We start from the raw sequence: 66,199 nt of genomic DNA on the forward strand, positions 1-66,199 counted from the left end.
GAGATTATTCTGTTAAATTTTCTGACCTATTAAGGCTTAACTGAATAGGCTCCTTTCATTTAAAAAAAGGCACCTCTTTAGTCTGCAGAAGAGAAGAGTGAGGGGGGATTTGATAGCAGCCTTCAATTACCTGAAAGGGGGTTCCAAAGAGGATGGATCTAGACTGTTCTCAGAGGTACCAGATGACAGAACAAGGAGTAATGGTCTCAAGTTGCAGTGGGGGAGGTCTAGGTTGGATATTAGGAAAAACTTTTCACTAGGAGGGTGGTGAAGCACTGGAATGGGTTCCCTAGGGAGGTGGTGGAATCTCCATCCTTAGAGGTTTTTAAGGTCAGGCTTGACAAAGCCCTGGCTGGGATGATTTAGTTGGGGATTGGTCCTGCTTTGAGCAGGGGGTTGGACTAGATGACCTCCTGAGGTCCTTTCCAATCCTGCTATTCTATGATTCTATGATAACAGAACAGGGAATCATCAAGTGATCCATCCCCTGTCCCCCTTTCCCAGCTTCTGGCAAACAGAGGCTATGGACACCATCCCTTGCCCATCCTGGCTAATAGCCATTGGTGGACCATCCTCCAAGAACTTGGTTGGGGTTGGTCCTGCTTGGAGGAGGGGGTTGGACTAGATGACCTCCTGAGGTCTCGTCCAACTCTAATATTCTATGATTCTATGATTCTATGGGGTAACTGGGCTAGATGTCCTGATAGGGGATGTCCACCAAGGCTACGGAATTTGGGAAAGGGCCCTTGCTGCTGGCACCACTCCTCATCTTTAGCGCGTGTGGGGTGGAGGCTGAGGTGAAATAATAGCTGCTCTTTTGTGCATTGCTGTCCCAGAAGCGACTGCTCCATAAGAAGAGAGTTGCAGAAATTAAAGATGGAAAAAACCCTAATAAGTCATTTAGCCCCAGATTGCTCCACATGGAACGTTTTCTAAGGCTTTGCCCAGTTCCATTTAAAGTGTCCCTAGCAAAGAAATGTCCTACTCGTCGCGCGCGTGCGCGCGTGTGTGTGTATGTGCGCGCGCGCGCAATTCTACACTGTCAGGATGTTTTCAAATATATACACTCAGTTTTCCATTTAACACCTTCATACCATCACTCCTAGTCTCACCCCTTTGCGTAATCCTGGTTAACTCCTCACCACCGAGGATGTTTAAAAAGTTTGTAGGCAATTATCATGCCCCCCCGCTCTTTTAATCTCTCCTCTTAAATAAATCCCTCTAACTTCTTAACCATGTTTGTGCTTCTCCGAACTCTCTCCAAGTCGCAGTGCAGGGACCGAAGACTGACTGGTGCCAAGTTGTCACTGCTGCCCAGTCCCTCTTATGGAGACAGGAAGCTACAGCCCACCAGGGTGAGGCAGCTCACCCAGCAAAGGGAGCAGTTGTAGGGACCTGACAGTAATCTCTGCATATCCCCCATGCCTAGCACCTTCCTTATAGCAGTGAATCATGTTTGGTGCTCCCAAAGTTCACTCTGCCCTAAGGGATAATGCTGCTAATTACCACAGGGATATAAATGTGAGGTTTTTTGGAGTAAAACCCATTGAAGCAAGAAATTCAGAATGAAAGTTCAAACTGTGGTAATGACTCTCAGTTACTGACTGCACCATCTCTTGGTCTCGCATCAGAATCCCCCTTTCCCTTCCTCACGGCCATGGAACCATGCTCAAGGACCCTTGCTTTGTTCTCCTGTCTTTCTGCGTGGCATTATCATTTGCATTGCTTGACTGTGCAGGTCCCTCCCATCTCTCATGAATGCTGAATTCCAGCCCTGTCAGGTGGAGCGATGAATTACACAAAACAAATGAAACTGGATTGATTGTCAAACTAAAGCAGTCTGCAAATTCACTATAAGTGCAGCCATGCCTCTGTGCCAGGTCCACCCACAGAAAACACCCTTCTGGTAGGAGAAATTGTCCCACCACATAAATCCAGAGTCCCTGCTACAGCATTTCCCCTTGTGGAGAAACCCAAAAGAAGGTGACACGCTGTCAGAGCCAACAGAAGCGAGTAGCCATGAGGCGCTCTGCATTAGATTGTCATGTGGCAAAGAGAAATGTTGACAGAAACTTTCAAAACTGACTAGGGATTTAGAGATTAAATTAATGGTGTTTCTAAATCCCCTAGTCACCCTGCAGTTTCCCAGCTCGCGGCTTCTAAAAACTATTCAGTTTTTAGAAAAAAAAATGGCTACCAGGAAATAATAATACAAAAAATATGGAGATATACCTATCTCATTAGAACTGGAAGGGACCCTGAAAGATCATTGAGTCCAGCCCCCTGCCTTTACTAGCAGGACCAAGTACTGATTTTGTGCCAGATCCCTAAGTGGCCCCCTCAAGGATTAAACTCACAACCCTGGGTTTAGCAGGCCAATGCGCAAACCCCTGAGCTATCCTTCCCCGTTCTCTTTAAAATGGAACAGAAAAACTGTGAGATTTATGTAGTGAGGGAACCTTAAGATACTTCAGGCATCTGCTCAGTTCGGAGTGTTGTGAGGATCGAGAGAGCTTCTGTTAGATAAATGCTTAACAGTATTGTTAATGAGCTCCAGCCAGGAACCTGTGGCCAGCACCATATCCAGCAACAGTCAGATACCATTTCCGATCCAAAACTGGATTCTTTGGCAGGGAACTGTTGAACATTTGCTGGGAGTTTCAGATGAACGTCGGTATCCACTGGAGGAGTGACCTGCTCACCCGCCTCAATCCTCAGGCTTTCTGCATCCAGCCATTCCAAGGGTGGAGTGTGGGAGATGTGTTTCCACTGAACAGCAGCTCAGAACCTCCTGTTTCCACCCAGGGTTATTTTTCAAAGCCTTGTAAATTCTTGTTCTGTTTTTCTCTGAAGGTGACATGCCCCTGAGGAGGCTGGAAGCAAAGAGGCCAAGGCTCTTTGGAGCCTTTAGGAGTTATTTTCAAATGTGGGAAGGATCTCAGAATTGGGGACGAGACAACTCCCCAGGCCTGGGAGTTAATGCATCTAGGGAAGAGCAGGCCCTGCTCAATTTTGCAGGACTAAGCTGCTGTGAAAAATCTGATTCTGCAGATTTTTCTGAGGCAATAGATTGGAAAGTCTTCTTGTTTTTATATAAAACAAGGAGCATGAATATCATACAGGCCTTTTAGTGTCTCCTCACCTCATGAAGAATTGTCCTTTCCATGTAATTTTCAGATTGTTTCCTTAGTGTTTTGATTTTTTTTTTAAATTGTACTCCGTTTATTTGAACAGAATGGAGCTGCATCTCAGGACCTTTATCCAGAAGCCTGAAATGTGGAGCAGTCCCTGAAACTGGTAGCTATTCCCTGAGCTGTTTCATTGAGCAGGCCCAAGGCTGGTTGTCTGAAGGGAGCACTGTGAGGCTTTTGAAATGCCATCCATTTCAGCAGGATAATGACTGAGTTCCTGTTTCTATACTATTCATTCAGCTTTGGAAAGCAGATTTTCAAGTCTCTGGGAGAGACAATGTGCACGAGGGAATATCTTTTATTGGACCAACTTCTGTTGGTGAAAGAGAGAAGCATTCGAGCTACACAGAGCTCTTCCCCATGTCTTTGAGAGCATTTCCTACAGCAGCTAGTGCATGGCATTTTGGAGCAAGCGAAGCCTTGGGAAAATGAAAGCGGACACTCAGCTGATACTTTGGGAGTTTGCACCTGAGAAGAATGGCTTTTCTGCAATGTGGAAAAAGGGAGAAAATCTGACCCAAAGTCAACACATTTTTCACAGCTCCATCAAATGGGGCTTTCTAGTGGTTCTGCACAGCACTGCTGATAGGGTTAATTTAATGTGGCAGAATATCGAGTACTCACCTGGTTCAAACACAATTAGGACTTTACAGCAAGGCACAAAAAGAGTTAAATGGTGATTGAAAATATTTAAATTGAATCTGGGGCATTTTTTAATCCACATCTGGTGTCAAGACAGCTGGGCCTCCAGGCTCCATTGTCCGGTGCCATTCAAGTCAATAGAAATTCTGTAAAAAGTGAATTTCCATGTTTGCAGCAAATCTTTTTCAGCAAGAAGAAATGACTTTAGCATACGGTGCAAAAAGGGCTAACCGTGAAGTAAACTCCAGCAGGGACATCCTGTGGTAGGAAACGGAACTGCGAGGAATGGTTTCCAATAGGTGCGGCCGCCAGGAACAATGCCTGTGTTGTCCCAGCAGAGGAGTGGAAGCCAGTGGTGAGTCGGAGTTGCATTACAATTTGCTCACTGCTGCAACCCCTTTCCCTATCAAAGGCAGGGTTTTGTAATGATCACTGTTGCCCTTTAGACCTCACAGCTTCTCAGAGACACTTTGCTCATTCTAGAAGCCCCTCATACCTTCCCCCACCAGTGGTCCTCTCTCTCCAAGTCAACTCACCTTCCCTAACCCTAAGCACAGCTTATTTCTTGGCCCAGAGGCTGTTGCATAGATAATGGAAAAGTCCAGAGTGATACAGCTATTTGAGAGTTTACAGTTTAACCCACTGAAAAGCGTATAAATTAGGGGATGTTCTAGAGGTTTGATGTTAATCTCGAAGCAGACGAGGATTCCCTCAGGCAATAGGAAATTCTCTAGCTAAAACTTTACTCTAGTGACAGACACAGAAAAGTCCTAGGCAGGGTTTCCATAATCCCTTTCTCCAAATAAAACCCCTCGCCCCAGTTCACCTCTATTCTGCAGTGGAGCATTGAGGATTCTAACAAGGAATAATACTAGTTCGCTCTTCTGTGGAATTTTTTGTATCTGAGGCACTCACAGCGCTGTACAAACACTGAATGAATTAAAACTCCAAACACGGTAAATCAGTATTTACAGGTAGGGAAACTGAGACACAGAGAGACTAAGTAGCTCATTCAAGGTCATGCAGTGAGTCACAGATGGGGGGGAAAAAACAGGAATCCTGATGCCTGGTAGCATGCGCTAATCACCAATCACACATCTTTCTCCAGTAGACCAAAAAGCATTTATTTCAGTGTTAAGGAACAAAACCACCCTAAGCAGTTATAAAAATTTAAGAATAATTTATAAGTGGATAATTCAGGGTCTTCACGGAGTGTCTGCAGTTTACCATGATATCCCCAGAGGGAGGGTGGATTGTCACAGCCTTGCATTGCCCTTGCATGGTATGTGATCAGTCAAGCCTCTCGGATGGCTGACATGCTGCATAACCTGGCATTTTTTAAAATTTGTCAAGTTTATTATGGTAGTGCGTAGTGGTCAACCAACAACGGGGACCCATTGCATAGGCCCTGCACAAACAGAGAATGAAAGACAGTTCTCTGCCCTGAAGGGTTTACAGTCAAAATAGATAAGCCAGACAAAAGACCAGGGAAAGAGACCGAACACACAGGCAGAGTGAGCAGTGCTCGAGAAGATGGGGGAAGTAAGTCACAGATTCAGCAAATCTCTTAAGCCTGGAGTTAAATTCCATTGAAGTGAATGAGACTAGGGAAACCAAGTGGGGCCATTGTAGGGAAGGTCCCCTGCAGAACAGTAGATAAAAGGAACTGTCTGAGGGAGAGAAACAGAGAGCACAGCCTGCACGGAAGAGGGGGCCAGGCCATAGAGAAGAGATGGCGTGGGGTGAGGGAGCTTTAAAGAGGAAATACCAAGGCCAAAGATGGGCTCTTTGGATCTATCTATCATTTTAATAGTTATCTCAGCATCCTTGAGGAATATAAGGAGAGAGAAAAGTGGAAAGCTGGGACTAATAGAGGCAATGTACATGGAAGGGGAAAATGATCTCTTAGCAATGAAAGTTAAATAGCTGTGTGGTTAAAGAGCAATGTAAAAAGACATTAGATATTGGGCAAAATGTCAGGAAACATTAACTCGCCTTTCGCTGTAATCCCATGTGGCAAATTAGTCCAATTTCAAAGCCTGATATTTGCAGCAAATTAATGGGGAATATTAGGTTTTGAAGGGAAGAGAATGTGAGTGTAGGTCGTAAGATAAATGTACAAAGACAATGACAGCTATTTTGTAATATTGGTATCATATCATCAAGATGCATCTCATCACCACCTCATGCCTCCCCAAACGCCCAAGAACAGAATTTTCTAATCAGTTCATAGATATGTTTCCAGCAGAGATGAATGAGGGATGTGTAACTTCAGTGACATTAAGCTGCTGAGAAGATCCCAGGGTACAGGACTTTAAAAGTCTGATGTGGCGCAATGACTGTCTATGGTTTAAAGGGTCATTTAATGCTTTTAGTCTCAGAGAGTTTTGTCAAACGAACACATTACAGCTTAAAGCAAATCTTTCTATTCCCCATTATCTGTTGTTGACTGTATTTTCCATATATAAAATTCAGCAGGATTTATTTATTCTTGTGTTTAGAATCATTTAGTTTGTTCCAGTTTGGGATTAAAAGGATATTTGTTACTGGGAGCAGATGAGGATTTGTCCTTGTTCAAGAGATACCCTATGAAATAATTCTTATGCTCCAGCCACAGAGCTCAGAAATAGATTAAGCCACACTTCTGCCTTATCACTAACTATTCAGGCTAGAGATTTGCCCCGGCTTTGTCGCACACTGCAGCACTCTTGATCCCTTTCTCATCCCATGGTGAGCAGCAGGGATCCCTGGAGCTGGGAATATCCACATTGCTAGTGCTTCCTGAGCACATTGCACCATCAGAAGCAAGAAGAAACTGAAGGGGCAGAACATAGATAATTGATCAAAGGAAATATTTTTGTAAGCAGTAAATAAAATAATTAATCTGTGGAATTCACTGCCTCATAGGTAAATATTGTGGCTGCATTTTTAAAAAAGATCTGGATTCATAGATTCTAGGACTGGAAGGGACCTCGAGAGGTCATCGAGTCCAGTCCCCTGCCCGCATGGCAGGACCAAATACCATCTAGACCATCCCTGATAGACATTTATCTAACCTAATTTAATGAAAATTAACACTGGAATACCATCCAGCTGCACTCAGATGTACACCTCTCATTCCTATCTGGTCAGTTCCTTCTGTTAATATTGTATTCTGCAATGCTGTATACTGAGTGTTTTAAGGAAAATATCTGCTTCGTAACAGACTAGTTGAAAGAACTGGTTTGATAGTCTGTGGGAATTTTGTGCTGCCCCACTCATAATTTTTGTTACACTGTCTTATTTCATACAAATGATTTGTTTGTAAAAAAAAAAAAAAAAAAGACAGACTGTTAATGCAGCACCTGGCATTACTGGAAGTGGCATTGTTCAGCAAATTCTCATGGCTATGGACTTACTGGGAACTGGACACTGTAACAATAACCATTGGTGCTGGTGGGTTCAGACACCTGTCACCTTACAGGTTTTGGAACCCTGATCTAGTTCAGATGATTGAAGCTGGGCAGTAAATTTCCTCTCCTCCCAATGCCACAGAGTGTTACATCATTCTTATATACACTGAGAGGGTTTGCCTTATTGGTCAGCTGGCCTAAATTGCTTTTTTTAATTGTTATGGAATAAGAATCTTAAATCCCCTTTCCTCTTTGTCCTCCTCTAGAGTTGGGCATGGTGTTTATTAATGAATGATATTTGTTACACATGAGCCCCTTTCTGGGTAGTGAATCATTTACAAACCAAGCCTGCCTTTCTCCTGATGTATTTGTAATTCATTTGCAGTTTCTGTACAGTTTGAACAAATAGTTTTCAGATTAGGGGTTGTTTGCTTTGCTGTTTTACTATTTGTGTGAAGTTATTGCTCACCTAAGTCACAGGGTATAGTCTGCTGCCTGATTTGATGGTGAAATATTTAAATTGCAGAATAACAAATAATGAATTATGCTCCTCCCTAGACACATTTTTAAAAAAGAAATATGCTCCATTTTGTGAAACTTTGAGGCTTCAGACATTCCCCCCATTTTCCCTGGATGTCTGAATCTGTAAATAATAAATAGGTCTCCTGAAATCACAGTCAGCAAAACTCAGCACTTTTATTTGTGAAAACAAGCACAAATCGGTTCATTTGCTATTTGACCAGTTTTACACGGGCCTTTGTTAAACAGAGTGAGGAGTCTTGTTTTAGGAGTGAAATAGAAAAGGGTGCTTTTTTAAAGTGAATAGGTAGCAGATCCCTTTGAATTCCTCAGTTTCTGCAATTAAAACATTAGTTCTTGAAAACACTTTCTTTCCCTTGGTTAACCAGAAGATGCAGCACTATTAGCACAGAGAGAGCTGGAGCCCCTTTGAAATGTCACAGCACAGATTCTGGGGCAGCATTGAGGGAAACACAAAATGTCATATTCTGAGACACTTGTAATAGAATCTCACTTTTCCCAATCTTCATTTCATTTTCTAAACTACAACTGAACAGTGTAGCTGGGAGATCAGACTCATTCTTGACAATAACTTAGAAGAATAAATTGGATGGATGGCAGAGAAGTTGGGGATGAAGGGAGAATGTGAGAGAAGCAGCGAGCAAGAGAAGCTATTTAAATATTCTACTTTGTATTGTTATACTGAGAACACGAGCAGAGAATAAGGGGGGATCATTACCTCTTCCCCCTCTTCAATCTTCTACTTTTATCCCTCTTCTCCTGCTTGGATTTCCACTCTTTAAATTTCTTCAGTTCCCCACTAAATTTTCAAAGCATTGTGTGTGGTTTTAGCCACACAACTCCCATTAAAGTCAGTGGGAGTCATTAAAGTCCACAGGCTCTGTATTAAAGTCAGTGGGAGCTGTGCATTTAAATCCCTCTGCAGAGCCATGGAGCTTTTTCCTTCGCCATGGTCTTTATTCAGTAGCAACAAGGAGTCTGGTGGCACCTTAAAGACTAACAGATTTATTTGGGCATAAGCTTTCGTGGGTAAAAACCTCACTTCTTCAGATGCATAGAGTGAAAGTTACAGATGCAGGCATTATATACTGACACATGGAGAGCAGGGAGTATTCAGTAGGTTCATTTGAGACTTTACTGAGGTTTAGTGTCTGACTCGCTCTGCAGCTGGGAGCTGACATCACTATCTTAAGAACTCTAATTTAATGATAATATTTCTCTTAGAACTAAGTCAATATTTCCGGTATTAATTAGGTTTGATGGCTTTATAGTAGTGGGAAAACAGTTTCAGGTACAGGAAACACCAAAATGTGTTCAGAGCCACTGATATCATCATTTATCTTAAGGACAGATAGGATCAGCAGCGGAAAAGAGGGGGACTGTAAATATAGTTTGTTTTAACTTGGGGGAAATATTAAAAGGAAAATAATTCTGTAGGGGGGACAAAAGAAACATTAGTTGGAAGCTTCACAATCACATTACACAGTGAAAGTGCTGCAAGATTTTAACTCTCTGAGAGAGACACGGGCATCATATTGCTGTTTTTATTACTATTAGATTTTCAGCATAAAGAATTGGGAGTTTTGGGTAATGGTGGGATAGACACTACTGGTAAAATTAATCCTTGCTATAATTTTACTGGACTCAATGGAATCACACCAGACATGAGTTAGGTCCCATCTGTAAGAATGAGTGCTTCATTATTACACTAATTAAATTTTATTAATTGTTATATGGACTAAATTACCAAATATTTGCAAAGTCACCTCCATTTGGTCATTCTCTGGTACTTCTGGAGAAGAACCAGAGAATGTCATTAAAAAGAGGAACAAAGAGGCAGTATAGACCAGACAGCCTAACTTCAATCCATGGAAAGATACTCAAACAAATTATTAAATAATCAATTTGTAAGCACCTGGAGAATGAATAGCCAACATGGGTTTGTCGAGAACAAATCAGGTCAAACAACTTAATTTCCTTCTTTGACAGGGTTACTGGCCTGGTGGATGGGGGGAAGCAGCAGATGTGATATATGTTGATTTTAGTAAGGCTTTTGAAACAGTCCCACATGACATTCTCATAAGCAAACTAGGGACCTGTGCTCTAGATGAAATTATTATAAAATCAAATGCACAACCACAAAATGGGGGATAGCTGGCTAGGTGATAGTACTGCTAAAAAGGATCTGGGGGTTATAATGGATCACAAACTGAATACGAGTCAAGAATGTGATGCAGCTGCAAAAAAGATACTAATATCACTGTGGGGGGGGCAGATTAACAGGAGTGTCATATGTAAGGCACAGGAGGTAATTCTCCCACTCTACTCGGCACTGGTGAGGCCTCTGCTGGAGTTCTATGTCCAATTTTGGCCCCACACTTTAAGAAAGATGTGGACAAACTGGAGAGAGTACAGAGGAGAGTAACAGAATGATAAAATGGTTAGAAAACCAGACCTACGAGGAAAGGTTAAAAAACTGGGCATGTTTAGTCTTGAGAAAAGAAGACTGGGGGGTGGGGCTGCTAACACCCTTCAGATATGTTCAGGGCTCTTATAAGGAGGACAGTTCTCCATGTCCAATGAAGGTAGGCATAATCTGCAGGAAGGGTGATTTAGGTGAGATATTAAGAAAATCTTTGTAACTCTAATGATAGTTAAGCTCTGGAACAGGCTTCCAAGGAAAGTGGTGGAATCCCCATCACTGGAGATTGTTAAGAACAGGTTGGATGAACACACCTGTCAGGGATAGTTTAGGTTTATTTGGCCCTGTCATGGTGCAGAGGGCTGGACTTGACGTCTTGAAGTCCCTTTTAGCCCTCTATTTCTATGATTGTGTGTTACAAATATTTTTGTGTTGTGGCAAGAATTACCCCAGCTCCTCCTAACAAAAACCATTTAATAAGGGATGGAATATGGTGATGACAGAAAAGCTCATGGCTCTGGCAGATGGATAAGTGAATTATGCTATTTGGGCTGTGAAGAGGGAGCTTATAGCAGAGAAGCTGGCATCCATGCATTCTTTTTGCCATAATAAAAGTCATTAAGCCAAATTCCCTACACTTACAAATTGACAAAACTCCCGTAAAGTCAGTGGAGCTGCACCAATTTACAGCAGGAGAAGTTCTGATCCATTACCTGCGAGGCTGGATATGGGTCATTTGGTTAAATTGTGTTTACTGCAGTGTAATTATTCTTAGACTTGTGCAATATGCTAGCTGGATCTGCATGCCCTCTGTGCCCTTTCCTTGGCTCTGCTTAGAACCACCTGGAGTTGTACCTGTGCTTTCTTTGCCTTTAAAGCTTGCCATTTTCTTCTGTAGTTAAGAGACTAATGGGAACACAAGAGAGAAAGTACGTACCCCTGGCTTCAGATCCAGCGATTGCAGGAAGCAAAGTGTGTTCAGCAGCATCAGTGACTGGAAGCTAAGGGAGCAAAGATCTCTGCTTACAAGTCTAGACACCATTTCTCACATTTTAACTTCGTCTCTATTCTTTCAATTTCCTTTTGGATTTAAGGCCTATTACCTTGTAAAGATTAGGAATCCCCTTCCCCTGGAAGGCCATAATAGCAAGCCAAGTCTTGGTTTCACCGTTATTCTTAGATGCAGGAGACCATTCGACAAACACATTTTATTGCAGCATATTGCAATCTACATTTACATTGCTCATGCCAATAGAGACTGGCATTAAGAACTGAACATCACTGGATATGGGTCCTGGTCACGAGGCGCCTGAGTCTGGGTAGAAACAGGCACATTTTTAGGATCAGCAGCTGAGGAGTTAAGCATTTATGGTGGGCAAATTTATTAAAAAATACAAAATTAGCTCAGCTTTTGGCAGATTTTAGCACTCATCTGCTGTTTGCATCAGACCACACTAAAGAAACAGGAACCACAGCATCCCCAAGGAGAAGCTAGGAACAGAATGTTCAACCTCTTCAAGCCACTTTTTGTAGATATAGATTAACAAATCCACCTCTATTTACACACATACAATGCACACATATTTTGGGAAGGGGGGCGGTCATGCATTGCATGTGCATTTTGTGTGTATGTGCATGCAAAGAGAATGTAGCATCTTGGGGAAAACAAAAAAAAAATCGGTTTAGAGAAAAGTCTGCCAACTGATGATCTCCTTGCCCTGTTTCATCCCCTCTTTTTTTAGTGCTATAAATAGTTGCATTTAATCAGGATCTGTATTTAAGAGCTCATCTGCTGCCATTATCCAACATAATCCTATCTGCAGGAACTGGTTGAACTAAATGTAAATAAACATACATCCAGTAGGGATTTCCAGAGGAGCTAAAATTCAGCCTTTGCTGAGGGCTAAGAGAAGGAATATACACCACTGAAGTCCCTTAGACTGTGCTGCCCGTCTGTATAATGGTGAATTTCACTCAAAATAATTAGTATATATTATTTCTCCAGAGTCACAAATGTGCCCCCAGGATCTTACATTTGAAGTAGAGATAAGAGGCACAAGGGCTGTGGATAGCCACTGGAGCAGTGTTGCCAGTTCATCTTATCATGAGTCTCACAATATTTGGTGTTTTTCTTAAAGCCCAACCTCCTGGAGTCATAGTAAATGATAATCTTGGCTTTCATTAAAAAAGTGTCTAGCCTTCATGGTTTGGAAAAAGTGACCCCCTAAAAGCTCAACAACCAGAAGGCAAATTAAAAGAACTAAAAATGAATTATTTTAAAAATCTCATGATTTTTGTACTGTTGGGGTTGGCACTAGTGCTGGGGTTAGCAGTACGCCACTGAACCCCAAGCTCTGAGGCCAGCCCATATTCTGTATGCGTCATTGCTGTAAGAAACTGCTGAGAACACAAAGCGCATTTAATCCAAGAGCCACAGAACCAGAGCAATAAGGATATGGTTCCGTTCTATTACACCCAGTTCTCTGCCTTGAACTACTGCTTACAGTGTTGCTGTAAAGGAATTATGGTTTGTTAATAGAGAAGTTACTCCCTCTACTGGCAGCATGTAGGAGTATCAGCGCTGTCCACACTGGTGGGCTCCATTCTACTAAAAATCAGAGAAACAATATTATCGGTAAAGTTGTAAAATGTCTCCCAACAAAACCAAACTAGCACTTGTGGCATAAGGGCTTTAATGCTGCTGTTGCTAAAGGATTTTATTCAAATAAAAAGGAGTAAAAACTCTGTTAGTTCTGTGTTTTAAAATTGAAGGTCTTTGTTGTAATTGATAAACAGCTGAGGCTCACATTCACAGCAGATGGAGCCAATTCAGGGATATTTGAGCTCATGACATACAACTTTTGTGATGTAGCGTATAGGAATTTGGCTGAGACCTCCTGACCGATCTCTCTCTATCTGACACTCACATTCATACTCTTTCTCACACATTTCACACACAAGGGTCCACTGAATGGACTCAATGGGGCACCCGGGGAATTCTCCCAGCCTCTTGGATTGAATTGCAAGGTCCTTGTTAGCAACAACAGCAGCAATGCAGCAAGTCAGAGGCTCGGAGGTGAGTTAAAGACTTGGTGCTGCCAGAGAAGAAGAATGACTTTTGCCTGTCAGTGCCCCTCAGGCACAGCTCTCCTAGATAATATTTAGTGCTGCCTTGAGTGCAGGGTTCTGGACTAGAAGACCTCTAGAGGTCCCTTCCAGTCCTATGATTCTATGAATCTGTTGGCTGTGAACATTATTCCATTACTGTAAGAGCAGATGTTATTATGCACTGGTATCATGCTTGGATTGTTTTTTCAAGGGGCATAAGGCCACACTGTCACTAGTATTATTAGCTATTATTGTGCCCTCAGTGAGGCTAGGTTCACTTCTAAACGAGCGAATTCTGGAGGAAACTTCCCAATTAGAAATTGTTGGTTTTTTTTTAAAGGGGGTAGGAGTTGGATGAAAGTAGGGGAGATATTGTTATGGGCCCTCTTTTCCCCATCCCATTGGTACATGGTGAGTTTATACTACAAAAAGGACAGAAGCTTGAGCAAGGTGGATTGAAAGAACTATGGAAACTTGAACTTTAAAGTCTTAGGTGTGAAATGGATCTTAATCTGAGGGAAAAAAAATCCTCGGGCACAAGGAGACAAGACCAGGTGAAATGAAGAAGGAATCTTTACACCATAAAACTAAATCTGATTAATGAGACATACGGGTCACTTACATTAAAGCTGTAACTGGCGATAAATCATTTTTGAAATGAAGATCTGAAATATTCGTGTATTTCTGGCAAAATAGGCAGATAGAATGAAATGTATAATACTAACCCATGAAGATTATTTATACAGCCACCTCTCATATAAATCTGCTTCACCTTGGCCCTCAACCCCACTGAAAATTATAACTATTATCAAGGGCCTCATTAGAACACAGCAGAAAGTGGCCGGAGGATGAGTGGATTTGAAAGACTCTTTGCTCTTGTACGTGCTATAGGAGCCTGGCTATAGCAAGGGTTATGGATTCAGTATTTAACAGAGCAGATTCTAGAGGTAGGGTGTGCCCAGGAAATGCCAACAGTCTTGCTGGTAGTCCCCCACCCAAGCATTCCCTTTGCGGGGTTAAATGCCGCTGTGCTTTTTAACTCAAAACAAAGTTTGTCGTTAGAGCCAGGCCAGAATTTGAGTTATGGTGGCATCTTGCTAAGTGGCAAATTGGATTTTTTTCAACTTTTTATTGGAAAAACAACAAACAGAAGCTGACAAATTTTTAACTGACATTTTTCAGTTGCTGAAAAAAATTTGCTTTTTGATGAAAACCTGAAAATTCTGGTGGAAAATTTTGTTGAAAACATTTTTATTGAAATTTTCTATAGAAACAAAAGCCATTATGCAAACAGCTCTAATAACTAGTACAGAAACTTCATACTGATGGTAAGGTATGAACCAAACAGTACAGGGGCATGGTCAGATCAGCGAGCAAGGAAGGTAATTTTGTCAGGGTGTCTCTGGATGGACTAGAAGGGGAGGAATAACGGATTTCAGAGAAGCCAAACTGTCGCAAACAAAGAGAGTTTGATGTTCTCAGTATACCATCATGGAGGTTTATTCACAACACAAACATAGGGAATAGCAGGAGAGGCTGTGGGTTGGGATTAAGGGGCATCAGCAGAGCTGAATGTGGGACCCCAAGGACTAAATAGCAGTACCTAGCACAATGGGGCCCTGATCTTGGTTCAGCTACCTAAACTTTCCCCTGCTAGTTCAACCAGATACAGGATTCTTCTTCACTTTCCGTTCTAAATGATTGTGAGGTGTTACTATGCAGTATGCATTATTTAACAGCTGCTATGTTCTACCACAGAGGTGGCTGCATTTCAGCAGTTAGACACGTAATTCCTACATATACATGCCCTGCTCCTAATTGTTTTGTGCAGGAATACCCTAGTGTCTGTATGGAGCCCTCAGTTCAGCACTGGGGCCAAAATTTGTAAATCAGTTGGTAAAGTGCTTTGTGTCCTTCTGGATGCTGTAGCAGGGCTGGAAGTGGGGATTGAGCAGCATTGGCAGAGCCATATTTGGGACGCATGTGTGGCATCATGCTGATTCTATCTAGTCTCCTAACATGTGAACGGTTCAGAGTTGTGCAAGGAAAATCCTGTGGTGTTAGATTTTCCTAACATTGGGCCAGTGATGTCTGTATTTTTGTTAAGGGTTAAAAAGCTCACATGGATCAATAAAAGCCATTAATAAATGTTGGTACCTAGAGGATTACAGATAAATCCATCCTATTCAATAAGTTCAGTGCCATAAAACAGCTTTTCTCTTTTAATTCTAGAGTTAGTTTGATAGAAAATGTGAAGAAATTAAAAAAAGGTGACTTACTAATTGCCTGTAAAATAAAAAGCAGATGGATTCTTTATTGCAGTTGAAGGAAGTTGGTAATATTAAGGTAAAATGTCAAATAACAATTGATTTTTCTCACACATAAAGGGGCGATTTATAGCTTCCGAGTTACTACAGGAGAAATTATCTGAAGTTCTAAAAAGCGTAAGGCTAAATAAAGATGAAATCATAGGAATTTTTCTTCTGCAACTACAGGATGTGACTTACATACCGTCAGGAACAGTCTGTGCTCTACACCAGGACCCTCTGGATATGTCCACAAGCATTTTGCAGTGAGAGGGAATGAGTGTCCCAGCCCGGGTCAACAGACTTGGGGTAGTGGGCTCATGCTAGTGCTCTAAAAATAGCTGTATAGACAGCGGTTAGAAGTTGTGGTTCAGGCCTGGACTCTGAAGCCTACGGCACGAGGTGGGGTTTACATAGTAGGATACATAAAACCAGCAATTAAACAGTAAAAACAGTATAAAAGAGAAGTTACATATTCATTTGTGTATTAATTCCCCACCATCTCCAGAAGTTTTGATACTTTACCAGCCAAATTCCAGTATCATAAGATTAGCACTCAAATAGATCCTAGGGTTGCCAGGCATCTGGTTTTCTAGGTGCATGGGCAGCCAGGGAGGCTCCGTGCGCTCCCTGCACCCTGAGTGCCAGCTAAGTAGCTCCCACTGGCCAGGAACCGCAACCAATGGGAGCTGCGGGGGCGGCGCTGGGTGCGAGGGCAGCACATACAGCCTCCCTGGCCTCCCATGTTCCTAGGGGCTGCAGGGACCTGGCAGCCGCCTCCTGGGAGTTGCGGTGAGCGCTGCCGGGACCCTGTACCCACTCCCGCACCCCAACCCCTGCCCCAGCCCAGAGTTCCCTCCCACACTCCAACCCCTGCCTCAGCCCGGAGTCCCCTCCTGCACCCAAACTCTCTCCCAGAGCCCGCACCCTGCAACCCCCTTCACACCCCAACCCCTTGCCCCAGCCCTGAGCCCCCTCCTGCATCCCAAACCCCTTATCCCTAGCCTCACCCCAGAGCCCTCACCACCAGCTGGAGCCCTCATCCACCTCCTGCACTCCAACCCCTGCCTGAGCCCAGTGAAAGTGAGTGAGTGTGGGGGAGAGCAAGCAATGGAGGGAGGTGGGATGGAGCGAGCGGTGGCCAGGGTATCAGAGAAGGGGCGGGGCAGAAGTGGGGTCTTGGGGAAAGGGTGGGGAAGAGGTGTTTGATTTTTTGCAATTAGAAAATTGGCAACCCTAATAGAGCCCTATGTAAGCTCAAAAGCTTGTCTCTTTCACGAACAGAAGTTGGTCCAATAAAAGATATTATCTCACCCACCTTGTCTCACTTAGATACTGTGGTAGAGGTCTTAGAGGCAGCCCTTGGAAGGGTGATGCTAGCCTGTCTTGTCCTGTGGCCACTTTCAGGAACAGATCTGACTAACAAGAAAGAGATTCAAATACATCATCATTCTAACGCACTTGATAGCATTTTGTATACACAAACCTTATCCTGAGCAAAATACTGTATTTGGCATCTACAATTTCACTTAACAAAACTGACAGTAATATTTACTACACAAAATAGATTGTAAATAGCAAGGAGTGTAAAAAAAAAAAGGATGTTGCCCTGGAAATGATACATTTGAAACATTAATGATAAATGCACACAAAAAGAGAAACGGAGCTTCCGTGTTCATACACTGGCAGGGAGCGAGCTCCTGGGGTGGGGGTGGGGATTGCACTCTGATTTGCATTTGATTAAAAAGCTCTGTTGTATATTGTCAGAGTCAGATTTATGATTCCATTTTTCTACATTTTCAGGGTTTGTCTGAGCAGAATTTTCAATTAGGCCAAAAGGTTCAGCTGACCTTTTCTGTGCCCGTCAAGTGAATCATGTTTTTCTAGTTAAAATGACAGTAAAGTTAAACTCCTGGCTCTTTTCTAAATAAGTGAGCAACGGGTATATGTCTAATGTACTGAGGATGGAATACTATGCTCTCAGTAGTTTTATGAGTAGGTATCTAGTAAATTCAGTGGAGATGTCCCAGGGGCTGGGAGTTCTGTATGGTTCTGACTGGCTAATCTAGTGAGGTGGAGGCAAGAGATAAAAGCTCACAGGAACACGGAGACCTGGGTGAAGGGTCAGAATGTGGAGGGAACAAATCGGCAATCAAAGAAAGTGTAACCCTTCTGCCAGGCAGAGCCAGCAGCAACCAGGGTCAGGTTCAATATCTAGCGGTTCCTTTCCATCTATACAACACAGACCCAGCCCGAGCCCACACCCAGTACCCTGGAAAAATTACACATCACCCCTGGCACCTCTAAGAGGCGTTACTTCCTCGCTCACAATCACAGAGTCTGAGTGTAGAAAAGAAACTTTTAATAAAAGGAGGGAAGTAACTCGGTGTTAATTTGGGAAAACACCGCAAACAGAATTTATAAACATAAATCATGAGCAAAAGACCCACCCCCAAATAAGTTGGGCAGTGTCCTTTTCTCCTCAGGTTCTTAAGTTAGCAACCCAAAAGTCCCTTTAACATGCCCGTCCCTCCTCTGCACCCCACTCCCAGTTGCTTTCCTTGGTCAGTGCAGACCCAGAGTTCAGAAGTGCATCTGCAGAGTTCACCTCCCACACTGGGTAGAGGTAAGGAGGCACCTTACTCACTCCGCGGCCCCTCTCTGCCAGCTGGCCACTCGCTGCGCCTCTCTGCCAGCCGCCCCACTAGCCGCTCACTCGCTGCACCTCTCTGCCAGCCGCCCCACTAGCCGCTCACTCGCTGCGCCTCTCTGCCAGCTGCCCCACTAGCCGCTCACTCGCTGCGCCTCTCCACCAGCCGCCCCACTAGCCGCTCACTCGCTGTGCCTCTCTGCCAGCCGCCCCACTAGCCGCTCACTCGCTGCGCCTCTCTGCCAGCCGCCCCACTAGCCGCTCACTCGCTGTGCCACCTGGCCACCCAGCCACCTCACCAGCTGCTCATTTGCCAGCCGACTGTCAGTCACCTTCTGCTGCCACCTGCCTCTCTGCTGTGACCTCTGCACATCAGTCTCTTAGGGTACATCCCTAAGACGTAATCGATCTATCGGGGATCGATATATCGATCCCCGAACATGCTCCAGTCGACTCTGGGACTCCACCAGGGCGAGCGGCAGTAGTGGAGTCGACGGGGGAGCCGCGGCTGTCGATCCTGCGCCATGAGGACCTGAGGTAAGTCGAAATAAGATACGTCGACTTCAGCTACGCTATTCCCGTAGCTGAAGTTGCGTATCTTACATCGACACCCCCCCAGTGTAGACCAGCCCTTAGTGATTTTCAGCTCTTTGCAGGCTGGGCAGAAACACTGCCCCATCTCGAGTGATTTCAGCTCTCAATGACTGTCAGCTCTGGGCAGAACATAGTCCCACCCACAACTGATTTTTAGCTCTCATTGAGCATTTAAAATAACAAATAACAAATAAATTTAAAATAACAAAGAGGCTCCTAATGAAGCTCATTTACCTCTTTCTTTAAACAGTGGGAAGGAACAAGTTAAACCATTCCAGGGAGGACCCTTGGTGAGGGTATGCAGCCTCCTAGCTGGGACACCTATCCCCACCCCTCTACTTTCACAGGGCTGAGTGACCAGAGAGGTTGAAGTGTTCTCCTACTGGTTTTTTAATGTTATGATTCCTGATGTCAGATTTGTGTCCATTTATTCTTCTGTGTAGAGACTGTCCGGTTTGGCCAAGGTACATGGCAGAGGGGCATTGCTGGTGCATGATGGTATATATCACATTGGTAGATGTGCAGGTGAACGAGCCCCTGATGGCATGGCTGATGTGATTAGGTCCTATGATGGTGTCACTTGAATAGATATGTGGACAGAGTTGGCATCGGGCTTTGTTTGTTGCAAGGATAGGTTCCTGGGTTAGTGTTTTTGTTGTGTGGTATGTGGTTGCTAGTGAGTATTTGCTTCAGGTTGGGGGGCTGGTCAGATATTTTGCTCAGATTTCCAAAGGAGATTTATTTAGAGCTGGGGACTTTGCATAAAGCTAGAAGAAATCAGGCTGTATAAAAGTGTGAAGAGTTCAGTTCAAAGAGCTACAAGAATGATTAAAGAATTGGAAAAGATGTCTTATAGTGAAAGACCCAAGGAGCTCAGTCCAGTTAGCTTAACGAAAACAAGGCTGAGGGGTGACTTGATCAGTCTATAACTAGAAACAGAGATTTGTTAATAGAGGGCTCTTCAAGCTAACTGACAAAGGTGTAAAAAGATCCAGTGGCTGGAAGCTGAAGCTAGGCACAGATAGCCTAGAAAGAAGTACAAATTTTTAACAGCGAGGGTAATGAATCATTGGAACACTTTATTAAGGTTCATGGTGGATTCACCACCACTGGACATTTTTAAATCAAGATTGGATACTTTTCTAAAAGATCTGTCCTAGTTCAAAAGGAAATAATTTAGGCAAGTCCGATGTCCTGTGTTACACAGGAGGTCAGACTAAATGGTCACAATCGTTCCTTCTGGCCTTATAATCTATTGATCTCAATGGTCAGAAGAGACCAAATTATAACTCGCATTCATTTGACATTTGATGAACAGAGAACAATTTTTCCAAATCCCATCTCTGTTATATCACAGAATGTTGAAGACTTGATGTTTAGTTAGGATTTCATGTGGAGTAGCATGGTAGGCATAGTGGCTGCATGCTCAACACCAAGACTGCCTTAAATTTTTTAGTATTTCTTTGCCATTAGTTCTCCATATTCATGGCAACAAGTGACAGAACAATCTTGTTATTTCAAGCCCCCCCCTTATCCAAAGTCTGGTTCTGTCACTCTGTCAGTGTGCACCACTTACCGCAATGGCATTCATCCCACACTCCATCTATTCAAAGGTTTGATCCTGGCTATGTGTATCTCAGACGGATGCTTACCTCGGTGTGCATGTTTTTCAAAGTTTTTTGTCAATAAAATTTTTTTTGTCTGAGATATTGTCTGCGACTAGTGTTCATTCCCTGCCCTCGTGACCATGGAGAGAACAGAAGTTCTGCATTGCCCCCAGCATGCTCATAACACTTGTAGCTCTGCATTCAGACAATGACTATAATCGAATCTCAGCTGGTCACCTGCTGGGGTCAGGAAGGAATTTTTTTACTCAGTGCACAATTGGCCGGATGTATTCTGGGTTTCTTTCACATTCCTCTGATGTATCAGTCATTGATGAGAACTGGAGGTAGGACACTAGACAGAGAGAATCAGTGGTTTGAAGTGGTACTGAGAATTTCCTTCTTAGATTCCATGCTGCTGTGTCTTGCTCCTATGTTCAGGGTCATAATGATTGCTAGATTTGAGGTTGGGAAGGAATTTTCACTTAGATCAGATTGGGAGGAACCTTAGAGGTTTTTCACCTTCCTCTGCAGCCTGGAGCACAGATCAGCTGCTGGGTATATCTCACCTAAGCAATCCCCTGTCATTGCATGGGGCTTAGGCATTGGTGACACCTCAGTCTCTCCTGTTCTCTGCCTGTAACACACAACAGTTTAGTTTCATCACAGGTAGTGTGGTGAAATTTAATGGTCTGTGATGCACAGGAGTTCAGACTAGATGATCTAATGGTCCTTCTGGCCTTAAATTCTATGAAACCTATGGGAAAGGGACAGAAGGTGGCTGAAATTTGAGAGGTGAATAGTTGAAAATGGCAGAATTTTGTGTGATCTGAAAGTTATCTTTGAAATGAAAGGGCCTGTGGCTATTGGGCTATCCTTCTAAAGGAGATTTCATGAGGAAGCGGTACTTCCCTGCTGTGATACTAAAGGAGAGCACTTCACTCAGCACCCTATGCTAGAAATAAAAATGAACTTTTCTTGTCTTTGTGTATTGCAAGTACATAAGGCAGAAAAGCCCCTCCACTTTCTGCTGTGGCATTGGCCTAGAAGGGTAAAAGTATGTAGCTTGGAATAGAATAGAAGATGCTAGACATTATTTATTGTATCAAATTACATAGAATTATCCTAAATGCTTATTGCTAAAGAAATAAAGTCGTTAAAGTACAGAAATGTTTTAAACCCGTTTCTTTGTTTGGTGTTATGAGGATATGGAGCATGGGAGACTGGGCTTTGTGACAAACCATTTTTTGAAAATTTCCTTTTCCTCACAATATCTTCCTCCAGATGTGAACAAAGATCCACCCCCTACAGTTCATTGGAAAATAATTGTAAATAAGATAATAACGTGTTGCTGCTCTTGCAATTAATGGTTTCAGAGTAGTCTGTATCTGCAAAATCTTGCAATTGTTACCTTTAGGCACTCCTACTCATCACCACTAGATGGCAATATACAGCAACAATTCCTGGTTAGAAGACTTGAACAGAGACATTAGCAGCAGGGATTTGTATACATAAAGGGCCAGATTTTAAAAAGCGGGCCTTCCGTTTTTTGCACTTACGTATAATTGTGGGTACAATCATTTTCAAAGAGCTTTAAACTTCTTGTGTTGTGTTTCACACTAAAAGCAATTTTTGGGGTCCCCTAGCCTGGTGCCCAGGATTTTTGTGCATGTCTCCCTCAAAGAGCACCAGCCGAACCTTCCTGGTCTGTCTCGGGTAATACTTCCATAAACCAAAAGTGAGCTCCCCTTGGCCAAACTGTGCTAAGCAGAGTTCAGCTGACAATTGTGCTTTGCACCTTACCTGGGGAACCTGACCAGTCTGCAGGCCTAAGACACACCTTGGGTGAGCTGGCACCTCAGTTGTTAATATATTGCCAACTCTTCTCTCTTATCTGTTGGGGACTGGAGCTGAGCAGAGAGCCCCAGTGCAGACTCTCAAAGGAAGAAGAGTCAGCCCCCAATAATGACAATCTGAAGCTCCCCTCAGTGAAAGGGGCTGACCTCAGGAGCTGCCCTGAGGAAAGACCAAGGCATGAGTTTGAAATGGATAGTAATAAATTCCTCATGGTCTAATCACTGTTAAGAGTAAAGCACTGGCCTTTACTAAGCCAGCAAGGGAAAATATGAAACTCTATCAAGACTCCCTGCACTGGATCTAATCCCCAAGTTCTGAGGGGAATTATGAACCCAAACAGCCACAGCAACATGGTGTCCATCAGCCTGAAAATTGTCCTGAGCTGCTTGAAAGAGGAGGGAGAAAAAACCATTTCAAATAGATAATACTTGGGCTACTCCAGCAAGCTGTGACCTTCTTGGTAACAAGATGGCTCGGTTTTAACCCTTTTAGGGCCGAGAAGGATGAGGGTCACCCAGAAGCAGGCAAAGGGCGCAAAGATTTCCCCAAGACAAACTCTCTTCCTGTCACATTTACCTGAAAGACAGCGTGGGCCCCTCCACAAGACCAGTTACAGGTCCCTCTGCAGGCCCGTCAGCCATTGCTTCTAGAACACCAGACTCTCCACAGATCTGCGAAGTGCAGAGCTCCTCCCCTCCCCTCAAGGCTGCAGCCTCATTTGTTTTTGATTTCATGTTTACAGCTTATACATTCCAAGCTCCTTTCAGCAAATTACAAGTGTGTTCGCCAGCTTGTTGTCTGGGCCCAAGGGAAGAAGCTATTTATTCTCATTGCTGGACCATTGCCATCATGGGACCAGCATGTCTGAAGGGCAGAAGCCTTCACAAGAAGCTGACAGGGACAGTCACTCCTGTGGTTCATGGCTCGAGGACAGCAAGGCACCACGGTTCCTGCTGTGACTCAGGAGTCATTTGAAAATAGCGGAGATGCAAAGGTTAAGGTAGAAAAATGGAGCCATCTCATTCTCACGTCCAATCTCACTTGCCATTTTTGTTTCCATAAAAAAATAAAGGATTGTAATGGATCCCTGCATGTCAGGGTACTGGGCAACTGGTTACCAAAGAGTCTTGTGGCTTTTAAGGTCAGGGCAACAGCATATGTTAACTGGTTTTACCTCAATCTAAACTCTCACGCACAGGGACTAGTGGGCCCTTCCCTCAGCGTTTGGAACCAGCTTCCATGCCGTGCGAGGACTGTTGGTGGCTGGGAGAGGCACATTCAGTGCTGCTGCTCAGGGAAGCCAAGCTAAGGCCTAGTCAGGAGCAATGACTGGGCATGTGCAGGTTTTGAGAGGCTGGGAATAGATAGAAGAACCAGTACTAGGCCAATGTAGGGCCTCCCTGCAATAGTGGTCTTTGGGACAGAACAAAGCGGGACCTATGAGTAAGAGAGAATGGGACAATCAGCCATCAGTGCAAGGAGCCAGGAACCAAGCATTAGCTGTGACAGAGCGAGGAGAGGCCCAGCTGGTAGCACAGGGATCGGGTTCAAAATAATTCAGCAATTCCCAAACTTCTGAAGGTGTGAGCCTCACGTCAGGAAAATGAAACTAGTCACTGCCCCTCCTAAAAAGGCCTTGTTATCCTAATGTATACACCTTCCCGCTCCTTGGCTAGTCCTACACACACCGCACCCTGTGTGGGGGAAGTTCTGATTTAGGCTTTGGGGCCGGGGAAGGCTGCTGGAGGGATGGAGAGGTGGGTGAAGAAAGTTAAAAGAGCCAAGGTCCTAGTTTCTTATTGCTTGGGTAACATGGCAGCCGTTGCATCACGCTTTTGCAAGCAGATTTCATTGGCCGCTCCCAGGAAAGCGCTGTGCGGGGCAGGTTTACAATGAGACGTCAGGCTTAGCCAGAGGCTAGAAATCATTCAGGCGGTGGTAACTCAGCTTGTGTTTGTGGGAAGACTTGTGTCCTCTCCTGCCCACCTTCCCTGCACTGTCCCCTGGAGTTTGCAGAGTTTTGTTCTGTGATCAAATCCCCAGTGGACTTCCCCCTCCTGATTTAATCAGTTATGACTGTGCCAATGCTCACCACCTGGACAGTGGTGAGGGGAACTCCCGCCAGCCTCATCACAGTCTCCAGGCGACCATGTCCCCCCACTCCCGGAAATGCAGTGCTAGGGGAATACATGTAGTCTGCCCACCCGGCCTGGCAGAAGGTTAATGATGCAGACTCACCTGCCCCATGTTTCATCTGCATCTGAGAGAGAAATAACTTTACCTAATTTGAGGGAAGTTGGTGCATCAGAAGGAAGCAAATGCTTTCTGTTTGTGAGTGAAAGATGGGTGTTTTTCCATTCCAAAATGGCCTCATTTGAAGAGCTGAGGAGGGGCCTTGTCAAGAGGCCTCTTTGCTTGCTCTACCCTCTAGGACGATATGCTTGGAATTTGGAGGAGCTATGTACAGAGCAATCAGAGTTAGGGTTTTTCCCACAGTGTCACTGACATTTGTTTTCAGCCAAAGAACAAAAATCACAGGGGCTGCAGAACTTTCCCCCTGGTGCACAGGCCCTGTCAGTGGTAGTGAAGCCTGCCAGCCTCTATGAGCCTTAACCTGTCTTTTGTGGAGACCGTTACCTCTTGGCTGAGACTGCCAACAAGAGGGCTAATCGCAGTATTTATAGTGTTGTGATGTTAACAGCGTCCCACAAGGAACCAGACTGAGACCAACCTACTCATTTCCCACAGGTTGCTCAACAGCCATTAGACAATAATAAGATCAGCTGCTACCAGCAGCAGCACTGAACCAGGTATCAATCCCATGAACCATCCACTTCACTGACACCGAGTGTGCAGCATGAACTTGCTGTGCAGCATGATGGGGGTCATGGGATGACAGCCACAACTAGAAATCCCAGCAACAAAAGGTTACACAACCCAGGCTGGTGCACTCATGCACTAATGCAATGTGACGGATTCATGGGCAGGTCCCTTTCCCTCCATCCAGGAGGTTGAACCAGCAGCACTAACAATTAAAATCTGCAGGAAGGAAATCTGGGATGATAACATGCAGCCTGTACTAGTGGAGAATGAAAATGCATCTGGAAGAAGGAGCCGAAGAGGGAACTTTTTGGAAATCTTACAGTGGAAATGGCTTGGTTTTATTTCCTTTAGAATTTTCCACAAACTGCATCAGATGTTGACGGAGTGCTCTCACTTTAATACCAAATGTAATGGTCCCTCTTATAAGATGTGTCTTTGTTGGCAGCTTTATACTTCTTGGGAAATCTCAGTTTGTTCTAATGCCAACTGCACTAGCTTGGCCTTAAAGAGATGCGAAGTTAATGGCAGGGCCGTGCCTTTTGCCAGCAGGAGTTCTTGTAAACCAATAACAGGCAAAAGACAGTCAATCTGCTTCAAAAAGATGAGGTGATCTTCATCCATGTGGAACTGGGGGGCTTATTTGTTCTTTGCCAGTTGTTGGCAGCAGTCTCTATGACATGATCAGATATCAAGGAGATGGACATTAACATAAATAAATGGAATACATTCTAAGGGGCAAGGGGAAAAAAATCTCACTTTGCAGCCTTTTCAGGGCAACAAGGCATTCGCAGGAAGTCCATTCTCCAACATACCGTCTTCTGAAAATGGGTCTCTGCCATTTACTCTGCTGCTGTGTGAAGACAACATGGGCCCTTTAGCCATGTCTGTACTGGGCCTCTGCTAGTGTTAGGCAGCCATGTTAAAACCCAGTTTCTAATGCTGTTAGGCTAGCCAGTGTAGATGGAGATAAATTATCTTAAAACAATGTTCAAAAACCGTGCTCTATACCAAATCCCTAGGCATAAGAGCGATGCTTTCCTGAGAAAAGAAGAACAGGAGTACTTGTGGCACCTTAGAGACTAACAAATTTATTAGAGCATAAGCCCACTTCTTTTTGCGGATACAGACTAACACGGCTGTTACTCTGAAGCTTTCCTGAGAGTCCTGCTAGGCAACATCATGATACCTGTTCACAATCAACACTTTCAACTCCATTACCAAATCTGACCTCATATTCAAACAGTTTCCAAGCCTCCAAAAAGGCTTGCGTGCCCAGGTGATCCATGGCTTTTACATTCAGATTATGGGACATTCATCAGCCTGGTTTGTTTGATGCTTCAGAAATATGTTTTGGAATTTGATCATCGACTGAGCAGCTTTTTCCTGAAGGACCAAGAGCAGAATCTGACCCCATGTCTCTTTTTTTTTTAAAGTGTCCTGAAGGCAGTGATGCAGCCAGTGGGCACATGCCCACAGAACTCTGCTTATGGTTTGTTTGTGCAGGAGGTAGTGTCTGAAGTGGCCTCAGCATGACAAACGTCTCCAAAACAGGGGAATTTCTCAGCATTGGTTCATGAAGAAGTGGTGGCTGATTTGTCTTGTACACACACCTCACTCTGAGCCCCTGCAGTGTGTGTCAGAGCAGTTCCAGAAAAAGGCTTTTCAAGGGGCACATCATCCATGAGCTTAAATGAACTTTGACCTCTGTATTTCAGGGGATATTTTTTATAATAGTCACAAACGAGTTGGGAGGGAGATATGGTCTCAGAAGTGATGAGCAGGAGATGGGAAGTGGGGCTTTTCATCTGGTGAAGACATAAGAAACCTGAGTGCACACACACAAAGCTAGTGGTCAGAAGCTGATTTGATAAGACTCTAACTCAGATCAGACCCCGGGGTACATTTTCAGTGAGGTACATGACATTCTGTGAATGCTAGCAAGGCATTGGCTAAAACCACCACACATTGTGCACTTCGTTGCCGTTAGAGGAGCGTAGCAAGACGCGCTCATCCCTTTGAGGGCTTCTCCTTCCCAAAGGACACACCCAGGATGGGATGGGGCTGACCTGCTATATACACATATGTTAGCAGAGGCACTAAGAAAACAGTTTGTGGGAGAATTAATGAAGGCATTTCCAGGTAAAGGTCAAGGAGAAGAGCAGATAGAGTGACTCCAGAAAGGACCATTCCCAGCACTACCAGCCAGTAGTGACATCTGTACCCAGATTGCTTTTTCAGGAAATCTTCTCTTGCCCAGGTGCTTCTCTTCCAGAGAATGAATAGCTACAGTTGTCACTGCCTGCCTGTTGCCCTTGCCCTAGAATTCCCTCCAGTAGACTGCAACTCCTACAGTCTTCAGCACAATGGAAATGGGACCAGTGGACATAGTGTACTTAGATTTCCAGAAAGCCTTTGACAAAGTCCTTCACCAAAGGCTCTTACGTAAGTTAAGTTCATGGGATAACAGGGAAGATCCCTTTATGGATTGAGAACTGGTTAAAAGACAGGGAACAAAGGGTAGGAATAAAGAGTAAATTTTCAGAATAGAGAGGGGTAACTAGTGGTGTTCCCCAAGGGTCAGTCCTAGGACCAATCCTATTCAACTTATTCAGAAATGATCTGGAGAAAGGGGTAAATAGTGAGGTGGCAAAGTTTGCAGATGATACTAAACTGCTCAAGACAGTTAAGACGAAAGCAGACTGTGAAGAACTTCAAAAAGATCTCACAAAACTAAGTGATTGGGCAACAAAATGGCAAATGAAATTTAATGTGGATAAATGTAAAGTAATGCACATTGGAAAAAATAACCCCAACTATACATACAATATGATGGGGGCTAATTTAGCTACAACTAATCAGGAAAGAGACCTTGGAGTCATCGTGGATAGTTCTCTGAAGACGTCCACACAGTGTGCAGTGGCAGTCAAAAAAGCAAACATTAAAAAAGGGATAGAGAATAAGATGGAGAATATCTTATTGCCCTTATATAAATCCATGGTACGCCCACATCTTGAATACTGCGTACAGATGTGGTCTCCTCATCTCAAAAAAGATATACTGGCATTAGAAAAGGTTCAGAGAAGGGCAACTAAAATGATTAGGGGTTTTGAACAGGTCCCATATCAGGAGAGATTAAAGAGGCTAGGACTTTTCAGCTTGGAAAAGAGGAGACTAAGGGGGGATATGATAGAGGTATATAAAATCATGTGTGGTGTGGAGAAAGTGAATAAGGAAAAGTTATTTACTTGTTCCCGTAATATAAGAACTAGGGGCCACCATATGAAATTAATGGGCAGCAGGTTTAAAACAAATGAAAGGAAGTTCTTCACACAGCACACAGTCAACCTGTGGAACTCCTTGCCTGAGAAGGTTGTGAAGGCTAGGACTATAACAGGGTTTAAAAGAGAACTGGATAAATTCATGGAGGTTAAGTCCATTAATGGCTATTAGCCAGGCTGGGTAAGGAATGGTGTCCCTAGCCTCTGTTTGTCAGAGGTTGGAGATGGATGGCAGGAGAGAGATCACTTGATCATTACCTGTTAGGTTCACTCCCTCTGGGACACCTGGCATTGGCCACTGTCAGTAGACAGGATACTGGGCTGGATGGACTTTTGGTCTGACCCAGTTTGGCCATTCCTATGTTCTTATGACCAGGCACGCTCAGTCAACAGGCTCTCTCTTACTCTGAAGCAGTTTTCTCCTTTTGGAATGGCCTCTGTGGTTGCCATGAGAGTGGCCAGCTGGGTAGTAAGACAAAGGTGAGGAGCCCGTAGGTTTAAGGGAGACCCCTTGTGGTGTTTGATTGAATCAGTGATTTTTTTCTGGGTAAGAAAGTATGGGAGCAGACCCCCTTTCTTCCCCTCACTGGGTTCCCAGGGCCCTGAGCCCTTCTGTAAATAAGGGAAGCATTTGCCCTGGAACTATGGATACAGACGCTCACGTAAAAAGGGAGATTCCTTGGTTTTATTTGTTAGATCTCGAATGGTGGAACAAAATAACTTAAAATGGGCCTAACTGGAGCTGCCAATCTGCCCACTCCAAATCATTCATTATATTGAGAATATTCGCAGCTTGGAGTAAATATCATCACTGGCCACTGTGCCCTCCCTCTAGCCCACGGGGACACCTGACATTCCCTGTTCTTGCCATCTGCTTTAAGAAGCTCATGATGCAGAGGACAGTCTTAAACAGCTGCCTGAGGAGTGTGCTCGTAAATTACAGTAGGCTCCAGAGCCGATCAAGAACACACTTACTGAGCTGTGGTGGGAAGGGTTACTGTCCATGCTCAGGGGAAGGGAGTCTTATAGTTAAATGTCACTCTCCTTATTCACCCTAAGAGCAAATGGAGCTTCCAGTTTGACGCCACAAGATAAAACTTTATCTGTAGCCTTTTAATTACTTAAATACTGGTTGTTATTTCCATGCCTTGCATTGCTTCCTCGCTCACTCTGTTCTTCAGGAAATGGCTGAAATTTAAAGGTAATAGGGAATTTGCTGTAATTAGCAGTACTGTCTCCCAGTCATACATTGCACCTGAAAGGAAAAGCAAGTTCTACTAATTAAAAACAAAACTTTTAAATTAATCTGTTGTAATCTTGATAATGCAGTATACATCTCAAATTAACTGAACAAATATGTCATCCAAAAGTGACCCCTCTAGTGCATATTTCTAATGTACAATTCCCATACCAAATGATTGGAGTTTCTGGGCAAAAAGGAGGAAGAAAAGTTGGAAGAAAATGTTTATATAGCTTTCTTCAGTGCTTGCTAGAATATAGTTTTATCCTTGCAAATGGACTGTTTAGAATTTAGGCCAGCAAACAGTGAGGAAGGAGGATTGTGGAAAATGGTTGAATATCATGTCTCTGATTAAATACATACAGAGTATACAACTGCACTCATGGTATTAGCATCACCAGCACAGCACCTCTGTTGTACTTCATGTCAATCACAAATCATGGCTTCATAGCCCTGAATGGATGCACAAACAATGAAACCTGCAATTTTTGGTTTGGGAGGGAGTGTGGTTTGGTCATGAATGAGTAGAGCAGGGGACTGGATGTCAGGAGTCTATTTCCAGCTCTGCTGTGGACTAGCTGTGTGGCCTTGGAAAATTCATTTAAGGCCAGATTTTAAAATGCTCAGTATCCACAATTGGGGCCAGATTTTCAAAAGAACTCAGCACCCAATGTGCTGAGCTTTTTTGAAAATTCTGGCCTAGGAGTTACTGAGTCTCATCTGAGACTGTTTTTTCCACAGGCTAATAGGAGAAGAATGCCTGGGGCCTGGCATGGAATGGAATAGCATAGACAAACTTTCACATTTAAAATAGTTTCCATCTTAAAATAATGTTAACCAGACCCAATTAGCAATTATCCTGTATTTATTATGAGCAAACAGAATTCTAATTAGCCTGATTCGTACCTCAAACACCTCCTCAGATTGGCTTTGGAAATTAAGATATCAGTTGTACTAGTAATTATGGTTTACCATCAAATTACCTCCCCCCAAAAAACTGTTAAATTGACCATGGCTGGGTTTATATTTGTCTCAAAACCATGTCCAATGAGGACTGTGCAAGTAAATACAAACAACCAGGAAACAACTCAGAATCCTGTGCCAAGACAGCAATTAGGGTTTGAGAGCTAAGAAGTTTTAGCTGGAGCTGAAGGGACCAGCTCACTGTGCAGGTGAAGTTTAATGTGCATTGAGTCGACACCTTGAAGTCGATGGGCATAATTCACTGTTCTGTGGCACAGCTGGTGCAAATGGACCATGAAGGCAGGGGATCTGTCCCCCTTGGAGATGATTCCGATATAAGGGTTTCCCTGGCCAAGGCATGACTGATACAGCAACCCTATTCCATCCCCTGCAGGAAACACTGTCCGGGCGTGAGGGACTAGGGGGTGTGCATGGAACACTGCAATGGCGCCTTGGGGCATAGGCTATTGGGCACTGTTCCAGGGGACAAAGTGGCCCCAGCTGGACCAGGGAAGCAGAGAGGAGGTTAAGGATAACAAATAGATGTCATTCCTAAACCAGTCCCTCCAATGGCTCTACCTTGTCCATTGTATGACATATAAACTTCTGTCCTCGCTTTCAACTCCCTGCCACTACAGCCCCAATCTCAGTCAGTCTAGTGACTATCCAAAGCTAATATTGATGCCTCCTGTTTATTAGTTACTAACTTCCACCCCTTTTTGCTTTCTTTCCTTTCAGAACTGCGTAAGTGCAACCAGCTCTTGGTCTAACAACAGAGACTGAGCACCATGGTACAATTAAACAGTGATCTGTTCTTCAAAATATTCTCCGAATTGCCGCACACTGATCCCTTCAGGCACCTGCACAGGAGAAATAAATTGTTAAGATAAGACCAACACAATCCAGAATTCATAGTTCCTTCACTGAAGCATAATTACCTTTTCCCATAACTCGATTCTGTCTCAGTTTAGGTGGGCCTTTCCCAACAGAACTGCCTAGCCAAGATAGCCATTCCCTTTGTGTTAGGGATACAAATACTACAAAGGAGGGAGAATGTAACTTCCTTGAGACGCTATGTACAAACAAGCATGCGTAATGCCCTATGAAAATGTATGCTATAAAAACCCTTTAAAGGCTGTCCTGATGAGCGTGCAAAGACAAGAAATACAAAAATAAAACTCCCCCCCCCCAGCCTTAGCTCTGCCCCTTGTGTGTATGAATCATTACAATATAGTCTTTAAGGCTGTAGTTACATAAATTATTTGCATAATATATATGAGGTAATATAACTGCTCAGACATACAGATCAACTTTCTTAGGTGTAATCCAGGGGCTGTTACAGTTAATTACAAAGTTAATTTAACTGCTGTGTATATGGGAAAGCTAGCCAATTTCAGTATTTTACTTAATGTTCGGCTGCTGTTCCAGTACAGTTTACTTCATGTACAATTAGTATAGAATTATGTCATTATGTACGGTATTGTAGTGCACACATACACACAGGGAGCACACAATTCTACATTTGCTTGACTTTTGAATCAGCAGCCCGGCCTCATCCAGTGCACAAAGTCACTAAATATTTTATTATGTAGCTGATTTAGCCATCCATGCATGCACAGTGCAGATGAATTTCCTTTGGGAGAGCATAGTTAAAGAGCAATGTGTTTTGTTGCTGTCTTTTGCAGGCAGGCTGTGATAAAATGTAACATTATTTGTGGTGCAGTTAGTAAGCAATTGCTGTGAGGTGATGACTTATCAGGATATACAGTTAGATATTGTTTGCAAAGTAAAGCAACCCAAAAAAGTAAAAGAAAACACTGCAGAGACATTCTCCCCTGGCTGGCTGTCACCAGAACATGCTTCCTTCCTGCTGAGGATTAGAAATTCACTAGCGAGCACATCTAATATTGCACACAAATGTTTAGCTCTCACAGTGGGATAAGCAGGTTCTGTGTGTGTCAAATAGACACCACACAATTGTGTCTTTAGATCCAGCATGCAGACTGATTCAGACGTCACAATCCTACAGTTTCAGAGGTTTGAAAAACAAACAAAATGCTGGAAAAAATAAAATTATTCTCTGCCTTTTCTGACTCTGAATTAAAATCAGTCTGTAACAGGCTGCTAGCCTAAGAGGCACTGAAGCAGCCCCTGTTAGCTCAGAACCTGCTAGCGTAGCTCCCATAAAGGGGGACTGATTAGAGCTGGTAGGGTGTGGCTCATTAAAGGAGCCTAAGAGCAATCACCTGTGAGCCTGCTGAGAGGAAGGCCTATAAAGCTGTCAGGAAGGAAGGGGAAGGGAAAGGGGGAGGGAACAGGAGAAGTAAGGAACTTCTCCTTGCTAGCAACAGGTACTAGCTGTCCCCTGGCTGGCTACCTAACTGCAATTGAGTTGTACTTAGAGTTGTACATAGATGGTGGTGGAAATGAACACAGGGAAATAAAAGGACACTGGGTTGCAAACTAAGAGGTCTCCAGCTAATTTGAGGTCTCATCTACACAGCCCCAGCAAGAGAAGGGCCAGCGGTCACTAGGCTGATCCGTTTCCTTTCTTTGTGCTGGCTGTGGAGCCTGCGGCATAGCTCAGGAGGGGAAGGGGTGGTGCAAAGGAAGCCTCTGTATCCCCCTGAGGCTGAGACAGTCATGTGCCTGTCTGGTTCCTTGGCATAATTTAGATCTACATTTTGGAAAATTAACATTTTTTTTTAAAGGAAAAAAATGGCATTTTGTTGTATGTGTGCTTGAATGTTAAAGAATTATCTGGGTGAATTTCTAGAGTGGAATCTTCCTAACCCTGATTGTTCTCAACACTCCAAATCCCCCTATACACAGATACACTGTTGGTCTCTCGACCTCTTTCCCAGCAAAGATTTAATAGTAAGGACAGTGCTATAGGGAAGAATCATAATACCAGCTTCAATACCATTAAAGGATTGCTTGCAGAACATGTACTAGTACATTCTGAAGAGGTATCATCAATAATTAAAATTAAACTATAATTGTTAATAAGTATGACCACCATAAAACAGGAAGAGATTAAAGACGATAATAAATCTGCTTCATCAGACTTTCAGAATACATAATCCAAAATGTAATAGCCCAAAGGAAATTGTCAGTATAATAGCTTGTCCCACTGTCTGTAAAATGCATTGTGGTATTTCTTCCATGTCAGTAAGAAGAATCTAGGACACAGACAGCACAGAATAGAACATTTGTATTATAATAATTCAAACTACCTGTTTAAGTCTGACACATGAGAAAATAGCTCTCCAGCCCCCACATTGTGGCCTGGCACAGGCCAGCAGCCAAAGCAGCATTCAGTTGATGAGATTAAGTTGTTAGGCCCCCACTTATCACCTGCAGACTGAGGCTTTGTATATTATGAGATCATTTCCTGGTGTGTGTACAACATGCTATTTCAGCTTGGCTCCATTCAAACAGGACAATTTACTGAGACCAAAAGGGGCCACAGTTACAATCATATCATAGAAAAATACCCGACTAGCCAGGACACCCATCTGACCCTTTGTATTGGCTCTTTCAAAGGAACCAGTCAGAGAAGGTTGTAGCAGATATACGGGGTGGCTTTTTTGTTCAATTTCTATCCCATGCCCATGGTCTGCAAGCTACGCTTTAATGGTATTGATGGGCTCAGTATAAGAACCTGCAAGGTCACAGGATCAGCATTTTCTTGTTCGCACTTACCCATGCGTTGGAGCCTGCTCAGCCTCGCTCTGCTCTTTATGTGGCCACACGACACAGTTTGGCTGTGGAAAAAAGTTACTGCTTTGCTAGAGAGCACAACTAGTACTCAGATCAGTCACTGAGCCCATCACAAAATCACCCCTCCCTCCTCCAAGGGCAACACCCCCACTGAAATACTGGAAGAAGGAGCAAAGCTTGGCCATTGGATATGGCCCCATTGTTTCTCCATGGCCTTCTCAAACACATTTCCCAAGGAGAGGAAGGCTTGGTTCCTTAAAGATAACCAGACCCCTACTTGAAGGAGAACCCTGACAGTCTTCACTGGGAACTGATCCAGTCCTTTCTGTTCCCTCCAGGAAGGATACAGAAACTTCTCCAGAAACTTAATGAAGGACACCAGCCAAAACTGAAGCAGAGAAGCCCTGTTATTTGTCTCCTGCAGACACTTCTCTGCTATCATAGGCATAGACATCACTTTAACAACAAATTAACACGAAAATTCCTCACTCAAAAAAACTTGGCTGTTCGAGGGCTGAGACAGCCTGTATTACCCAAAGTGGCCGCCGCTGTGAGAGTATTCACGCAGATTATGACAGAAGTGACAGAAAGTTTCACTTAGACCCAATCCAAATCCCATCAAGATCAGTAAAAGTTTCTCCACTGAGCATAACAGACTTTGGATCAGGTCTTTGTACAATGTGTGCTGAGACCACTGCCCTATCATGCCCCCTAGTCTGTCTATTGCCACCTGTTAGCTCTAGTCTTTTACTTGGATTGTAAACTCTTTGGGGCAGGAACTGTCTTTTTGAATGTATTTATACAATGCCTAGCACAATAGGGCCGTGACCTCTGACTGGGGTTCCTAGGTAATACTGAAATATAACGAATAATAACAACAATAATTAAATTAATTAATAATGAAGAGCTTAAGCACTTCTGGCAGAGTCAATCTGATTTGGAAAGAGACTTCTGTCACTGTTGCTCTAGCCTATCCCCTCTCATGTCATTAGGTATTGGCCTTTTCTATAAAATATTCCTGCAAACCAGAGTTCAGAAGTTATGAGGGGAGTTTTACTTCTCAGTCATTAAAGAGTGAAAGTCATATAGGTATCCCCATTCCTTGGGGATTTTCTGATGGAAAAGTCCAAAAGGGGATCTCCGGTTCAAACAAAGATGAAAAACATCATGTACCGTGAGCCACTGACATATACAGACAGAAGATATGAACTAAGGGATTGACCTAAACCCATTAAAATCAATGGAAAGGCTCCCATCTACTTGACTTCAATGACCATTGGATTGGTCCTTTTGTTGTTCAAGCAGCATTTTCCTGATATCTCAAGGATCTGTTCCTATACATTTCTAAGCCCCAGAAACCCTCCTCCTTGATGGCTCATCAATACATTTAAAATTTGACAGTAAATGGGCTTATGAAGTTGGTGAATATTATTACAGGGAGGCTTCATTTTAAATAACTATGCACCATGCTTTTATGGGGGTTTTTATTTCACATTATACAAATAGCTACCCAGCCCTGAGAAAGAGATAAGATCAGAGACTTTGAATTGCAGGAAGAGCAAAGCTGGCTGATCGACAACAGTGAACCTGTAAGATTGATTGAGGCAACTTTAATTTATTTGTACAGCATGCATTTGGAAGGGTCCCCACCTCCTGTTTTGCTAATGATAGATGATGAGATGTAGACAGTTATTAATTAAATTGCCTGCAGTAGCAATGTACCCAGCAATAAGGCCTAAGGAAGCAAAATGTGTAGCATTCCTTCTACCCCGTTATGGGAATGTGGCCCCTACTCTGTTCTCTGGCACAGTGGGGATTAGACTAAAAGCATCAATATTCCTGCACAAGCTGGCTACCTAGTAACTGTCTGAACACAGGGCCCTAAAAATTGAAACCCTCCCTCATGGGATGTGCAGTAATTAAACTTCAGCATTCTTTCTGCAGGAAATGTTTCTCTTGTGTTGTTCCCACAGATTGTGCTACAACAACAGTTTTAACCCCATGAACTAGTAGCCGATTATGAAGGGATTTTCACAGTCAGCTTTAACTGTGGATCAAAAGCAAAAATGTCTCTGCATTGCCAGATATTTATAATTTAGGATGCAAAATATCAAGTGTACACAGGCTTGAGAAACTCTGGACAAGCAAAGCAGAAATCAGAACCAAACTGGGCCTGTAGTGCACTTTCCGTTTCTTTCACTTGTCTCACCAATAACCCCTCTGCTTTTCCTACTTGTAAATCTCCTCACCCCACAAATGATGTGCAGTTATCTTAATCCACTTTCTCTTGTATTTTTCATGTCTTTATTTTCTTGCCTGGCGCCACCATCATTCCTTGATTATTCAAAATCCACCACTTCCCATAATCTACACATGGATGGCCCACCACCTGCCCATACCATCTTCAAAATCTAAACACATTTTTAAAAAGAGAGCGCACTTGCATGTTGTGAAAAGATACAGCCTCCTGTTCTTACTTTATGTAAATCTCCCCCATGCCTTGCTTGTTGTCATCTCCCCCTATGATTTCTCACATAGATTGTAATGATTTTGTCTCCCCTTGCTGTACAAAGCACTATGCACGCTGATGGTGCCCCACATATTTGTTAACAATAAACTGCTGTTCTCCTTACAATTATATAATATTGTAATCACAAGCTGCTGTTCCAAGCTGAGCACTGTGGCCACTTGGAATTTCATGGGAACTTCTGGGAGGTGACTCAGGTCTTTCTGCTCCTGGTCACTTGAGAATGGAGAGTCTCCATTAGCTGTTTACAGGATGGGCGAACACACAGGTACACAATTCTGATTCCATCCAAGAGATAACAGTGATGACACAGACATGCCAGCCAGTAAATTACAAAGTATTGACCCTAGGATAACTAACATCTAAAGTCATTTTTCCCAGGTGGTTGGAGAGCATGTGGCAACAGGAGCAGGACCTTTGGCATTCAGGCCTGTGACCATCCCCTCTGGAGAGCAGGGAGTGGCATGGCTCTTGAAACTTGGATACAGGATTGGTATCCATCACTACCAAGAGCAGTTGCCTGGCAAGAGATGACCTGATTGGACTCATGCCCATCTCAACTAAAGGGCAGGGCAGAGAGGGTCACAGCTTCTGGGCTTAGGGTCTGTGTTTATCTTTGAGAAACGAGACTGGAGGGGCAGAGTTCTTTGCATTTGGTCCTGGTAGGTCTCTCCACTGCCAGAGCAGGTGACTTCTAGCACTTGAATCTACACCCATCCCAGCCAGAGAGCTAGTGGCTGGAGATGAGGTCAGGGATGCCCAGCTCCTGACACTCACAGCTTCATCTATCCCTGCTAGAGAGGGACTCTTAAATACCAGGGGGTGCATTAGTAATACAGAAACAGGTGACACTCCTTTCAGATGGTCAAAAAAAATTAGCAAAACATTTTTTCAATTAAAAATAGGGGCACACTGTTAGCATTTTCAAGCAGGATGCATGCCTCACCATACGCTTCTCCAGGTGTAGCAAATGCTGTGAATTCTTGTCATGCCAAGGAAATATTTTCCCCTAACTGATTTGTTTTGGGGGGACCACACATGCACAGAGCTGCCCTTGGCCTGGCTTTTGTGGCCACAAAGAAATATTCCAAACTAGAGGCATGTACATTTAAAATTGTTACATAACTAATTTTAGGCTTTCTGCAAACTATATGTTGAACCCAATTTTAGCTTATGAGAACTTTTTTTTTTTATATATAAACTGAAGTTATAGGTAGAAAATGCTGGCTGGTTCATTAGCTTTGTGGAGCATACAATTTGCAGTCTCCTGGGATATTATTTAAACTTATTTTTACATTCAAAGCTCTGTCACCAGCCATTTACTGGGTTTGTTTTTAAGGCATGGGTGGGATTCAGAAAGCCATTGAACCTGTTACCACGGGGAGTGAGGGTGGGTTGTGGGGGAGTCTCCTTAAAAGCATGTGATTAGAGGCTTTAATATTGTAAGCCTTCGGGGACTAAGAATGTCCCTGATGATAAAGCACCCTAACAGCCAAGCTGCCTTTTCGGAAGATTTGGTAAAGGAGCCTCTTTCTGGATTTATCCAGATCAACTCCCATGGAGTCTAAAACAAACCCAGGTCACAAGCATTATTCAGCACTGTGCAGCTCCTGCCCAGGTGTTTGGCACTGGCAGCAGCCCCCTAGCCAGTGCTAAACCTGGTGTGGTTCTCAGACAGACTCCTTTGAGAGAGGGTTGATATCCCCTTACAATGACAGATCCCCATCTCTGCCTGTCACCCTGAGTGGAAACACACATTTCCCAGCCTGCATTCTGGGAAACACCCTTCTTTCTGGGTGTCCAAAATAAACTAAACTAAAAACTTAATAGTACATGCCCACACACACAAGTGTGCACACACACAAAGTGTGTCATGTGTGTTTGATGACTTTCACCTTTGGAGAGGGGTACCTCACTGAGAGCAGTGTTAATGGTCATTAACTTACTCTGAATGGGCACTGCCAGAATGAAGAGGAGAATTTGGGCTGTAAAGCTTAGGAAACATTCTAACCAATGACCTGGCACTTGGAAACGGGATTGTATTGGGTGCCAGCAGAGGTAGTGTGAGGCAGTTCCTAGAAGTTAGTTTGTACGTCCTATTCCCTAGGCACTTCCTCCTGCAGCACTTGGGCTTGGTGGTGTGTTTTCCTGCATGATGCAGGCCACACGGAGTGTTTGCTCTTCTTCCTCCCCTAGTAAGGCAGCTCTGCCAGCAGAAAATATTTTCCAAATTAACATTGGCAGCTGCATAGACTTTTCTTTTCCATAAACATATAGCAGCTATGAAATAAACCACATAGTTCGCTGCGGTCTGAGGCAGCAGCCAGGAAACACAGGAGGAGCCACTTGTGGGGAAGCCTCAAAGCAGTTACCAAGAAGTTTCAAAGAGCCACGATGGAGTTAGCACCTCGAAGCACGCATTTCCAGTAGGAATAACGCACTGATTGTGAATGGAGGTTTGGAATCACTGTCACTGTACAGGGCGGGCTGTAAAATAAAACAAGATCTGCTATAAATAGTACACAAAAATGTGGCACTAATGTCAGGACAGCTAAGGCGCAGAGCAAGAAGAGAGTGGCAGCTAAGAAATAAAGGGTGATTGTCTTCCCAGGCAGTCATAATCTTTCCAAACCCACCATGCCTTTTGTCTCAGTGGACTATGGGATGCATTAGAAATACAGAAGCAGATGACTCTTCCTTTCAGATGATCGAAAATGTTATCAAAATCATTTTTTCAATGAACATTTTTTGGATTTTTGGATGAAAAACTAGAAGCTGAAATTCATGGGAAATTTAAAAACACCCCAAAACAAACACAAAATAATTTGATGTTTGCCAATCATTTTTTTGCTGGATTGTCCAGCCAGCTCTACTCTCCCACCAGTCACAGTCTCCTGGTTTGTAACTCACGCTACAATTAAAAGTGATAAAGCCTGAGGACTGCAGTCAGCACTTGAATAGCCTCAGTAAGGACCTTAGGTGCCTTTCGTATTCTGAGACTATTTAACCTGCTTTATTATTATTTTATTGTGGTGGTGCCTAAACACCCTTAACCGGGTCGGGGGCCCATTGTGCAGGCACTATACTAACATATAGCGAATGACAGGCCCTGCCTCCGAAAGTTTACAGTCTAAAAGGTTGTAGCTCTAACCTGCCCTTACCTGTCTTTATTTATTTTCTCCAAAACTTCCTCCTGGCTTTTAACTTCCTCTTCCGCTGGGATTTTCCTTCAAGGTAGAAAGAAGAACTTTGCAAAGAGGAAAGGGAATGAGGAACAGCCATATGTTACCTCCCCACCACCACAAAAAGAGGGGACTCCCAGCAGGTGGGGAATCTGGGGAGAGAACTTAATGTAAAAACTGTGTTGGTTTTAGAACCTTAATTCTTGCTTCTGTTGGTTTATTTCTTTATTGTAATTTTAACTGTGCAACTTCAATGTTTCCTTCACCGAGGGGTTTTGCCTTTAATGTGAGGTATTTACTGAGAAGTTAAAGCTCTGCAAAGCTACAGTTCTCTACAGACGAATGCTGTAGATTCCATGATTAATAATCCGCAATATGTCACAAATGGCTTCAGGTCTATCAGATGTATTTTTCTTCTCAGAGTTAAAATGAACATGTTGGCAGAAAGCAACATTTTGGTGGCCTGAATTACAAGAAGAGATTGCAAAAAAGTGAGGAACAAACGATTCTAAATTTGTATATACATTTGCCCTAGTCTGCAGGTAACTCCTGTTGCTGTAATTGTTTATTCATTAAAGCGCATTTATTCAGGAAAATGGAGTGAGACCTAAATTCTTGTTCACACAAGCTCCCTGAAAGCAGTAGCAGAATATATGCATCTCAACCAAAACATTACCAAGTGACATGACCTAATGCTTGGAAATAGCCAAGTGAACCGAGCCAGTGAGTTCAAACAGATTTCTGCAATAAGAAAACACAGCTCTATTTTATGGTTGTTGATACACAGCCTAACTTCCCCACATCCTCCCTGATTCTGACTGCAGGCACGAGAAGGTGCTATAAATTCCTTCCTGTGGGTTACAAGCGGAGAATGTGTCAGACAGCGGTCTGCAATTTTTTTCTCTAGCAGAAAATGTAAAGTGCTATATAAGTGTTAAATGTTATACAATTATTAGTAAATAGGAAGATCAAACAAACAGTTCCTGCCTTGTGCCTACACATTAACATACACATTGAGAAATGCTATTAATGGCACAGTCCCCTGAAAGGGATACAGTAGTCTGGAAAGGTTGAGCGCCACTGATGCAGAGAGTGGCCAAAAGGATGTCTGCATCTTCTCTTTTACTATATCCTGGGTCAAATGTTCATCTGGTATGACTCCACTGAAGTCAAAGGAGCTTCATTGATTTAAACCAGCTGACGAGCTCAAGAGCTGACGTCTTCTCAGGTGACCCACGTACAGGTTTCTACAGAGAGAACGAAATACATTCAGGTTTAATGCTTAACCGTGGCTCCTACTTGTCTGTCAACGTTTTTTAAGACAAGAAATGTCACTGAGAACTCTCCCTTCTGGGCTCTTGGGAGAGACTGACAGTGTTCTTGGAAAAGTGATGGAATGAAAGTGACTCTGATGTTTCAGGATGGGGGAAAGAATTAGTAATTCCGTGTCCACTGAAATAGATATGCAGATCTTTCCAAAGAGAACCCGCACAGCCCGGCCCACCTGACTCTAATGAAGACTTTCCTGTGTCCTTGAAATAATGGACGTTGTAGACTTAATCCAGGTATTTTACTTTGGGGACCGGGCCATTATTAGCATTTCTCAATGCCCTGTACAAGCTATACACATGCAAGAATCACTCCACTAAAAAGCAGTCACCTGCAGAGGGAAGGGCAGCAGCTAGTAAGACAATCAGAAACAGGAGGAAGGCAGGACATTTTAGGCAAGGGAAACCCCAGCCTTGTGAAAAGTGCCACGGCATCTTTAATGTCCGCAGAAAACAGATAGGACCTTGGATTTTAAATTCTCACCTTAAAGATCCACACACTGCACAGAATTCCATCTACCTGACTTGGAAGGCTAGACAGCTGAGTGGAGAGGGCTGTGATGGAAGGACAGAAGAGCTTAGGAAAGCTGAGTTTAAAATGTGATTCCACATCACAATTCTCGTGTAGGTGGGGAAGGGATCATACTGCTGAGAATCACTGTGAGAGAATAAAAAGGGTTAAATCCGGTTGCAATAGGAAACTGTTCTTTCTGACAACACCAACATAGTAATGGCTCAGGAAGTTCCTCATTTCCTAAGTATGCTGCAGGATTTGGGAATTTTCCTTGGGAACCTGTGATAATTACATGGGTTTGATTCCCATGGGACACTCCAGAAGCTTCTAGTTGAACATATGTGTTTGGTATTTATGCTTCTAACCAGGGCTGCTTGTAGCAGCCTTATAGCCAATGCTCATAGTTTATGCTGAAGTGGCAAGAGCTGCAGAGGTGAAGAATCACTTGTGTTTATCACTATGGGCCACTGTCTTTTAATATTTCATCTGATTGGCTACTCCCTCCTGCAGTGTCTCCTCCTTTTAGAATGAGACGCTGAAGCTGCAGAAATGGAGTACTAGACAATGCTTCTGCAAAATAAGTTGCTAGGGTTCCGACGTCAAGCTCTGGGATAGTTTTATCCATAAATCTCATGCCCTCTATGCACTCCAGCCTCCTCTCAGTGTCTTGGGAACTCTTTTGGAGCCACATATGGGTCAGAATCAGCTCCTCTGACTCCAGCTTGGCTACAGTTTTCTCCTGGACGTAATTTTCATTTACAGTACTTACATTTGGTTCCAGAGAATCTGTTTCCTGGACCAGCTCCTCATGAGACCCATGTGTGAGGTCTCTCCGAAGAGGCTGCTTCAAATATGTTTTAGTATAATCCTTAATGTTGCCCCAACGACCACCCACAAACATCCCATCCAAAGTCATGGGCCTCTTACATTAACTTTATTAGTCAAATATTGTCTCTACAGTTCTTAGGCTTTTATGCATCTTCCAAATCTGGTAACATTTTACATATAGTAAATCTTAGACATTTTCATTGTTGTTTGCAGCTACAAACAAATCGATACAGTGTTTAAGATAATTTCTCTATATAGTGTGAACTAAAATAGTGTATTTCTGTAAATACATATATGGAGCACAATTCTCAAATGACTCCTGCCTGTTTCAGTGAGGATTTTCATACACGATACCATACCTGAATAACTTCTGCCAGTAAACTTTACCCCGTGAAATCTGTTTTCATCAACCTGTACTGTTTACTCTACAAAGCTCTGTGCTTCTGGCACACACACTAGAAGTGCAAATCTAAAGAGGGGTGAAGGATGAGGAAATGAGAATGGAATGAGCAAAGAAATCACAGTTCACGTTTGGAAAACTTAGAGCAGATGATGGGTGACAGCTTCAACACTGAATAAGAAACTGACCCTTTCCTACTATAATATCTTGACAGGCGGAATCTCCACAGAAAGTTCAGCTCTTCTTAAGTATTTTCTCCAATGTAATAAGTACACAGATATTTTAAGACCAAACATGCTGCTTCTTCCACCTGTTTTCTCTGAACGAACATACTTATTACAAGTGGCATTTGTTTTTGATTTGTAGCAGGTTAACATGGAAATTAGGTCAGACCTTCTGCTACGCTTACAACATCTCTTGCATTTATTATTTCAGCTACTTAGAGCAGCTGGTTATGGTTAGTGACCTTATTAATGACTTTATGTTAGGAGCTAAAAATCTAGGGCATCTCTTGTCCCAGAGCAGAAGAGGCTGTAAAGGAAGCATGAACTTTAGTGACATCAACAAGAGCAGACACTGCTGGGGTTGCTCATCCATTGGTTCTTGCCCATATGCAGTGATGAGCCTCTAAGCTTTGTTTCCACAGTGAGTGTCTAAAGACATGGGGACACCACACAGAAAGCATTCTATTCACAAGCAATTCTCCTGCAGGGTTCTGACATGTCAAAGAAGCTGCCAGATGAGCTAAGGAACAAGGACTCTGTAATCCCTGTTGCTTAAATAATCACAGACAGAGAAATGCAGAAAATCTGTTTCAATAGAGGCATGATTCTTTCTGAACTGGTTTAATTTTTTTGCACCGGTTATGCCAGGTGCATATTTGCCTCTGCCTTTTTTTTAGGGTGATTGCACTAGTATGCGGCCAATGCTGGGAAGCAGCACATGTGCAGTGGATGAGCCTTGTTAGGAGGTGCAGAGAAAGGAGGTGGCTCTAGGGGAGTTGATGAAGATGAGTGAGCGAACAGCACTCCTCCCCATTCAGCTTTGCTGGAATATTTCACTGCTAATTAATCTTCACGGCTCTTTCAAAGTAATGGATGCAACAAAATGATGCCTGTTCTGCAGCATCTTTCAAAGCATTCTGTGATTCAGTGGAAATATAAATCTTGGGTTGACCCTTTGTATTATTAAAGGGAAGTTATTCCTCCTGTTCATATATAAAATCCATATATGTGGTTGGCCAAACACATGGACATGGATTTTTGGAGGTTGCTTTTGTTGACTACCATGCACCTGGTGCTCCTGCCCTGTGCTGTGCAAGAGAACACACATGGGCACAAGTCCAGAAGATAGACCTGCCTTAGGTGTGAGTGCAGAACTGTATCCAGAAAAGCAAGTGTACGTGCCCTTTTACTAGTGCGGGATGGTCAGCTGGGAGGAAAGTGGGTCCTTTTCTGATCTTCAAAGCTTGGATTCAGGAACTGGGTGAGATTTGTCACAGTTCTTCTTCCCCTTAGATTAGGGCAGAAAATAACAGGTGGCTGAAACAAAGGGGTGTGAGGTGGAGGATGAGATAGGAGTAAAACAAGCATGGTTTCAAACTGGTTCTACACCATGCCTGGTGAGGAGTGGTGAAGGGCTAAGCATGCAGGTGACACTTCTGGGTGATGGGGACACCTGGCACAGGTGAGCAAAAGGTAGCATGTACCAGGATACCTTGAAAACAATCAGATATGAAAGATGGAGAGAATAAAAGTGATAAACAGAGGCCAACAACTGAAGTCCTCAAATGAGGGAAAGGACTGTCACTGAATGAGCTCACCCTGTGACAGCCATGGCACCAGGGAGCCAGGTTACCATTTTCACGAGAGTTTGTGTAACTCTGTCTTTCTGGTGCTTCAACTGAAAAGGCAAGATTGAAAATCTGCCTTTACACTAGTCTTAGACAAATATTGCTATGCAAAAAATAAGGATAATGCTGCTCCTAGTTCTGCTAAATCTGGAACAAAACAGCTGGCCAAAGTGCAATAGCATAAACCTGCTTTATTATTGATAACCCTGTTGGCTCCTGGAGCTGGATGCCACGTTAGGGACATTCACACAACAAACATTGAGCCTAGAAAATGTAGCTTTTAAAAACATTCTGGCCTGCATTAAGCTCCCGGGAGGACCCTTGAAGCCTGTGAGTTAAAGATGAACTAACTCACAGCACTAGTTTAACCCATAGGCAGCCTGAGACTGTCTGCAGAGACCTAGCTACATTAGAAGCCTCTGTACTGACTCTGATCTGTCCCCAAACAACTGACTTCCTGAGAGGAAAGTGCTGTCTGCTCAGCCAGTTATATATCTTGAGCCTAATCCCTGTTTTGTGTTGCACATGGGAAAGGGGCACCAGGAGGCTCATGCAGCAACAAGGTTAGTCCACCCTTGCTGTGTCGAAGGCTCTGTGAGCACCAGCCACAGGGCGCAGCTAACATGTCCCTGGTATTCCAGCACCCTTGGGAGCGTTTTGTTGTCTGGGGGTGTAGCTAGACGCTGGGGTACTGCAGCCAGCAGCATGGCCCACAGGGATATACTCTGTTCCTTTTGAAAGCGCAGTTAGACATGCTACAGAGGCGTTTCTCCCCTGTGCTAGTAGGGTTTCTCTAGGACTCACCATCTGGTCGGCTCACTGCTTCTGCCCCACCTTTTCAGAGTCACACAGAGCCAGGACAGGATTCGGAATAGGTCAGACCATCAGCAAGAAGGAGAAGAGAGAACATGTACTTTGCATAAATGTCGCTCTCATTTATTGGGACCTATTCCAATGGGTGAAGCTAATTTTGGAGAAGCCCCCAAAAGCCGATTGCTTGAGTTTCCCTTCTTACATTTGTTTTTCTCCATGCCACACTGCTCCTTCTCATGGCATCCTAGCTTTCCAGGGCAGAAGAAGCCATTATGATAATTTAGTCTGACCTCCTCCATGTCCTAGAATTTCACTGAGCAGTTCCCACATCAAGCTCATAACACATTACTCATCCTCCTCCATCTCCCCCCCAAAAAAACTGATGGGGGAAGCAAGTTATAGGGCTGTCACTATTGGGGACACTTGTATGGATGTAGCTACACCAGTGCCGACTCCTAGGGTAAGTGCATCTACAAGCCCGAGTCCCATGTAATACATCAGTGTAGCTAAATCGGTACAGGTGTCCCTTGTACAGACTGGTCCATAGTTTCCCTGTTCCATTTAGTATTTGAACTATGATGTGTGCATGAACTCGCCCTCTTGTAGTGGGTTACCTAACAAAATCAGTATTGCTCCTAGATACCTAGAGAATTATTTCTGAAAAGCTTCAGACTTTGAGCACCTCCCTGTCTCTGAAGAATAATTTTAGAACAAAACTGTCACTTTTAGAAGCAACTTTTCCTGCTAATTTGACTAGGAAAAAAAAAAGTCCCTGCAAATAGCAAACCCCTCCAAATGGGAGAGTAATTATCTTAAATTGAGCTTTATTTCTGGTTTAAAAAAATACCCACCCAACCTGTAGAGCATGTGATGCAGGCTGGAAGCATTAGAGTTAAATACTGGCCTGTTTTACAGTGAAAGGGAAGGAAATAGACCAGAGGAAGGAAGGAAGGAAGAAGAGATTAGAGCATGTGACGGATGTAAATAGTCTCAGAGGAGCCACTGTGTCCCAGGGCCTCTCCCCAGGGGAGTTTTCACATCAAAGAATCTGGTAGCATGAATGAAGAACGACATCATTTATTTATTCAGCCAGCATCGAGCTGTTTTCTTAAGACATCGAAATAACCTCACACCACAAACATTAAATTGTTGGCAACATGATAAAGATGTTTGTTTAATTTAGAGGCCTGATAACCCGCTAAGTAAATAAACTTTTATTCCCTGGTTTGCGAGTAGGCCTGAAAGTGAATGGAAGAGTTTGAATAAAAGGGTTTTGCGAGGGTTAGCTCTACAAGCTGGGCCTGACAGACGTGGGAGTCTTTGAGAGAGGAGGTATATGACTTCTAGGTTTGGCGCTCAGTTGACTATCTGGGAAGCAAATAGCAGGGGCCACTTCACTCTGAGATGATTATCCATAGCCGGGGCTCAGGGCTCCATTGTTCTAGATGTGGTAACAAACACAACAAAGCCTCAGAGAGAGTTCCTGGCCCAAAGAATCTGCAACCTAAGAATAAGATGAGAGACAACTGGTGGCTGCACCAAACAGACAAGGGGGAGCACGTGGAAACAGTGAGCTGCTACTGGTCAGCATGACATACAGCAGAGACAGCAAACAAGCTGCCTACGCATTGTCGAGATTTTTGTTGACCGTTTTGGCACCCTGGCAGAGCAGCGTTCCAACTGGAATCTGATGCCTTCACTGAATAGCTAATCGAGAGTGACCGTCATTCACATTACAAAAGTGACCCTCTCATTGTCAGTAGAGCAGAGGACCGTTGTTCCAATGGAGACGTGTTAGCACATTCTAGCACCAGGGAAAAGGAAGGGCAGGGATGGATTAGAGAGCTAGACACAAATGCCTGAAGCAAGCAAATTTTGCCCACTATCTGAACAAGAGCCATATGAGATGTATTTCTCATGCCAAGCCTGCAGATTTCTTCTTTCTTTCCATCTGCATCTCCCTGGCCATGCCCAGCCCCAGCCCAGTCATGGCCAATACTTTCAAAAGGGGCTGGAGCGTTGGGTGCCTCTGTTCTTGGGAGCTCTGTTTGGGAGAGCTTAAAGGGGCCTGATTTTCGTGACCGGCTGAGCACCCACAACTGTAGCTGAGCGCGATGGGAATTGCCAGGAGTCTCTACAGTAACCCAGCCTGAAGATGACAAAGGCATCAAGCCACAATCTTCTTCTGTCCAGCTACAGGTGGGAAAAGACACTAGCGCTACAACAACTGGAGCAGCAAAGGAGCCATTAGGGCTCTGAGTCCATAAAACGGGTAGGACTGCCCTTCCCCATCCCCACCCCTACCCCCAATTCCTTACAGGGAGACACAGTCTAGTGGTCTGAGCACAGGACTGGGAGTCAGAAACAAGTTAGCTTTAATCCTGTCTCAGTGCCGTCCCCTCTCCCTGTGACCTTGGGCAAAGTCACCTGACCTCTTAGTGCCTTGGTTATCCCAGCTATAAAATAGGCACCTTAATCATACCCCACCTCCTTGAGGGACTGTGAAAAATAAGTAAAATGTTTTGGTGATTAAAAGAGCTACAAATCCTGGACATTATTATTCTGCTAGATGAATCCTTCTGACCCACCAGTCTGCTTTAATGGTAATGCAGCACCACAGGAGTGCTGCCACTTTACAGACAAATTACCAACACTGTCTTTTCCAATAGGGTTTACAATGTAATTTACACATGACATAGAGAGAGACAACATGAGACAGTGGAAAAGGCAAGTTTAACGCTCTGACATTCATATTGTTATTTTAATATGTAGCATGTTTTGTGCATATGCGTTTTATCTTCACCCTGATTTTATTTTTTTAGTTTTGTTTTTTTCCTCATTTTAAATGTAATTTTATTATTGTTAATTGGCAACGGAGTGGGGTCATAGTGCACGAGATCAGGGCAGGTCATTCCAGGCATAGAGGGGCCGCATTACTTCCTTCCCATGGGGGCTCAATTCCAGACCATTCACTCTGTTCCTTGCTGAACCCAAACCAAAGCTTGGCTCCAAGAATGCAGAGAAACAGCAGACTCTAGGATCAGTGAAAAGGAGACAGAGCAGAGTGTCAGACCAAGCCATGGCACACACTCCCCCAGCAGCTGCACAAAAGGGGGGACAAGACTGAATCGTGCGGCCTGCTGCATTTGCGAGCTCTTGGCCAGGAATTATGTTGCTCAACATTGCCATCTGGAATTGCTGAGAGACGAGCAGGGCCACCACTCTGTTGTGTCTGTGCACTGTGTACCTGGGTAACATCGGAAGGCTGTATATGCTGTGACGACAGCAACATGGGCCAACCTTATTTTAAACTGTGGTTTAGTTTTAAAGTAGGATGCATTACTTGCCTACTAAGGAGAGCCTCAGTTTTTTCAAATTTCAGGTTACAACTGTGCAATATACTCTATTTAAATTCAAACTCCATATAAATATATTCTATGTTAATTTAGCCTCCTGAGCATGTTTACCATAGAAAAGCTGTTCTAGATTCCTCTATACTGTACTACTTTGAGTGCAACAAGCTAATTATAAGTTGACATCATATTGCTAAAAACAAAATGCATGTTTGTTTCTTCTGCACTTCATGAGTTTTGCAACCTGGTTTGCAGAAGTTATGAATGTTGAGCCCACTAGGCTGGATAGAAACTATGTACTAAAGAGGACAATTTTAAAAAGGTGAATCATGCAAGACTCCTGGTCCTGCCAGCAGAATGTTTGTGCTGTGTGAATGTTCTTCTTTCACTGTACAATATAGTTACTGGAAAAATCTTACTTTTATCAGTGCAAGAAATAAACCAGCAATAGTAATAAATGAATGTCAGGCAGAAAAGAGGAATCCAGGACTTTCCAGTGCTGGTGTGTGGGAGAATTCCCTTTGCTTCCTCGCTGCTGTGGATCAGTATTTCCACACAAGGAAAAAAAAATGGGGAAAGTATAAAGTCTCAGGACTAACTTCCCTGAAGGGTAACTGCTGCCTGAGTTGGGATTTTCAGTGGCAATGATGTTTCTGTGAATTAGAACATTTAAGTCTTTTTCTCAAGACCCTTCCCTGTGGTAGTTCTCTCCTGCACACACCCCCTCCTGATGAGCTTGCCCTCATAAGGAGATATCATTTAATATTTGTATTACAGCAGCACCCAGAAGCCCCAATCAGGATCAGGGCCCATTGTACTCGGTGCTGTGTAAACATATCTGAAAACACAGTCCTTGCCCCAAGGAGTTTATAGTTGTGAAGCAATAGGTAATGCAAGAAAGGGAAGAAAATGGGGATGAGGGTACAATCAAATGTCATGTGGCTATTCAGGTTTCTCGTGCAAAGTAGTGCTTCAGCAATTTAAATAAAAGAAAGAAAATAGATCTTTTTTACTGTTGTGTTTGACCTTTCACACCTGTATTCAGAGTTAAGCAATGCTCTTGCTTTTGGCAATAAGAGGAGGTCATTAGATAGTGACATGAGACGAGAACTGAAATGTACTCCTGCTCTACAACAAGCAATTCTTCCAACCCAAGACAAACCCCAAATCCATGAGGGGGGGGGGTCTTTTTACTTAGTGTGCCCCTTTGCACTGCTGGGCTTATCCTGATCTGGGCAAACCCTGGCATAGTGGGGGGCTCTGTTAGGATAAGAAGCCTCCATAAATCCTCCTTCCTGTTCCCGAGGAGTAGGACAGATATATTTCTTCATTCTGCTGCTTAAGCAAGAGATTAGGATATAATTCTTATAAGAGCAATGGCAGGAGGGGTCCCCTGCAAGCATCTCACCAGGTGAGGTGAGGTTGGGGAGTGGGGAGGGTTTGTCACAGGAATCTGCATCAGAAGCATCTCTGTCAAGGTCTCCAGTTTCATCTTTTCCCAGCTGTTCACAAAAACGGTGCCAGGTCCTACCCCCTGTCCTTGTAACATGACAGATGCCAGTTCCATAAATGCACACAGGACTCGACAAATAAATGGGCCCGGACACACAATTACAATACACTGGACAACAGCTCAGCTGCAGAAAGCCCTGGAGGCGTCCGAGCTGAAGAGCTCCATGTGGAAGGTTTTATGAAAGGAGAAGAAAGTTCGGAACACAGACAGTGAGGAGGCTAGCCCAGGCACTAGATTTTATTTTGTTTCAGCTTTTATTTGGTCCCGTACTTTTAAGATGCATCTTCTGGGTTTGAATTAGAGATGAGGTTTCAGAAGAAATATCACGCAGCCCCTGGGAGGCAAGTCTCTTTGCAACAGACTGGCAGGGCAAACATGTTTTTTTTAAATGTCCACTACTTTTGGATGCCTCCGTGTTTGGGTGCCCAGCTTGAGACACCGTGGGTCTGATCTTCATAAGTGCTTAACACCTGCAAGCTCCCATTGATTTCAGTAGCAATTGTGGGTGCTCATCCCTTCATAAAATTAGGCCCGAAGGGTCTCACGATGAACACACAACAAATGAGGGACCTAAAATCAAAGATCACTTTAGAAAAATTTGGCTCAAGTATCCAGCAAAATCTGTGTCCAGTTTCCACACCGAGGCTTTGAATTAGCAATAAGGAGCAGTATTCACGGGTTACTGTGAAGGGCTGCATTACCGGCTGGCTGCTCTAGTCCTGCCCAGCACTATCTACTACATTGAAATTCACAGTGAATGGACATGCAAATCGGATGTACTCTAGGCCTTCAGTTACATGGATGCAAGCAGCAACTCCCATATTCTTTAAGGGCGGCTGACGTGCAGAAGTGAGGGCAGACGCGAGTACACCGTATCCAGAAATACTGGAAAGCCAATTGCTGCTTGGTTATTTAAGCAAAGGGATTTCCCCATTTTCACAATGAGAGAGTTTGGAACAACTTGAAAGCTCATGGCCTTACTGTTTTTTTGGTGGCTCTATCAGCTGGTGAATGTTTGAGCCAGGAGGCACCATCCAGTTGGAGGGCGGTTGAATTCTGCAGAGCCTTTCCTTCCCTGAGGAGGAAGAGAATTAAAGTAGATTGAAACACCACTGAACTACTTCACTGCCCACGTTGTGCTTCTCCACGAGATGTATGGTGTACTGGAGACAGCAGCTCAAGGCCTGCATTTCTGTAGTGACCTAGGTCATAATGTGTGAAACTAGATTCAAGACCTTGATGCTCTAGGGCAGAGAAGTGTGGTTCACTGGCTGGAGCCAGACCCTGTTCTGTGTTGTGAATTGTTAGAGGGAGCTGACTGAGGACTACAATGATAGAGAACTGTGCTGCACTAAATGGAGCACACGTAGGCTTTGCCACTCTTGGGAACTGAAGAATTTGCTTCTTAGATTGCAGGGTATGTTGAACTGATTGTTCGTAATGGACTTCACTGCGGCTATGAGAACCAGATCCCAGTAGCTTTGCATCAGGCTTTCTTTGCACTGTGACTTAAAAATTAACACAAGTCTTTCCTGTAATTACTCATTGTCACTACTTTATTAACAATATATTTAAAATCTGAAATAACAGACTAACATTTTGCAAGCAGTATTACTTCTCATTCTCTACAAGAAAAAACTTTGCATAAATAATTTACATGAGAAAATAAATATGTAACTTACTCTTTGAAACAATAGCTTTCACATTTAGATTCTGGTTCCACTTAAAATAGTTGCAAAATCTACCAAAGTTTTAAACTCACATCTTAGAAGATTTTTACGTCAACTCTACACAGAAAATAAGAACAGCAAGGAATTATTTTCCATCCAAATTTTGTATTATGTGATACTACGGTTTGCAGTCCTAAAGCATATGTACAGCATTTGAATATTAACTTTCCAATAATACCCTTTAATGTAAAAACACAAACACATGTATGAATGGTGTGAAGCTATTTAAAAGGAAAGACATTGTCAAACTGAACTGCACATAGCCAAGACTTCTCCGAAGGAGTTCACTGGTTTTCAAATTAGCATAGGCTCACGCTAATATGGAACCAGCACCTTACCCTCAGAACCTGCCATGCCCAGTCCAGCAAAACAGAGCATATGGTCAGATGATCCAAACTTTGCAGAACAGAGAACATAAAAAGCTGACATCTCAGCTCTGATGCTAACATTAATTTTGCTTTTGGAGGAGTAAGGCAAATACTCAGTATCCTTCCTATTGGCCCTCACTGTAAATTACTCAGCTGTGTTAGAAGTAGTTTGAAAAACTCTAGGAAAAATATGTTTGGCTCTCCATATATCTGTTTAAAAGATGAACATCATAGAGTTATGGGGTTTGGGAGGGGCCTCCCAAACCCCATCTGCCTCATTCTCCAGCAACTGAGCAGGATTGGTTTCAATATCCCAAAGTCATTTCTGATGGTGTCAAATCTCAACCTTAAATCTGTTGAGTCTTGTACTATAAGAGTAAAGATATGGAATGGCTCAGATTCACATTTATACTTGCACTTTGGGATCACAAATTTCATGTTTGACTCATGTTTCTCCTCATTTAAGGAAATTACTTGGGCATGCAGAAATCTGGCAGGACTTTATTCTCTTTCACTAAAACATTTGAATTTCCTTAGTCTGCTATTGCTGCTTCCTAAAACTCAGTCAAAGCTTGCTGACTCTTCTCCTGTTGTTTCCCTACTCTAGTTCTTGTCCTGCCTGAAGTGGTTTTGAGAGGGCTTTCAAGGCTCTGTTTGGACAAAGTAAGGATAATGACCTCTTGCAAAGTGTAATATATGGAACAGTCACCATAATACCTTTGCTTCCTCTGCCTTCCTCAGTGTGCACACCACAAAACCCCATGCAAATTCCCAGGCTAACTCTCCTTTCAGATTGAATTTAGGTGCTGCTCCCACCAGCTCAATTTCTCTCTTTCATCAGACCACAGCTGTTAGAATCTGATAGGTTTTGACTATGCGAGCCCTTGTCCTAGCGTTGCAGGAGGAATGGGATTCCACTGCATTCAGAACCTTACTCTGTGGCCTGTCTGTCTCTGCCATTTGATGAAATGCAAAATATCCAGAGCTGTTGGGCGGTACCCCTCAGAAGGGACCTTCTAATAGGCATTTTCTAGTTCAGGCTGGTTGGATTTGCTGCCCCTTGCTCTGGAGAGACGAGGCTTCTTGTTTTTCTGAGGCCTGATGGTTTCCTTCCCGAAGTCCTTCAGCTCAGACTGGTTGTGGTAGCGAGTGTAGCGCTTGCATTTACATGCGGTGACAGCTCGGATTTTGTAAGTCCGAGTCTCTTCTTGGGGGCAGGCCAGTTGGATGCGCTGAGTGCGAGCGTGCGCGGGAATGCAGCGGTAATCCAGGGCATTCTGGCGCCACCACTTTCCTCTGCCAATAGAGTTAGGGAGGAGGTGGGAGGGGAAACACTGGCCTGAGCAGACCAGCTCCTTTATGGGCTTGAAGCTGCGGCAGGGCCCATCAATGACATACCGTGTGTAGCGCAGCTCCCTGCAGCTGAAATCTGAGGCATCTGCAAAGAAAAAACAAACTAGTTACAGGCATCTCCATCCCTTCATGTTCATCGTGCCTCTAGCCTCATGCTGCAGCTGAAATCCAGCTCCAGGACCTTTAAACCAGCACATTTTTATCCAAAATTGTACTCATAAAGCCCCCAAGGAGATGGTTAGAGTCGATCGAGCATCACCTGGAAATGTCAGGTAAAGTTCTCTCCTACCCAGGAAGCTGCACACCAGGCAGGAGAGAGGCTGGTATTGGCATAAAGAAGCATCTGTTTCTCTCTCATTCAGAAATTGAACAATAAGAGCTGGCTCTGCACCAAACCCTGCATCCAAACACCCCAGTACTACAGGGGATATTGCAGCTCAGTGTTGTATAAACAAGAGATTAAAACCTGCAGGGCCGTGTAGGAAAAAGGCATATCAGGTGCTGCATGGGAAAACACGTGAGCTACAAAGGAAGCAAAGAGGATGTGCAGGAAGTGAGGCAGGAATCAGAACAGCCCTAAGCATTGACCTTTCTGGGCAGAAATAAAGATGTTTAAGGGTTAAATTTTGCTCATTTCCACCTGCGCGGTTCTGGAGTAACACCACTGGAGTCACTGGAGGTGAGCTGCAGGAGGGCAATAGAGGACCAACAGACCCAGATTCTGCCCCTTCAAGCCACCTGTGGGCTAAAAACCTTCTCTCATTTATATTAGTTTAACTCCATTGATCTCAGTTGCTCACTTTGGATTTACACTGGAGTAAGCAAGAGCAAAACCTGGTCCAAAGTTTTGGTGAAAATCGAAATAAAAATTCTTATAGCCAAATTCTGCCTGCACTTCTGCCACTCCACCCTCACTTAGTCGGCCTGCACAGGTGTGAACAAGTGCAGACTTTGTCCCCTCTATTTTCTGTAAAGGGCCATGGATCCTTGCAAAGGTTTCTGACCAGCATCAGACATGTTACAGGTCTCCTTGTTCTGGTCTCCAGAGTCCCTTGTAGTGTCACATGACTAATAACAAGAACAATAAGGAAACTAGCAGATGGGAACTGTGACTAAGGATGGAGTTCCCACCTCTTGGAAAACCCATTAATTCACCACTCATTTGGCATTCCTGACCTCCCACTCTCTGTTCTAATCCCACATCATCCATGTCATTTCCTTCAGTCAGACAGAGGCATCTTCTGCCAAATTAGAAACCTTACCAGGCTTTTGCTTGTGCTTTAATAGATTGCCAGAGGCAAGGGACACAGTAGAAAATATGAGATTTTCGCTCTAAGGATTTAGAAAAGCTCCTTTCATAGGCAAAGAACTTTCCAGTTAAATAATTGATGCTGCAGATGCATTTATCATCAGAACAGGAAAGAGCACTGTCTCCATGAGCAGGGCCGGCACCAGCTTAACAAGCAGGTGCTTGGGGCGGCCAAGGGAGAGGGGCGGCACCTGTGGCAATTCGGGGGCGGCAGGTCCCTCACTCCCTCTAGGAGCGAAGGACCTGCCCCTGAACTGCCGCCGCCAAATGCGGCTTTTTTTTTTTTTTTTTTTTGCTTGGGGCGGCAGAAATGCTGGAGCCGGCCCTGTCCATGAGGGTTTCTTTCTGTCTTTGTTCAACCAATGTGCTTAGCTACACATGTTTGGAATGTATGCAGATTGATTGTGAAGACTGTTTAGCAAATAAGGTATTGAACTTCATCTATCTGAACACATTTTATTCCTCTCGTCTAAGCAAAAGAAATGCATGGAGCACAAACGAGAATTTAATTGTGACAAAAACCTACAAAGGTGGAAAACCAAAGAGAAGGCAGTTGTCATCCATTCTCCTTGCTGTGAAAAAGGCACATCTCTGCTAAGGCCACCAAAGGAGACTAGTAGCTTTAATTCTGAATTTCTTAGTGGTGTAATGTTTTTTAGACTCATGTTTCTCTCAGTGAATTTTTAAGGATTTCCCCCTATGCTACAGAACGAGCATTTTTTTTTAACCCAGCAGAGATCTGCTTTCTGGATATACTGTATGTCTATTCATTCAGTCTTAGGCCCCAACTCTGTAAACACTTTGCACAAGCTTAACTTTACACACAGGAGTAGTCGGGAGGGGGCTATAGTCATGCAAATATAGATTTTGCAGCTTCATATTTTAGCAATTCTAAAGACTGCATTTACCAGATTAAACATTTTTTGGTCTAGTATTGTGATTAACATGCTGATACTGAGACCCTGTATGATTTAGTGAGACAGGTTAATCAGATCTTTTATACTCACACACTTCCTGAGCATTTAAGAAATTGAGTTTTGACTCGGGTAGTCTTAATGCCAGCTCAGCAGTGGGGCACATACATACTGCTATATTAGACACCTTGGCACATGCCTCAGACATGTCGCTGCTTCTGTTGACACACATCCGTCCATGTTACATGCACGCTGATCCCACATGATGCCACATCGGTGCTAGTCTCAGGTAGCCTCATTTCTGGTAGGGACAACATCTATTGCACTGTGGCTCTGATACCTACCCCGACCCTACTCCACTAAAGACACTAATGCAGCTATACAAGTGCATGGCATTCCTCGAGAGAACCCCCAAGTCTCTTTGAGGGGTCATGAAATAAAAATCTCCCCTCAGAGTCTTAAGTGTTCCCATAGGTGGCAGGGAGGCAGACTGCACAATTCTAAGGTAGTGAGAGACACTCCCAAAAGTCAAACTTTCTTCCCAACTGCAAGACAAATTCCTCCCTTGAAGATATGGGATCTGCTACGTGGTCTGCTGCTAAGGAGGGCAGCCAATGCTGGACCTGGGCAGGAGCATTCCATGGGACTGTGGCAGGGAGGGGCTGGGAGGAGGGAATTGTGCCCTGTCACGATGCTGGGATGTTATTAAAACCTCTGAATTTGACCCCATTCAGAAAAAGAAAAGGGGTGCTTGTGTTTTTAAAAATTTTCTGGCCCCATGTTTGTGATAAGTTTGGGGGTCTCAGTCCAGTTCCCAAACCAGCACATACCACCATCCTAGAGAACCCTCAGAGACAGCATGATTTAGTTCTCTTCCTGATAGCCTCAGCACAGAGGCCAGGAACTGAATGGACCCTGACTGGAGACTTAATTCCCTTCTCACCTTTAATCTCCCCTTAATCACACAGTGGGTGTGGGAATTCTACCCTCCAGTCCATCTGCTCTGGGACTAAACACATTTCAGTCTGTAGGGATCAATCTGGCACCTTTTGCCAGCATGGAATTCACTTTTAAACTCTTTTTTTCTTGGCAATGCTGGTGGCAACTCCCCTGACCATTCTCTTCCCCTTCCCCAGCCCAAGCACTTGCATTTCTGAGCCATTGGTGCTGTCGGATCTTTAGCCAAATGCCCTGGTACCATGCTGAGTTTCTTTCGGGATGCCTCCTGATGTTGTTGGTTCTATTTAAAGTATCAGTCCAAGTTGCAGCTCTGCAGAACAGAGAGCCCCCAGAAGAATAAATGCTCCTCCCACTGATCACATTCAGTTGTGGATTCCCTCTGTGAAAGCTTTAAACTGCTAATAACAGGCTTATGTTGCCTGCTGGAGTCTGCCCATGAGACACTAAGAGCAGCACCTTTCTCTAGCACAGCTCAGCACAATCAAACATCTGAGCTAACAACCATAATTGGGGTGTTCCTCTAAGAATATTTAACCATGCTCTCATTATCACCTCCTTCCCCAGCCCTTGCCCTGTTCTGTTCTCAAAGGAAGACGGGTTCCCCCAGATACCTGCTCACCGTGTTTACAGCATGAGGACAGCAGTAAATCATGTCAGTCACTAATATTACTGGCCAGTCCTGCTATGGTAAAAATATCTTTTGCCCAGGCCAGCTCAGTGTCGCACACCGCCACATTGCAGCTGCTCTCATTATAGCTCCTTAGCTATTTAGATGGATTTATTTCTGATCATTTTACAGTGCTAAACTCCACCTGCAGTTGTAAAAAAGCCACTAGAACTTCTGTAACAGAACAGACATTGAGATACTACTATGCAGTGGGCCACATAAGTACCAATAGATAATTAAGTAGATGTGAAACTGTTAGATTTAGATAATATCTTATTTCCCTGATGGATAATAACCACTATTACTTGTCTCTGTTTAAGAAACGACATGGCAAACACTGGGAAGGGCAAACAGGAGATTGAATTTGTTATCACTACAGCATTAGCTCTACAGCACTTCATCCAGTGTTAGTTCATCACTATGTGCTCATGCATGGCAACAGAAAACCCCACAGGAAGTTGTTAGGTTGTTAGGTTCTGAGGCTGTAATATAACATTTATTTTTCTTACCGTTCGGATCCAGAGACGGCTGTGGCTGTCTTCCCCCGTGTTTTGCCTGGTTCATTGTGTTGTTGTTGCTGTTAGTCTGCTCCACTGGTGTTTCTGTATTTTCAGGGAGCTCAGGGATGATTTCTGTGGCATCATTTTTAAACACTTGCCACCCTTCTACTGAGCGTACAGCAATTTGGATCAGGACACAGATAGAGCACACAGCCCAAGAGATCTGCATAGTGGCAGCCCAGAGATTCACCTTTCAGCACTCTCACAGTCTCAAATCCCAGGCAAAGGCAAATTATTCTCCTTTTTTAAATCCCTCTTAGAACCAAGCAGCCAATGACTTCACAAAGTGGGAAGGGCCAGACAACTCATTCATCCCAGATCTGTCTTTGTGACATGGGGAGGCGGGGTGGTTTCTCCAAAACATTCTACAACTTTTATCCACACACTTGAAAACTTGTCCCTTGCTTCATTCTTCTGCCAGGCACCAGTGTCGACTGATAGCCATATCTGCAGGGAGACTCATCAGTCTGCAGCTCATCCCAGGCCGAACAAATATTTTCACAATTAAAAAATGCTTCTCCTTCCATATTTGTTTCTTTGGCTCCTGGTTTTCCCACCATTTTAAGACGAGGATTCCTAATAACTTCTCCTAAAATAGTCTGTGCTTTTTCTATTTTTTAAGCTATACAATAAACAAACAGCAGGGAGAAGGAGCCAGAATCTACACACTGTACAGCTTGATGGGATGTTTCTCTCTTGTTGCATTTGCCTTTGGGTTGATTGCACATTTTTAGACACACTGCCCTTTGTTACTGGCACTTATCGCCATGAGAGGGTTGCTGACTTTTAGATACAAGAGTGTGGGTAAACTGTTGTTTAAAAGCCATGGTTGCTCTGCGTATAAGAGATGACAAATAATCTTCTGGTTAAGGCACAGGATTGAGACGCAGGACAACCGTGTTCAAACCCCAGGTCTGGTACAGATTTCTTGTGTGATGTTACGTGTGTCACATCATCTCTATGCCTCAGTTCTCCATCTGCAAGCTGCGGACAATCATACTTCCCTATCGTATGGGGTGTTGTAAGAAGATATATGTTAATGTCTGAGAAGTGCTTAGCTACGGTAATGGGGCACCATGAGCATTTAGAAAGAGCTGTTTGCTTCAAGAGGGCAGCTGTGTGTGGAAGCCTGGTTGTGTTGCATACTGCACTGTTTGTTGCAGAATTTGTTCCTGGACCAACTCAGCCTTATGAAACTATTTCATTTATAACAGATGCAAAGGGTATAACTGAACTCCACTCTTTAAATTGTTGTTCGGAGTGTCAACAGCAACCTTCATTATCCAACTGCATTGCTTTTTGTCCTACCTAGTCAACAGCCAAAACAGGTGGGTCTGTCTGTCTCTCCCTACCTACTTAGGACGCATCACTTAAGACGTGAATTCCATTCTGACAGTCCTACTAGCCTAACAAGGAAAACAGGTGTTGCTGAAGTTAATACATCAAATATTTGGGACAAATTCATCCCTGGTGTAACCTCACTGAAAAGAATGGCGTCATGACAGAATGAATTGGAAAGGACACACACACTCACACGTATGTATGTGTATAGTTCAGGTTTCACCGTGGTAATAAGGTGGATGGGCTTTAAACAATGTGCCCCGGTACATGATGGTCCGTTTCTGATTCAGTAGCACCTGCCATATATTGTGGAAATATCTCTTTAATCTCTTTCTCACCTAAAGTTATGCAGTTTTACAAGTCTCACTCAGAGAATCTTCCCTTCCCAAATATCCCATTGAGAATCTAAGAGCAGTAGTTTCTGATGTTGCATGTAATCACTCTTCCTTAATATCTCCTTCCCCCTTCCACCACCTCTCTGTTTCCCTTCTATTTATGTGGAAGGATGCCACATAGTTTTCCTTGTTTCCTTCATGCATGAAACTTTTTGTGCAGAGTTTATCAGAAAACCATTCATTGATAAGAAGTGTCGCCAACCAATTCTATTTGGATGGTTACATAAACATTCCTGCACTATTGTTTCCTTTCCCTCTATAAACACACAATCTGCTGTGATTCACTTTCATTAATAACTTTTTCTAATATTCAAAGCAATGACTGCTAAACCCTGAGATTCACATCCACTCCAAGCACTGAGCCATTTCAAAGGCAGGTGTTTTTCCAGAAATCATTTTTCTTCAGGACAATGCAGTTTGTAGATGTGCAGGTGCAGATGGATTCTGCACAACAGACAAGTTGGCTACAACTTACTTTAGACATCATAATACCTCCCATTTGTATAGCCCATGGAGTTCTGAAGGATCCCAAAGCACTGCAGACACACTGTGTGATGAGTTACTTCATCTACCACCACTAGACTGGAATGTTGCAAAAGAATCAGGTAAATGCATGGATAGGTGCATCAGTGGCTATTAGCCAAGTTGACCCAGGACACAACCCCATGTTCCAGGAGTCCCTAAACCACTGACTGCCAGAAACTGTGATTGGAGGACAGGAGATGGATCACTTGATAAATTACTCTGTTCTGTTCATTCCCTCTGAAGCATCTGGCACCAGCCATTGTCTGAAGACCGGATACAGGGCTAGATGGATCATTGGTCTGACCCAGTCTAGCCATTCTCATGTTTGAGTGCACTGCCCAGCCATGTTACACACTAGATTAGACTTGTAGAAAAGACAGTTTCTGTATCCAGGAACATTTTACATAACTCTGGGGCCATGGCAGATACATTCTACATAACAGCCTACTCTTGCCAAAAGAACCATGTGATTTTTGAATGAGCCATGCGAGAGCAAAATTTTGGCTTTATATTTCATCTGAAAATTGCCACCTTGAGCAGCAAAGTGCCCTATAGCACCAGGCTGGGACACTAATTCAGTAGCTACTTAGAGGAAAGAGTGCCACTTAGTTAATTCCCAGCCATACTTTCAGCAGTCCCCAGGACGTCTCTGACCCGAGTACTAACCCAGTCCACCTATACTTGGCTTAGGCGCTCTGATTGGATCCCAGTCGTGGCAGCATGCACAGAAGATGGATGGACTGGGCAGGAAGTGTGCAGAACACCAAAGAGAGTTAATACTGATAATCACAGAGGAGTTTCCACACACTCACCACTCTATTTAACTGTCTCCAGAATTGCACATTTCTGTATAATGAGGTTGCCTGCCTGATAGCATGTAGCATGGCAAAGTGTCTGCACAGAGAATATTTCACAGGATGGTACTACCATTGTCAATGTCAGATCTTTAGTACAAACATCACGTTTAAGGAACCTACTCTTAGGGATGCACAAAGCACAAAACTTTCTTTTCTCATATATGTGTAATTGAAGGAAGAAATATGTTTAAAAGTGTTGTGCTAATGTTTATCTGCTTTGATTTTGGATGTCCCAATTTTTGCTTTATTCCTCCCAGGACCCCAACAAGCAGAGACCACACTTGAAAACTTTGGCTTAAACAACTTGCCCAAGGGCTCAGCATCTCTGGATGAGGCAGGAAAAGAGCCTAAATCCCAGTCTTGAGTCTAGTGCCTTAACTACAAGCAAACCTGCCTCTTTTGGCAGCCCCTTACCTCAGTCCATTCACATCATCTGGCTTCTGCAATGAGTGAAACAGGTGTGCTCTGGGATCCAGCCTCATCCACTGTTCATCCTGCACACCAAATGAAGCAGGGTGGGCCTCTGAAAAGGATAGGTTGTGACTCTGCCTGTCAGTAGACTGTATCATAATGCATACATACTAAAGGGCAGTATTAAGTATACAAGAGAACCATCTTCAGCACTACACCTCTCTACTCTGTGAGCTGAAAGAGCAGGACTGCTAACTCAGCCATAGGGGATATGTGTGATGGTACAAACAAACTGGTGTTCCATTCTCTGGGTTTCTGGGTGCTGCTGTCTAGACCTACCACCACATTCTCTGTTATCCCGAGGTCCCTGATGCTGTTGTCTAGAGGCCCAGTGCTGCATTATGCAGGCACACACATGTAAAAATAGCTTCTGAAAGCAAGCCTGTCATGTGAAACATCTGGTGCTCAGTGGAACCGTTGGAGCGGGAGAAATACCTGGGCGAGGGCAGGCATTCTGGCTATGTGTGCGTTTGAGCTCTGCAGTGAATTATGGCTCACAATTTACAAGCTGTCCAGGCTTTCAATTCCACAGAAGATCAAGGGGCAGAATTTCCCTGCTTCTTGAGCTGTTCTTTGCACCTCTGTGGATGCAGCTAAACCAACCCTGCTGGGGCAGCTTTTATTTCTGGTTCAGAAAGCTTCTGCCGAACTGCAATGTATTGCCTTTTGAATGCATCAGGCTGCACCCAATGACTTGCACTTGTATTTTCAAAACATCCCAGCAGAAGGGAGGGGCTGTAGGTAGGAGATTAGAGTGATCAGCTGTCCCGATTTTATAGGGACAGTCCCAATATTTGTGGCTTTGTCTTATTTAGGCATCTATTACCCCTCATTCCCGTCCCGATTTTTCACACTTGCTGTCTGGTCATCCTAGAGGAGAGACTCCCTAGCTTCCTACTAGGACATCTCTGCCCCTTCTCTTTAATTAATATCTCAGTTCAGACACTGGGCCTTTCACTCCTGCAACCACAAGAGAGTCATGCTACATAGCACCCATTAGAAAAACTCCAGATTTCTGCTGTAGGAGCCCCTGGGGATGCTGCATGACGGGGACAGTCTGGAGGCGATCAGGGCAGGCATCACTGTGAGTGTGATGGTAACTTTGAGGTGGCGAGTGTCCCACCTCATAGTACATTCAGCACAACAAAGGAACCTCAAACTATGTCAATAGTTACATGTCCTGGAACCAAGACTAGCTTTAAAAAGAGGCTTTTAATTGTGGTATTTTTTTTAATTAAGGTATATAGGATTGGAAGCGTCACTGGGCAAGCGTGCCAAAGTAGCTTGTCTTTATAGCAGGGTAAAATATAACAGATTCATACAACAGCATCATCTGGTGACAAGGGATGGAATTATGGCGCCACCTGGTGAAGAATGATAGGGTTATAGCACCATCTGGTGGGCGTTGCAGGGCTAGCTCCCACAGAGTAATGGGATTACAAACAAATCCTTACTCACCCGTTTGTTCCCTTTCACAATAAGCCCATAGGTACAGGATGTTCCTCAGGTATTTGAATTGTTAGAAAGAATAAGCACTTGAGTCAATTGCTGTTCATTCAAGAATTATAGCTAAATAAAATCTAACAATTTACAGGCAATCCAGAGCTGCTGCATTTAAAACTAAAATTAGAACAGATATATTGGTGTAACCTCTGTGCTCTTGACAAGGATTGTTTCATTTTGCCAGTGTTGTACCCACTAAAGCTATGGCATATTCTCTGGAAGAGGTGCATTAAATCTTTGCCGATTTAATGTTAGGTATTGCAAACCCATAGGGCTTTAGCCACGTATGCTATATTTGTTTTAGTGTAGTGTACCTAGGAGGATGCTTGGGTAAATTGATGCTATATAAATAAAATTTTATGATTACTAATCATCTTTGTTAATGGGGTCGATTATTCCTTCAGTTTGTGCAGTCTTTCTTAGCTGCTCACTATTCTTTAAGATAGGGGTACTTGCTATATAGCCAATTCTCCATCTGACAATCATCTGCTGTGTCTGATTTTGCCATGTACATTTCAAAAATAATTTCATGTTTTGGAAGGGAATAGCTGATGCCAAATCCTTTGAAACCTCACTATCGTGATTCTTGAACGTGTCACTATGCAACCTTTATTCCTCTGTCAAAAGAGAGCCATCCTAGCTAATTAAAATAATTCTCTGTGCAACCAACTTAAATTGCAATGAGACAATGTGGATGAGGTACTGTCTTTTATTGGCTCAACTTTAAAGAGACACACTTTTGAGCTTATACAGAGCTCTTCTTCAGGTGTGGCTCAGCTAAATATATGGTGGAACAGACTGAATTGCAATGGGCAATCCTAAATGGAATGAGTTTAGATACATGAGTAAGTCAAGTCAAGAGCCTACTTCCACAATAAGGGCCAAACTTTGCCCTCATTTACATCCATGTAACTCCACTGATTGAAGGAAAAACAGAGCTATAGATGATGGCACAACATGGGAACAACCTAAAGGTGTAAGACAGTAGAGACAGTGAATGTTATGTCCATAAATCAGGAATAATCTCATTGAGAGGAAATAGACAGAAACTCATTGTGATTGGCTAAAAGATTATGTAATGCCATCAAACATCAATCACTTTCAATTAAATTCTTCAATGAAACATCAAAAACCCAATCCATAGTTACTTAAGTCATTGATTTCTCTCATAGTAAAGTGAATTCTCCATATCCCTGTACAGATAATTGACATTTAATGCACCCTGGGTTTTGGGGCCGTATTGATCTGAAAAAAGAAATCCAGTAAATGTTTCTTTTCTAAGAATGGGGAAAAGGAGAAGCAGATTAGAATTCTTGTTGCCTGGATTTGTGTCTTGTGCTAATATTGCAGTGCACTCAAAACTCTTTTTCTTGGTGTGGATATGCCAAATAAGATAAATCTTGGTCTAAGGCTAAGGCATCTCCACTACAATAGACAGCCATCTCATAACACCAACTGGGGTCTGCTGTTTGAAAAAAACATTACCTTACTCCCTCTCAATTCACCCCAAGGCAAGGCAGTGGCGCGTGCACACACACACAAACAAATCAGACACACAAGAAAAGGTTGCGCTCTGTGTTTAGAGAAATATCCATAAATGTTGGTGGTAGGAAGAATATGCATCAGTGCTAAGAGATCTACAATAGTCTGCTGTGCCTGTCAGTTCTCCCACAATGTGCCACCAATGTCCCATGCTAGATGAAAGTCAGACCTGCTAAAGTGTTTGCAATCATGTCACCTTCTAGTGGCTTCTAGCTCACAGAGGGTAGACTCAATACACCGCACAAGCAACAGCATTTCAAAGATTATTGCTTGTCAATGTTCATCTTCCATAAAAGATTCAGAGTGAAATTCACCCATGTGCACAGGTCCAATGCACCACTTAAGCCCTGAGATAGCACCCATTCATGCAGTGTTCTGGAAACACTAAGAATCAAAACAGCAGGGGATTTGCCCTTGTGGTTAGGAATGGGAAAAACTTGATGACATAAAATGTGTCTGCTTCTGGGAAATGGTTTCATTAATGGGGGATGGCTTGAAGCACTCAGGGCTAAAAGAGGTCACAGAGTAACATCCATGGGAGTTCTGTGGTCATCACTTTTGCCATTGTTCTTCCAAACAGAATAAATATGCATTATTAATTATCCCACATCTATCTGCATACAGCTGTGACAGCCAGGAGAGAGAGACTGTTTGTTCAGCCATTATGGATACAACTCTTGAGAGATCATTTCTGAATTGCAAGCAGTGAGGAGACAGGATTTGTGGGAGGAGTAAGAAATGAGCAAGCCAAGGCCCTAAACAAGATGCCATGACACAGGTGAGATTCAACAGTGAGGGAAGGGGTTATAGCAACTCCATGAAAGAGCTCCCTGTGCCACAAAAATGTTCCATCCTTGGTTCTCTCTTCTCGCTTTCTCACACACACACAAAAAAAAGAAAAAAAAAACACTTTGGGGGGGGGGGGGTAAGATTTGTAGATTTTATTTACTTGGGGGATTTCTATAGTAATACCAAGGGAAACCACTGCTTACATTGAGCACTTTCTACACCGACAGTGAGGTGCCCATAGGTGTATTCTCAGTGTAGATTTAAACCACGAC

At 43.6% G+C, this 66,199-nt stretch overlaps 1 protein-coding gene across 1 annotated transcript; it reads right to left on the reverse strand.

Moving 5' to 3' along the window:
* Positions 1–52,178: 52,178 nt before the first annotated feature.
* SOST (sclerostin) lies at positions 52,179–58,821 on the reverse strand. The gene is made up of 2 exons (XM_034756239.1): positions 58,454–58,821; positions 52,179–54,179 (listed from the first exon to the last, which is right to left on the reverse strand). Exons 1-2 carry the CDS (start codon positions 58,671–58,673, stop codon positions 53,758–53,760), a joined length of 642 nt encoding a protein of 213 aa, XP_034612130.1. The 5' UTR covers positions 58,674–58,821; the 3' UTR covers positions 52,179–53,757.
* Between the last annotated feature and the right edge of the window lie 7,378 nt (positions 58,822–66,199).

Source organism: Trachemys scripta, chromosome 23 (assembly GCF_013100865.1).
Source record: "Trachemys scripta elegans isolate TJP31775 chromosome 23, CAS_Tse_1.0, whole genome shotgun sequence".
Classification (NCBI taxonomy): domain Eukaryota; kingdom Metazoa; phylum Chordata; order Testudines; family Emydidae; genus Trachemys; species Trachemys scripta.

Coding starts and splice junctions, on each gene's coding strand:
- SOST (XM_034756239.1), bottom strand. CDS start 58,673: ATGCAGATCTCTTGGGCTGTGTGCTCTATCTGTGTCCTGATCCAAATT. Junction 54,180..58,453: donor GCCGTCTCTGGATCCGAACG/GTAAGAAAAATA, acceptor TTTTCTTTGCAG/ATGCCTCAGATTTCAGCTGC.